The 70,818-nt window shown below is 36.3% G+C and overlaps 5 protein-coding genes and 1 non-coding gene across 14 annotated transcripts; 3 read left to right on the top strand and 3 right to left on the bottom strand.

Moving 5' to 3' along the window:
- Window positions 1-19,499: 19,499 nt before the first annotated feature.
- Window positions 19,500-20,247, bottom strand: LOC110601271 (10 kDa chaperonin, mitochondrial). The gene is made up of 3 exons (XM_021738344.2): window positions 20,012-20,247; window positions 19,753-19,892; window positions 19,500-19,659 (listed from the first exon to the last, which is right to left on the bottom strand). The coding sequence occupies exons 1-3, from the start codon at window positions 20,114-20,116 to the stop codon at window positions 19,611-19,613; spliced, it is 294 nt and encodes a 97-aa protein (XP_021594036.1). The 5' UTR covers window positions 20,117-20,247; the 3' UTR covers window positions 19,500-19,610.
- A 1,383-nt stretch (window positions 20,248-21,630) lies between these two features.
- On the bottom strand, window positions 21,631-21,712 carry TRNAS-AGA. The gene has a single exon. It is a non-coding gene; the product is annotated as a tRNA-Ser (tRNA).
- A 6,395-nt stretch (window positions 21,713-28,107) lies between these two features.
- On the top strand, window positions 28,108-32,506 carry LOC110600817 (probable sulfate transporter 3.3). Its single transcript, XM_021737702.2, has 13 exons — window positions 28,108-28,500; window positions 28,634-28,682; window positions 28,754-28,961; window positions 29,057-29,228; window positions 29,384-29,449; window positions 30,299-30,412; window positions 30,567-30,683; window positions 30,805-30,931; window positions 31,014-31,300; window positions 31,431-31,621; window positions 31,715-31,800; window positions 31,901-31,977; window positions 32,077-32,506. Exons 1-13 carry the CDS (start codon window positions 28,198-28,200, stop codon window positions 32,233-32,235), a joined length of 1,956 nt encoding a protein of 651 aa, XP_021593394.1. The 5' UTR covers window positions 28,108-28,197; the 3' UTR covers window positions 32,236-32,506.
- A 1,841-nt stretch (window positions 32,507-34,347) lies between these two features.
- On the top strand, window positions 34,348-40,332 carry LOC110602533 (SEC12-like protein 2). Its single transcript, XM_021740074.1, has 10 exons — window positions 34,348-34,738; window positions 35,759-35,853; window positions 36,226-36,376; window positions 37,281-37,372; window positions 37,472-37,571; window positions 37,828-37,903; window positions 38,210-38,330; window positions 38,445-38,561; window positions 38,669-38,733; window positions 39,948-40,332. The coding sequence occupies exons 1-10, from the start codon at window positions 34,436-34,438 to the stop codon at window positions 40,037-40,039; spliced, it is 1,212 nt and encodes a 403-aa protein (XP_021595766.1). The 5' UTR covers window positions 34,348-34,435; the 3' UTR covers window positions 40,040-40,332.
- A 101-nt stretch (window positions 40,333-40,433) lies between these two features.
- LOC110602532 lies at window positions 40,434-55,718 on the bottom strand. 8 transcript variants are annotated; one of them, XR_002485983.2, is made up of 26 exons: window positions 55,413-55,718; window positions 54,888-55,000; window positions 54,632-54,758; window positions 54,217-54,315; window positions 54,071-54,139; window positions 53,844-53,978; window positions 53,697-53,765; window positions 52,693-52,745; window positions 52,415-52,574; window positions 51,325-51,489; window positions 50,121-50,205; window positions 49,768-50,001; window positions 49,176-49,270; window positions 49,041-49,083; window positions 47,578-47,735; window positions 46,401-46,511; window positions 45,118-45,186; window positions 44,859-45,002; window positions 44,159-44,233; window positions 43,907-44,083; window positions 43,688-43,773; window positions 42,855-42,914; window positions 42,269-42,394; window positions 42,035-42,148; window positions 41,172-41,288; window positions 40,434-40,892 (listed from the first exon to the last, which is right to left on the bottom strand). XR_002485983.2 is itself a non-coding variant. In XM_021740069.2 (26 exons), exons 1-26 carry the CDS (start codon window positions 55,515-55,517, stop codon window positions 40,827-40,829), a joined length of 2,850 nt encoding a protein of 949 aa, XP_021595761.1. In that variant the 5' UTR covers window positions 55,518-55,718; the 3' UTR covers window positions 40,434-40,826. The 8 variants fall into 8 exon arrangements, 6 of the variants coding, with proteins under 6 accessions (XP_021595761.1, XP_021595764.1, XP_021595765.1 ...); XR_002485982.2 differs by having other exon boundaries at window positions 41,172-41,316; window positions 42,860-42,914; XM_021740069.2 differs by having other exon boundaries at window positions 42,860-42,914.
- Window positions 55,719-65,514: 9,796 nt separating this feature from the next.
- LOC110600721 (nudix hydrolase 25) lies at window positions 65,515-69,863 on the top strand. Of its 2 annotated transcripts, none has more exons than XM_021737571.2 (7): window positions 65,515-65,669; window positions 65,791-65,863; window positions 67,439-67,489; window positions 68,385-68,477; window positions 68,623-68,717; window positions 69,404-69,515; window positions 69,598-69,863. In XM_021737571.2, exons 1-7 carry the CDS (start codon window positions 65,539-65,541, stop codon window positions 69,700-69,702), a joined length of 660 nt encoding a protein of 219 aa, XP_021593263.2. In that variant the 5' UTR covers window positions 65,515-65,538; the 3' UTR covers window positions 69,703-69,863. The 2 variants fall into 2 exon arrangements, with proteins under 2 accessions (XP_021593263.2, XP_021593262.2); XM_021737570.2 differs by having other exon boundaries at window positions 65,524-65,669; window positions 65,788-65,863.
- The last annotated feature ends 955 nt before the right edge of the window (window positions 69,864-70,818 follow it).

Below are 70,818 nucleotides of genomic sequence, written 5' to 3'. Positions count from 1 at the left end.
TTGACCCACGTACTGAAGCAAATCCAGGAACTTATCTGTAAATTCATCAACACTCATCTCATCTGTCTGTCGCAACTGTTCAAATTCAATTACTTTCATCTCCCTTGAACTGTCAGGAAAAGCCCACCCTGCAAACTCATTGGCGAACTCTCCCCATGACATACTGTCCATTCTAGGCTCCACATAATTCTTAAACCATTCTCTGGCTTTCTTGCATTTTATTGTGAAACCTGCCATCTCAATGGCTCTCCTATCATCTGCTCCCAACTCACCGGTTATCATCCTAACTGCTCTGAGGTAATCAAATGGATCATCTCCCGTGTTGTATTTAGGAGCATCCAATTTCAAGTACTCCGTCATTTGGACTTTACCTCCAGATGAGCTAGGGTCATGTCTGTCACCAACAGGGGCTACTGGTTCTGGTGGTAGTACTGGTTCATTTGGCTCTAGGTGTGCTGCACTTGGATGTATAGGGGAAGATGGATACATAGGATATGGTGGATAATAAGGATAAGGCATATAAGGCATATAAGGAGGATATGGCACAAAACTCGAGTACTCCGACATACCTCCCATCGGATACTCTGGATAGCCAAAACCTGAGGTCTGAGCACCTCCCTGCGACTCTCCCATACCTTCCTCAAAACTGCCTATACCCATGCTGTCATCTCTAGACTGATCAATCTCCATAGCTTCCCTCCTTTCCTCTGATCTTCCTCCCCTAACTGTTCCTCTTCTGCTCTCGTCGACAGACCTTCTAGGGTCTATTGACGTACCTTCCCTGCTAGATCTCTGAGACCTTGCCCTTGGCAATGCAGGAGGACGAGCAGCTGGTCTCTCATTCTCTGGTGGGACTCCAGTCAATCGAGCTGATCGACGAGTTCCTCGCATCTTTACTCTGGAAACATAACATATAACATACCACTTTAGCACATAAACATCACATATCAATCATACACATACAACACTCATGTCATATCATAGCAGATAGGACTCAAGACCCTATCCTAGTGGACATGATTTCCTATTGTGCTTGACCACTTCTAACCTGTCTGAGCCCAACACTGTCTCTATAGGTCCGATCATGTGAACCTAGGGCTCTGATACCAATCTGTAACGACCCCAAAATGGACCGTCACCGGCGCTAGGATTCAGGTCGGCTTAAGGCCGCCAGAACCCGTAGCAAGCCTGCTATACTCTCTGTGTACCTGTAAACCTCATACATGATCATACATTTTCTGTGAAAATAAAACTCTTTTCTGAACCAAGGCTTAACCTGTGCATGCACTATCTCTGTACTCTGTACTCATGTACTCTGTACTCTGTATCCCTGACTAGAGCTTGCTCTAGATGGGTTTACTCATACCTGTTAAGCCTGGTTTTCACATACAGGAAAACATATATACATATACAGATCATGTACAAAACATACATCACTAGGTCAAGCAACAACTAGTACATCTCTTTAATATTACATGTCCACTCTAAGCTATTACAGATCTCTTTACTTTTCCTGTACTCTGCTGGACTGTCCCTGTACACTGTACACTGAACCTGCAAAACTGGGGTTAAGGGAGTGGGATGAGCTCTATAGCCCAGTGAGTAGAACAGTAAAACATCTCAGTAAAATATGATCTCATGGAATGCACCATATCACAAACAAGCCACATCAAGAGTAAACCTGTCACCACATAGTCCCAGTAACTCTGTGCCAGGGCGTAGAATCGAGCACCTGGTCTTCCTGTCATATATGTATATGTGTATATAACACCTCTGTACTTACCATTGCCAGGGCGTAGTCAAAGGCTCCTGGACTTTGCTATACCTGCCAGGGCGTAGTCAAAGGCTCCTGGACTTCACTATACCTGCCAGGGCGTAGTCAAAGTCTCCTGGACTTCCTGTCTGAGACTATTGGATCATTCAGCATTCACTCACATCACCAAATAACGATGCAATGCAACATATTCGTGAATACTAATGCAATCAACCTATGGCATAAACATGATGCATGAGATATGCTAAAAGCAGTTTGTGGTTCAATTAAAAGTCATAAGTTTAGTTCCACTCACCTCTGGCTATCTGGACTGACTGACTCTGCAGGCTCTGAACCTCTGGAGCAGTATTCACTGCTGCTCTCTCTGGTTCCTCTGGTCTGTACCTATACAGATGGACTCAAATGAGGGACCAAACAAGCGTAGAATAACTCTCTTAAACTCCCCAAGAATCCCCTTAAACTCACTCAACTATCCATGCAAAGCATGCAAAAGAAAACTGGACAGGACACTTTCGGCGGCAGGTTCGGCGGCCGAATGTCCTCTCCAGAGACGAAACTCAAGCACCTTCGGCGGCACCTTCGGCGGCCGAATCCCCCAAACAGAGCCGAACATGCAAAAACACTCGGGGGCAAGCTGTGGCAACTAAGCCACCATGCAGGAGGTTCGGCGGCCGAATGAACCTTCGGCTGCCGAACCTGAGTTCATCCAGAACTCAGCTTCAACGGCAAACCATCTCCTCCTTCCCTTCAACACTTTCTAACATGCATCCTTCACGTAGTCAACACACATATACTCAAGTATATGTTCACAGGGGTCCAAAACTAGCTAATAACCCCAAACAACAAAACAAACATAACACATCAACATGTATACATACATAAATCATCAAAAACTACCATGAATAACCTAAGTGTAACGACCCCAAAAAGGACCGTCACCGGCGCTAGGATTCAGGTCGGCTTAAGGCCGCCAGAACCCGTAGCAAGCCTGCTATACTCTCTGAGAACCTGTAAAACTCATACATGATCATACAGATTATGTGAAAATAAAACTCTTTGCTGAACCAAGGCTTAACCTGTGCATGCACTATCTCTGTTGTACTCTGTACTCATGTACTCTGTACTCTGTATCCCTGACTAGAGCTTGCTCTAGATGGGCTATCTCATATCTGTTAAGCCTGGTTTTCACATACAGGAAAACATACATACATATACAGATCATGTACAAAACATACATCACTAGGTCACTAGGTCAAGCAACAACTATTACATCTCTTTAAACCAAAAGCGAGAAGTAAACTGAGGTCCTCTGTCTGAAACTATAGACACTGGAACTCCATGTAACCTCACTATCTCATCCAGATAGACCTGTGCCAACTTATCCACAGAATAGTTACTCCGTACTGGAAGAAAATGAGCAGATTTTGTGAGTCTGTCCACAATCACCCATATCGAGTCTATCCTGTTGGACGCTACTGGTAAACCCACTACAAAATCCATGGCTATGTTCTCCCATTTCCACTCTGGAATCGGTAATGGGTTAAGCATTCCTGCTGGTTTCTGATGCTCTAATTTCACCCTCTGACAAACCTCACAGGCTGTCACGAACTGCGCCACTTCTTTCTTCATGGCTGGCCACCAATAGACCCTTTTCAGATCCTGATACATCTTGGTAGCTCCTGGGTGAACACTGTACCTCGCATTATGAGCTTCCCTCATAATGTCTTCCTTTACACTGCCCCTATCTGGTACACAAAGTCGACTGCCATAGCGAAGGATCCCTTTGCTGTCAAATCTGAACTCTATATTATTGCCTGACTGAACAGTCCTGGCAATTTTCATCAACTCAGGGTCCTCATGTTGTCTCTGAGCTATCTGCTCCAGAAACACAGGTGTCACTCTCATCTGTGCTATCAACGCACCTGTACCAGACAACTCTAACTGTAATCCCTCGTCAAAGAGCTTATAAAGCTCCATCACAATCGGTCTCCGCTCTGCTGCTATATGGGATAAACTGCCTAGTGACTTCCGGCTTAGGGCGTCTGCGACAACATTCGCCTTACCCGGATGATACTGGATCTTACAATCATAATCACTGAGCAATTCGACCCACCTTCTCTGCCTCAAATTCAGCTCTCTCTGACTTAAGATGTACTGTAAACTCTTGTGATCAGTGAAGATCTCGCATGTAACCCCGTAGAGGTAATGCCTGTATTATGAGAGGCTGAGATCTGCTGCGCTCAGTCAAGTTTCCGTCGATGCCTTCGAATATATGCTCTGTGATCTTTTTGAAGCCGTAACTCGAAGAGTTATGTTTTTCATGCGTGACATACGAACAACATATAATATCTGAGCTTGTTCGAATGTACCGTGAATCACACTTGGGCAACCGAATGTTTGCCTACAGAGGAACAGTGAGAAATACTTATGGGAATCAACTTGTTCAGTTCCCCTATAATAACGAAGCAGAACTCGGCCGGCCTACAGGGCTCGTTTTCCGTATCCGAGAGTTCCTCTGTATCGAAAACTAGGATAGTGTGATAGGTGATAGTGATGTAAACATAGATGATGTACCTGGTCATGTAAATCCTCTGGGGATAGCTTTTTATTCTGTAATGTGGGTATTCGTAACGTGCTGTAATGAAACTTTCATTTTTTCGTTCATATCCGAACTGTTCCTTCTTTATTATGAATGAGATGTTGAGACTGTTTTCGTGGTTTTCTCTGAGAAGTCTACGATGTTGTTTTTTCCTTCTTGCCTTTTAATTGATTCGACCCAGAATCCATTTAGCCAGTCTGAGTTTTCAGTTTATTCTTCCCGAGCTGTACCAACCGACCTGCGAGCTCGCTTTCAATTTACTTTATCCAAGCGAGACTAACCGACCTCCGAGCTTGCTTTCGGTTTACTTTATCCCAGCGAGACTAACCGACCTCCGAGCTCGCTTTCGGTTTACTTTATCCCAGCGAGACTAACCGACCTGCGAGCTCGGCTTTTAATCAAGGGATTGGGCTTCTGACCCATAACTTTCAATTTACTTTTTCCGAGCTGGACTAACCGACCAGTGAGCTTTGCTTTTAATCAATGGGTTGAGCTTCTGACCTATAACTTTGTAGGATTCCGAGGCGTCTTCATCGCTTCGTTCTGGGCTCCTGGCCTTTGCTTGATGATGATCCTTCTTAGGTGGTAGGCTGGTCTGACCTTTATCATGCTTCCCCTTGTTTGTCTCCTTGGGTCTTTCTATGACTTACTCTTTTTCCTTAGTTTTTGCTGCCTGGGTGGCGATGATGTGCATTTTGCATGTCAAGTCGTCCTGAGCAAGAGATTCAATTGGAGCTCGGTCTCAAGGTTTTGACAATTTGGGTTTATCTTATGTAGACAGCGTGTGGGCCTTCGACTGATGGGCTATTGTCGTGGGCCTGGCCCTTTGTAGGGGTGGAGAAGCCCATCGGTCATCTCCTTGCCCCTTTACCTTCTCGCCGGTTATTATCTAACCGTTGAGAGGGTAAACTTCGAGAGCAATTAATGATCGCGCCGCTCCAAGACAAAACTGCTCAGAACAACGTTTCATCTCATTATTGCCTTTCACTTCGAATTCTCCCTGTCTTCTGAAGAAACTCGCTCTCTTCTGCTCTCTGTTTTCCTGCAACTTCTTCTGCTTTTTCCACCCTATTGAGTTTTCAGGTACGCTTCTTTGTTCTTCCATGGAGGGTCCAAAGCTCCCGGATGTAGCTAATCTTAGGTCGCATATCACTTCTTCTACCATAAATAAACATATTTCTCGGAGGTATTTAGATACTCCGCTTTATCTTGTTCGAGCTCCTTTCCAAAATGAAAGGATAGTTCTTCCAAACCCTCCCCCCCTGGTTTGATGGATCCCCAGAGGGGGCGTTGTATAGTCTTTTTCCTCAAACAGAGGGATTTCGGTCTACCTTTCCCTTTTACTCCTTTTTTTGTCGAGGTTTTCCGATACTTCGGAGTAACCCCCCGGATGTTATCCCCAAATTCTATTCTGTTCATGAGTTGTTTCGAATCCATCTGCCGAAGCTGGGGTTTCACACCCACGGCCTGTCTGTTCGTCACTTTCTTCCGTCTCGTTAGGGCGGTTCAGAATTTCTATTATTTTTCCCCCCGTAGTGGGTTGTCTCTTTTCACGGGCTACAAGGATTCCATAAAGGGATGGGTTGAGAATTTCCTTGTGGTGGAGCTGAAATTAGAATCCGCCTTATCATGGGAAGTGGATCTAAGTTGGGAGGATGTTCCTCCGGGTTGCAATGACCTGCCCCGATTGAGCCTTATTGAGCAGGTGGGGTTGCTTCAACTAACTTCTGTTGAGAGGAAGTATGACGTCGAGAAGTGTATGTTCGTGTCTAATCTTAGGGATATCCGGGATACGGGTATAGTGCCTCGTCCAGTGATTCTGTTTCTTCTTTGTAAATGATATTATAAAATGCGCTAATCCTTTATAGTTTCCGGTTTTTGCAGCTTCTGACGTTAAAATGGAAGAGATCAAGCATCCGAAGAACTTAGTCCTATCTCAGGATAATATGCATGCAATTTTCGATGCCCTTCGGGCTGGGCGTTCGGTGCCTGAGGTCACTGCAGAGGTGGCTCAAGTTGCTTCTTCCAAGAAAGTTAGCCGACCTCCTTCCAAGGCTTCCTCTCGAGATCCTAAGCTGAGCTCTCGAGGCTCTAAGTCATTTCGGCCATCCAGTCGTGGCAAGTCGGCCTTGACTATTAAGCCTACTGAGGAGCCTAAGTCTGCTCAAGCTTCTTCAGAGGGTGAGAGGGAAGTTGCTCTAGCCATTGTGGAGCAGACCGAGGTCGTTGAACAAGCACAGTTGGGTCTGGCTCATTCTTCTGAAGAGGTGTCAGGGGGAAAATTGAAGTCCCCCATTACCGAGGATGAGGAGGCCCCTGGGAAGGGAAAAGAGATCGTCATTGTAGAGGATGACATCTTGGAGGCGCCTGCCAGGGGTGCCCCTGCCCCTGTGGGGGTCAGGTCTGAGTCTGGAGACCCCGTAGGGAAAGCTGGGGACAAGCGTCCAGCGCCTCATGGAACGTCTGCCCCTCCTCCTGCCCAGAAGAAGCCCAGGGCTTCCAAAGGATCTCCTGCCCTTCCTCCTATTGGGAAAGGAAAAGAGGTTCCTGTTGTACCTCTATTGTCTTCTACTGATAACGACACTCTGAACGTAGCGGACATCAGCTCTCAATCTCCGGCCAATGCCGTCGCCGAATTTCTTAGAGAACGGATGTTCGGCGGAGCAACAGAGGCCTCGGATCCACGCCTGCTTGCCCTTACTGGTTTTTTAGCCAGTTCTACCAAGGAGCAAGCGTCCTTCCGATCCCGATCCCGTGAAGAGCTCGGGAATACGATCAGGGAGATGCTTTTGATGGTAAATTATTTTTCTCTCTCTTTTGGTCTTCTTTATTTCTTTCTTTTGACGGTTGTTCTCTCTTACTAGGTGACGGGTCTTTTTATGGAGGTGGACGCTCGAGACCACTCCCTCCGGGAGTCTGTGGATCGTCGGATTGAAGAGGCGCGCCTGGAGGAGAATATATCTGCCACCAATGACGCCAGAGGCAATCTTCTAGCTGCCCGGGAACATTCCCAGTCCCTCCAGGTGGAGTTGCACTCTGCGTTGGAGGCCCTTAAGAGAGCTGAAGGCAAAACGGCTGAGGCAGCAGAGCACACCAAATCCCTGGAAGCAGAGTTGTCTCGTACTCGCAGGGTTCTCAAGGAGTCTGATGAGAGGACAGCTGAGGTGGAAGTTCGTTGTGTGGAAGTTTTAAAGCAGCTGTCCTCTACGACAGCGGCTCTTCAGGAAAGAGATGAGGCTGTAAGTCAGAGGAATGAAGTCCAGTGCCAATATGAAGCCTTAAAGGCTGATTCTGAAGGACTTCAAGTTCGCCTGAATGAGGTGAATGCTCAGAAGGAGAGGGCCCTAGCTCGGGTGGAAGTCCTTGAGCAGGAGCTGAGCACGAGCTCTGAACATATCAGAGTCCTGGCTTCATCGGCTGAGGAGTCCCAACTTCACCATCAACAGCTTAACCATGAAGTCAGGACTTTGGAACGTAAATGTTCAGCCCTACTCGAGGTGGTGAAACATGTTGAAGGCAAGGTCCTGCTAGAACGCGAGAGGTGTCTAGCGGAATATCAGGAGTCAGAGGAGCTAAAAAGAAAGATTGAGCAGGCCTGTGAAGCTCACCTTCAGGACTACAAGGATTCTCCTGAGTTGAAGGCATTTATAGCTGAGGCCTGTGAATCACATCTTGATGAATATAAAGCCTCTGCAGACATGAAATCTGCTGTTCTTCAGAAAGCCTTCCGCATGTACGTAACTGGTTACAATCGCGGTATAAGAGAGGCTAGACATGCTCCTGATACTCCTCTGGCAAAGCTTCGTATGGCCGAAGTGGACTCTGATGGTGAGCCGGTGTTGTATGGAGAAGATGATTTTCCTATGCCTAGAGGGAACTGTCGTGTTGGAGGCCCATCAGCTGTATCTTCTGAAGAAGAATCTGAGCCGGATGGGGAGGACATGGGAGCCCTTGAGTCTGAAGGAGGCGACCCCGAATCTGAGGGGGAGGACCTCAATCCAGGGTTGGAGGTTGCCCCTGTTGTTGATACTGAGACATCTGACCCAAAGGATGTTGGGCTTCCTCCAGATACAGTTGTAAATAAACATAATGTAGGCGAGGATGTTCTTACAAATGTAAGTCCTTTAAGGACTATCTTTCCTTCAACCTCGTCCGACAAGTAGATTGTAACAACCCTGTATGCTTAATGAAATTTTAATTTCTTTTTACTTGAACTATTTTTCGCTTTATAATTTATCTCTCCTTCTCATAACTGTAATGCTTACACTGTATATTTTTATTCATAAGCTTTTTCTGAACTAGATTAGCCTTTAGTTATGAGCTCGATTCTTGGCTAACTATCTGAACTCATGAGAAGTCAGGTCTCATACTTTCTAATAGTGATTAGCAGGGCTGCCTTTTTGCTTTTAGTTCTGACTTGTCAGGAAATGAAGCTGAGGTCCTTTCTTCCCACATTGCCCCCTTTACCTCCTCAACCTTTCATTATATGGGTGGTGAGGGGGTAAATCCTTAAACTCTGTATATGCTTGTGTGGGCTTTTTAAATGACTTTTCCTTCCTTCTTGGTTATGAGCAAGGTCCTCTGTCTTCATTTGCCTTCCTCTATGTTGTCGAGCGTTTTTATGTGGCGAGTCTATCCGAGTTGGGAACTCGGCTATTTACTCTTCACTTAGGCTTTTATACCTATGACCTGTGATGTTTCTCATACCCCTGGATGTTTTCCGGGCTATTTGTTGTCTCGACCTCTTTCTAGGCTAGATGAGCCAGCTTAGCGTCAGCGATCATTTCTCAATTTTAGTGCCTCTGGGTTATAGCGTTCCGAACTCCTTTGGGAGGTCGGAATTTGGCCTTCCTTTGGTAGCCTTTGGACTCATCTTTCTTGTGAGGTCGGAACTGTATTTTTATGAATTGTCTCTGCACATGATATGGGGAATTCTTGTTTAAAGATGGTCTTAAAGCCTTCTCCATCTGTGTTTTACGTTGTTTTCCCGGGAGTTCTTAGGGGACCCCGGTCTTCTTTGTATTTCCGGGACGACCTCGGGGCCTCGCTGGCTGTTTTTACTCCAGGAGATCTTACGGGATCCTGGTCATTTTTGTATTTCCGGGACAACCTCGGGGCCTCGCCGGTTGTTTTTGCTCCAGGAGATCTTACGGGATCCTGGTCATTTTTGTCTTTCCGGGATGACCTCGGGGCCTCGCCGGTTGTTTTTGCTCCAGGAGATCTTACGGGATCCTGGTCATTTTTGTCTTTCCGGGATGACCTCGGGGCCTCGCCGGTTGTTTTTGCTCCAGGAGATCTTACGGGATCCTGGTCTTTTTTGTCTTTCCGGGATGACCTCGGGGCCTCGCCGGTTGCTTTTGCTCCAGGAGATCTTACGGGATCCTGTACACCTTCCTTTCTTTTCATGGAGGAACATTATTCATGATAATAAAGATAATCTCATTGTGTAAATAACTTGTTTCCTTCATATTTATCAGAATACAATGTTTTGCTTTACAACTATATCAGGGGAAATACCTCTTTAGGTGTTGAATATTCCAAGCGTGGGGTTCATGATTCCCTTGCATATCTTCAATCCGGTATACTCCTGGCCGGACTACTTTAGTTACCTTGAACGGGCCCTCCCAGGTCGGTGCTAGCTTGCCAGCTGCCGCCCTTTTTCCTGTGGCTTCCAGGTTTCTTAAGGCCAGGTCTCCCACTTTCAAGCTTCTTTCTCTGACCTTTTGGTTGTAGTATCGTGCTGCCCGTTGTTGATAGGCGGCAGTTCGGATTTGAGCTTCTTCCCTGATTTCCTCAAGGGCATCCAGGTTGCTTCTTAGCTTGTCATCGTTAGTGCTTTCACTAGCAAACTGGACTCGATGGGTAGGAATCTGCAACTCAACTGGGACTACGGCCTCTGTACCATAGGCAAGTGCAAAGGGCGTTTCTTTAGTAGGTGCTCTAGGGGTGGTTCGGAGTGCCCACAGGATGCTGTTGAGTTCTTCTGCCCAATTTGTCTTTGCCCCATCTAGTCGCTTTTTTAATCCTTGTAGGATGGCTCTGTTGGTGACCTCTGTTTGGCCGTTAGTTTGAGGATGAGCCACAGAGGAGAATTTATGCCAGATACCCATGTTCGTTGTGAAAGCTCTGAAGGTGCTGCAATCAAACTGTCTGCCATTATCTGAAATAAGCACTCTGGGTACACCAAATCTGCAGATGATATGCCCCCACACAAAATCTATCATCTTTCGAGCTGTGATTGTGGCTATTGCTTCCGCCTCTGGCCACTTTGAGAAGTACTCTACGGCCACCACTACAAATTTCCTTTGCCCTGTGGTTTTGGGGAAAGGTCCCAGGATGTCAATTCCCCATTGCGAGAAAGGCCATGGACTGGATATGCTTGCTTGAGGAGTGGCTGGAGTTTTGATGGCATTAGCAAATCTCTGACATACGTCGCACCTTCGGACGAACTCTTCTGCTTCTTTTTTAACAGTGGGCCAATAATACCCTTGCCTGAATATTTTATTAGCTAATGTCCCTCCTCCCTCGTGGGCTCCACACATGCCTCTATGTATTTCTTCCATCACCTTCGTAGCCTCTTCCGGGTTCACGCATCGGAGCCACGGACTGGACTTTCCTTTTCTGTATAAGGTCCCCCTTATTGCTTGGTAGTTAGCGGCACGAGCTGCTATCTTTCTGGCTTCATCTTTATCCTCGGGGAATTTACCTTTCTCCAGGTATTCTAAGTAAGGGGTCATCCAAGTCGGGTTCTGTTCCACCTGCAATATCGTGTTAGTTTTTTGAAAAGCAGGTATATGGACATGTTGTATGTACACTTCATCGGGAAGCTGTTCTAATTCTTCTTTGGATAAGCGGCTAAGCAGATCTGCTTCCTCATTTTTCTCTCGGGGTATTCTTCGAAATCTGATGGTTACTCCTCGACTTGTGAGCTCGGCCTCTAAAGTTTTTACTTTGGCCAGGTAATTCTGCATAATGGGGTCTCTAGCCTGATACATCCCTGTTACTTGGTTGATCACCAGCTGAGAGTCACTGTTTATCTTGAGATCGGTTACTCCCACTTCCAGCGCCACCAACATCCCATTTATCAGGGCTTCATATTTCGCCACATTATTCGAGGCTTTGAACTCTAGACGTAAGGCGTAACATACCTTAAAATCCTATGGCCCCTTAAGCATTATTCCAGCACCACTGCCCTCAGTGCCTGATGCTCCGTCTACATACATCTTCCAGTTAAATTCTGGATGAGGCTCCCCCTCACGTTCCTTTCCTGCTATCCCTGAGGATGACCCTCTCTGCTCCCCGTCGAATGTGCATTCGGCTATGAAGTCAGCCAAGGCTTGAGATTTTATAGCTGTCCTAGGTCGATACTCTAGACAGTAAGGACTGATCTCTACGGACCAAGCCAACATCCGACCTGAAGTTTCCGGTCTGCGTAGAATCTTCTTTAAGGGTTGGTCTGTCATCACAACTCCTTGGTGGCCTTCCAAATAAACTTTGAATTTCCGGACTGCTAGCAATAGGGCGTAAGCCATTTTTTCAATGTTCGAATATCTGACCTCGGTATCTCTGAGTACCTTGCTGACGTAAAAAACGGGTTTCTGCTCCCCTTCTTCCACCCTTACTAACACTGCGCTGACTGCTTGTTCTGAGGCTGCCAAGTATATCAGAAGTTCTTCTCCTTTCATAGGACTACTGAGCACGTGGGGCGAGCTGAGGTATTCCTTAAGCTCTGCGAAGGCTTTTCGGCAGTCTTCTGTCCATTCAAAGTTTGGCACCTTCCTCAATTTTTTGAAAAATGGTAAGCATTTTTCTGCTGACCTTGACATGAATCGGTTGAGTGCTACTACTCTTCCGGTTAGTCTTTGGACGTCCCTTACACAGGTCGGCTCTGGCATTTTCAATATGGCTTCTACCTTCTCCGGGTTAGGCTCGATGCCTTTTCCGCTCACCATGAATCCCAAGAATTTTCCTCCTCTAATAAAGAAAGCACATTTTGCTGGGTTCAACTTCATTCTGTACTGGTTTAATACCCCGAAGACCTCCCTCAAGTCTGCTATGTGCTGCTGGAAATTTGGGCTTTTGACCACCATATCATCTACATAAACTTCTACATTTCTGCCAATCTGGTTTTTGAAAATTTTGTTCATCAATCTTTGGTAAGTTGCCCCGGCATTCCTTAATCCGAATGGTATAGCTCTGTAGCAATAAGTTCCATCTTCAGTTATAAACGAGGTCTTTTCCTCATCCGACCTTTCCATTGGGATTTGATGATAACCAGACATAGCATCCAAAGAAGACATATAATCGAAACCGGCCGTAGAATCGACCATTTTATTAATATCAGGAAGTGGATAACAATCTTTAGGGCAGGCTTTATTTAGGTCAGTAAAATCTATGCACATCCTATATTTGCCATTGGCTTTTTTGACTAATATAGGATTTGCTAGCCACTGCGGGTACATAACTTCCCTAATAAAGCCTGCCTCCTCAAGCTTCTGCACCTCCTCCCTGGTGGCCTGCTGCTTCTCTCTTCCTACTACTCTCTTCTTCTGCTTTACTGGCTTGGCTTCGGGGAGTACATTCAGTTTGTGTGTCATTACCTTAGGGTCAATTCCAGGCATGTCGGAGGGCTTCCAGGCGAAACTAGACGCATGACCTCGGATCAGGGCCATGACTTCAGCTTTTTGTTCTTCAGTGAGGCCGGCGTTGAGACTGAAGACCTTTTCTGCCTCTGTTTCTGATAAAGGGAAGATCTCCAGCTCCCCCACCGGTTCTGTCCTGGCCTCTGTTTTCTCATCACGAACCTCTAGAACTTCCGAGTCAAGAGCTTTTTCAGTGGAGCTCGGTTCTGCTACTGTGGCTAAGTATACTGCTCTTGCCTCTTCCTGGCTGCCCCGGACTATTCCCACTCCTTCTTCTGTTGGAAATTTAAGCGCCAAATACCTGATACTGGTGACAGCTTTGAAGTTGAACATCACAGGCCTCCCCAGAATCACATTATAGCTCAATGGAAGTTTGACCACTAAAAATACCTCGTGGTGAGTGCGCGTGCTGGGTGCTTCACCTAAGGTGAGAGCCAGCTTCACCTTCCCTTCTATGAGCACCGGTACTCCTCCGATTCCCTGTCTCGGACCAACTGTTCTTCCGCAATTCCCATCTGCTGAAAGACCCGGTATGGTAGCAAGTTGACTTTACTCCCATCATCCACTAAGACCTTCTTTACCCGATAATTGTGAATGACGGCTTCAATGACGAGCGCGTCATCATGGGGCATCTGAATACCCTGAGCATCTTCTGAAGAGAAGGCGATGGTCATAGGAGAGTGGTCAACTGTAACGACCCAAAAATCGGACCACTACCGGCGCTAGGATCCGGGTCGACTTAAGGCCGCCGGGACCCGTAGCAAGCCTAACATGCATCCTGTGAACCTGCTTAATCCCATACATGATCAACAACATACATAAAAATTAAAACTTTTCTTTCCATACACATCAACCAAACTCAACCTGTGCATATACATTAACATAACATTGATCCCTCAGTGGGATCTCATCAATGCCCCCAATGGGTGACAAAACATATGCTGAATTGGTTTACATAAACATCATAAAAATCCCAGATCATGTATTAAAAGGGATACAACAATCTATGGTCAAGCACACCTCTAGCATCCATAAACATCATCTATACTGATTAAAACATTACAATGCAATATGATCATGTCCATTACTAACTATTACATAAACATGACTTCTTTACTCTATCCGGACTCCTGCTCTATCCTGTACCTGCAAGCCTGGGGGTAAAGGGAGAGGGGTGAGCTAAAAGCCCAGTGAGTAGAACTATAAAACATATTAACACTATGCTCCAATGAAATGCATCATATCACAGACAATTCACATAAGGGTTGGGTGAACTTGTCACCAATTAGTCCAAGCTAACATTGTGCCAGGCCGTAGCATGGGGTCCTGGTCTTCCTGTTATAACATACATTACTTACCATTGCCCCAGGGCCTCCTCTGGGCTCCTGGTCTTTGAGTCCCATAACCGTGTCAGGCCGTAGAATGGGGTCCTGGTCTTCCTGTCATGGACTAATTGGGTCATCCAACATTCACCCACATCAACAACAATTGATGCAATGAGGCATATTCGTGAAGCTAATGCAATCATCCTATTGCATAATCATGATGCATGAAACATGATAAAACATTTAATTTAAAAGATTAAGTTTAGTTCCACTCACCTCTGGCAGACTCTGACAACACCGAAGCAGCTGAACTTACTGCTGGGGTCCTCGGTTCCTCGGGTCCGAACCTACACAGGTGGACTCAAATGAGGGACTAAACATACCTGAACATAACTATAAACTACTCCCCAAAAACCCCCTAAAACATCATGAAACAATCATACAAAGACATGCAAAGGAGGCCTGGACAGGGCACTTTCGGCGGCACCTTCGGCGGCCGAAACTCTCAGACAGAGACGAAACTCATGCATGTTCGGCGGCACCTTCGGCGGCCGAAACTGCCAGACAGAGACGAAAGTCTCCTTTCGGGGGCAAGCTTCGGCGGCAAGCTTCGGCAGCCGAAAGGCTGCCTCCCCAGCCATGTTCGGCGGCCGAAAGTCCTTCGGCTGCCGAACCTGGTTTCTGCCAAAGGGCAGAAACTTGGCTCCCTATGCACATTTCGCCTCCAAACCTTTCCAACATGCATCAAACCTATTCTACAACACACAAACACAAGCATACATGTTCCTAGGGGTCTCAAACCATCATAAACCCCATCTACAACACATCAAGAAACTCACATTGTTCATGAACATACATTTATACCCATAAACTCCAAAAACATAACCATAACCTAAACATGCATTCTATCCCATAGATCTACTTAAAACTTACTTAAAACATGCAATGAGCTTAAGATCGGCTCTTACCTCTTGAAGATCGAGAGAGAGACGACCTAAACTCGAAGTTGGGAGAGATTGGGTTCTTGAACCTTCAAGCTCCAAAACTTTGCTCAAATGCTCAAATCTTCAAAACAAAGTGAAAACAAGTGAAAATCTTGAAAGATTTAGAGGAAAGACGTCAACGATGGGTGAGGGGCGACGGAGACTCACCTTGGCCGAAAATGGGGGAAAAAGCTCGCCCGTTTTCGGCTAAGGGACCCTTTTATAGTGGCTGGCCAGACCACGTTCGGGGGCCGAATGTGCCTCCGCATGCATGCCATGTTCGGCGGCCGAACTTGAGGTTCGGCGGCCAAACCTGGACTTCCCTCACTTATGCTTTCGGGGGCCTAAAGCACACCCGCAACGCATGCATGTTCGGCGGCCGAACTTGAGGTTCGGCGGCCGAACCTGAGTTTTCCTCCAATGCTACTTTCATGCAAAAACTCATTTTCTTTCATGCTTAAAACATAAAACACATTAAAACATTTCATAAAAACATGGTTTTACCCTACTAGAGGCTTCCGACATTCGAGATTCCACCGGACGGTAGGAATTCCGATACCGGAGTCTAGCCGGGTATTACATCAACGATTTGCATGACCTCGGTACTGCTGGTCTCTCCTTCCCGATTTCTCTTCTTCCCTCGGCGGCCCATCCGACCTCCCGTTCCTCCAACAATCATGTTTATGGTCCCACTGGACCCATCGTTCACTGGTCCAGTTCCTGCTCTCTTCGGCATCTGAACCGCCGGACTGGATTGAGGCCTTTGTCCCCCTGATTTCTTCACGAAATTCTTGAGATGCCCCCTCTTTATCAACCTCTCGATCTCTGCTATCAACTGGAAACAGTTGTTGGTATCGTGGCCATGCGTCCGATGATACTGACAATATTTGTCAGGATTCCGTTGGTCTGCTTTCGACTTCATAGGTTGGGGCCACTGGAGGAACTCCTTATCTTGGACAGCCATGAGCACCTCGGCTCTGGACGCATTTAGTGGGGTCGGCTTCTCAGGGACCCAAGGGGGAGGCAACCTTGGCTCATGGGCCCGTGGAGGGGGAGGCCTTCGATCCCTCCGCTCCCAGGCCTGCTTATACGGCTCGGGCCTCCTGCCGTGTTTCTTTTCATGTTTCTCCGGCCTCCTTTCTTCTGGGGCTTTTTCTTTTCCTATCATCCCTTTGGCAAATCGGCTTGTTACTAAGGCGTCATCCTGCCTTATATACTTCTCTGCTCTCTTCATCAACTCGGCCAGGGAGGTCGGAGGCTTCCTGCTTAAGGAACCGAAGAACTCGGCAGAGGTCGTTCCCTTTTGCATGGCCTCTACCGCCCTTCCTTCATCGAGTTCGGGAATCTGCAGGGCCTCCGTATTGAAACGAGCGACATACTCTCTGAGTGATTCGCCCCCTCTCTGTCTTACTGTTTCCAAGTAGCTCGTCTTCCTCTCTGCTGGCACCCCGGCTATGAATCGACTCATGAAGCGAGTGGCTAAGTCTCCGAAACTTTTGATACTTCCAGCCTCCAGGCTGTTGAACCACGCCCGCGCTGGTCCCGAGAGTGTCGTTGGAAACACTTTACATATTAAGGCATCTGACAGAGTTTGCAACTCCATGAAGGTCTTGTAGTTCATGACGTGCTCCCTCGGGTTACCAGCTCCGTCATAAGCCGCCATTGATGGCATCATAAACTTCTTAGGGATAGTCTCTTGTTGCACCCACTTTGAGAAAGGGGAAGAAGTAGGCAAAGAGGTTTGGCTTTGGTCTTTCTTACCTAGCTCGGCTAAGAGCTGTTCTCTCAATCTCTTCAACTTTTGGTCCATCTTCTCGTCTTCCAGGCTGGGTTTTCTCTCCAGGTGGTATTCCTCCTCCTCTACTTCAGTTCCCGTCCACCCCGTTGTTTCGGCTGAATAGTTATCCACCTCCTCATTTTCTATCCTCTCTCTCGCCCTCCTCGCATGGATTCGGGCCTCCGGTTCTTCCTCTCCCCCGGCTCTTCTCCCTCTTTCTCCAATATCGCGGCTACTGGTTTGAAGACGGTCAGGTGCAGGTTGGGGGTCATTGGTCTGAGGTTCCTCTACAACCGGGAGTGTGTTTACTGGAGTGCTGAGGCCTCTCTGTTGCATTATCTGCCCCAACCAGTGGGTGGTATTTTGTACCTGGAAAGCCATGTTTTGAAGATCCTGGTTAGACAGGGTAACAGTGGGAGTATTCCCTGCCAAACTTAGCGAGGGATTAAGGGGAACAGGCGGTTGGTTGTTTAATGTCGTAGGACTAGAAAAGGAGAATTGTTGCCCCTCTTGGGCAGAGCTTAGGTCATTTGGGACGTTAAGGTTACTTTCCTGGTGATTAGCCATCGTGGATCTCAGTGGGTTTTGTTAAGAGTGAAAACTCCGGTGATGAAAAGATCTCCGTCGTTTCCCACAGACGGCGCCAATTGATGATTTGAGATCCAATGGAATAGGGTTTTACAAGGGTTTTGTGTATTGAAAAAAAAATTTGGCCTATCTCTCTAGAGGGGTATCCCTTTTATCCTTTTCTTCATACTTGCCAGTGACGTATAACGGCTGTCCCATGATTGGACCACGTGTCTCTGCCATACAGATATGGGAGTACTATGATATCAGGCGTCTGCTCCATACGTAACAGCCTCTGATTCTCCCCCGTGCGTACACTCGAGCGGATCTACCTAGCTGTACAACGTGTCTCGTTCCGAATTCTGGGTTGGGCCGAGAATTGGGCTGGACGCTGAACCCAGAAAGAGAAGGGATCCGTGGGGAGGTTATACGGGCTGGACCGATCTCGATGAGGAAGAATCTGGTGGAGTCCGGCCTCAGGGGGCTGATGATCCGGGCCTGTTTTACTAGAGAGGGTGCGCGGGCCTTCCTTTCATGGGCCGTGGCCGTAATCTAGGCCCAGAATTGGGGGTATGGAAATCCAGCGGTCATCACCTTTTATCCCATTTAATAACTCAAAATCTTAATTTTTTAAACCAAGATATCAAGAAAAGCAAACACAAATGTGTTAATTTCATTAAATTATAATTGGTAAGGTATGAATTATGACATATTATTACATTTTACAATACATATATTGAAGACCAATTTATAATTTTACCCACAAGCACTGTGGAATGAGTCCACTTATTTTTCATCAATATCAAAAAACGCAAAACGTATTCCAATTTCCACATTTTATTATCGGAGCTATCGAACTTACATATATAACATATATATCACTGTTAAAATAATTAATAATATTGCGAAAGGTTATGAGATATATTCGTATTTGACGGAATCGGCAAACGTATTCACGAAAGAAATGATCTTTACATGGTATCAAGTTTCAGCAATTGCCCTTCTCCAAAGTTATTCCTACCTTGTAATCAACTCTATACCATCCATCTTTAACCAAGCACCATCAATTACACAGAAATCAGCTTCTTTTTTCTCTCAACTAGGAGTGTTTTTTATTTGTTTCGACCAAGCTTCAAAGTGTAAGGGCCTCCTTTTTTTGGCACCAAATTTCCATTTTTTTTTCTTCTCTTCTGAAGTTACCTGTTGTTTTCTTCCGAAATCGATATTGAGATTTTCGACCTTGCATGGCTTTGGAGAAGGCAAATCATTTCAAGCTTCCAGGAGGAAGGTGTATGGTTACCACCGCAGTAGTGGTGGTGCAGGAGGCAGCAATGCAGGTGGCAACATCGACGCTACGAAGTGTTTCTTAGTCCTAGGTTTTCTTGGTTTGAGCTTCTGTATGGGCTGGCTTATTTGGGAAAATCCTATTTAAGGGCCTTTCTATTAGGAATTATGTTTATGTACCTGTGCTCAATCAGGTTTAATGCAATTGTATTTGCAATTCCAAAAAAAAAAAAAAAAAAAAGAAAAAAAAATCAAGCATCAATTCCCAAAAGGAAACCTCTAAGAACAAAGGTCAGATCATTGGAAGGATTAATGCACATCTTTGATTGCAATAAACATGGAGGACTTGTGGCATCTAAAAGTGTCAAAACCAGAGTCAGAACTATTAACTAAAATCCCAGTGGTTACTCTACTCATCAGCAATCAACAAAATTTTAATTGCCTCTAGTCATAGATAACTCTAGTGAAACCGTTTAGATCAATTCTACATTTCAATCCATACTGGTAAAAGACCATAAAAATGCAAATGCAACAAAGAGCCATTCTCATATTCCAAACTAGATTAACTCATCTCAATTAAGAAGCTTCAATGTTTACAAGTTACATCAATGAGATCCAAGGCCTAAATTAAGCTTCCAATACAGAAACCAAACAATCAATTACTCGTGTAGAGTGCCCAAGATGTCTTCATCCCTGTATAAGTAAAACCTGTACAATACCCACCAAATATATAATAAATAAATAGCATGAAAATAAACAAATGAAATCTGCAAAACAGAGTCAAGTGAAAATCTATCGTACTCTTTGTCAGCAAGCTTGACTTGGGTACCCCCATATTCCGGCAAAAGCACAGTGTCCCCTTCTTTTACAGATGGTGGGATAGTTTTCCCTTCATTGCTCCTCAATCCAGGACCAACAGATATCACCTTGCCCGAATTCAGCTATTATGAAACAGCAAGATCACAACAATCACTCAGGAATCAGTCTACATAAACGAAACACAGAAATCAAGAAAAATTTAAGGAAAAAAAAAAAGAAGAGCAAGAAGCACAGCAAATACCTTGGTGGACGACTCGGGTAGGAGGATACCGGCGTTTGTTTTGGAAGGAGGGACGATCTTCTCCACAAGAACGCGATTAAGCGTTGGAATCAATCGCTTTGCCATCTCAGTAGTAATTGCTCTATGCTAAAAGATTAAGCTGGATCGATCTATCTTTTAAATTGGGAGAAATGAAGTGGAAGGGAGACCAGTACAGCAGGATGTAGTTGATCTGGAGAGGAATAGAATGTTCTAGGTCCTAGGGTTTTAGCTAGGGTTTTACTAAGAAAACTGTATGGGCCCTAAAGCATAGTTGGGTCAGAAAGGCCCCTGACCCAATTAATTATATTTTAATTCTTCATGTGACTTTAAATTATCAAAATTTTAATCAAAATCCGACTTGGTTATTATTAAATCATGTTTCTATCAATTTACATATATAAATATATTTCTGTCTGATTTTATAGGCTTTATTTATTATTCCTTAAACTGATTTTTATGACTTTATCTTTCTAATTTAACTCTCAATTTTGTAATTGTGATTGATTTTATAAGTAAAAATTTTTTATAATTAATTTAAGCGAATATTACAAATGTAAATCATTTGTAACCAAGTCAAAGAGAGGATAGAAGACTTATAAGCTAGCTGATACTTTTTTAAAGCATTATGGTGTAAATGATTTCTTTGTAAATAATACAAAACACTTTTTTTTTTATATATTTTTTAGTACGGTAGCTTCTATTTAGAAATTGCTCTTGAATAATAATTTGTATTAACCATAAGTAAGACTGATTTAGTTTGATAAACTGAACTGAGTATCACACAATTTCACAGTATTTTGGAATGATTATGTGATCAACACTTGCAAACCGCGACACTTTAGATGGAGAGGTGAGTCTTTTTGGTTTTTTCATTTTCTTGCGTCTCATATTTCTTTTTTTTCTCACTCGTTTAAGTAGTGTATGATTTATATTGTTTTTGTGATTGTTGTGGTTTTTTGGTTTGTGTGTTTCAAGTTTTTTATAAACATCTAAATAAGTTGTTAAGTGAGTTGTTTGTTGAATATGATTTGAAGGTTTTCAGTTTTAATATCTAAGAAAGGATTCTATTAAAGTGATGTCAACATCTCAGAATCGCATAAATATATTTTATGAATACTCCTATTAATCATATTTAGTCATATTTAGTTGAATTTTATGGCATTTTTTATCTCTATTCATTGTTGTCAATGGATTTTTTTACTGTGTCAAATATTTTTTTCTTTACTTGTTGTATGTTTGTTTTATATTTATTTGATCACTATTTTTTATTTTTTTTATATATTTATTTGCTTGATTTAATTTGTCTGAATTTAGGTATTAAATTTTAATTAGATTGATTTGATTTAGATCGAGTGTTTTGTTTTGTTTTGTTTTTATTTAGACTTTTGAATTGTTGTATAGCCCCCTTGTATTTGCTCCGTAAAACATTTTCATGAATTTTTTTTGCCTGTTCACTGTACAAAAAGCAAGTGAATTACAAATCCATAAATCCCAATTAATGGCCTGTAGCTGTAGGCTGAAATAAAACGGGGGAGGGAAATAAAAAGTTCATCGCCAATCACAAACGGGCAGAGAAAGGACATTCAATAAAAAGAACACGTGAGCGGCAGGATTCGAACATGCGCGGGCAGAGCCCACATGATTTCTAGTCATGCCCGATAACCACTCCGGCACGCCCACCTGATGCTTATGAGCGACACTAACATTATATATACAGGAGCAAAATTGGTGACCCCCCTTCCATTCCCCATTGGAACGCACAAATTCAATTGGGAAAATTCTGAAATGTAATTCTAAACATTTGAATAATATTTTTCTAAAAATGGATCCATAAACGAGAGAGTATATTTGTTTCTAAATATTGAGAGAATAAATTATAAAAAAATATTTTTTTAATATTTAAATAATAATTATTAAAATAATTAACAATTAAATAGTTAATAAAATAGTTACAGAGCTCATTGATTCATTAAAATTTTGCAAAATTATGGCAAGCGTATATTCTTATGTCTACCGGTAGTCATTATATTTAGTCTGACTTAAGTAGACTAAGAAAATAAAAATTTTTTAGTAAATGCGAAAAAGTTTTTTTTATTTGATTTGTATTATTAAATTTAATTCTGTGCAATTTGGTAAATTGCACTTTTTATTTAAATTTAATAAAGTTTAGAAATATATCTTTTAATTTGTTACACTTAAATTATATTGTTAATATTATTATTTATAATTTTAAAACAATCTTAATTACTTTTTGAGAGTTAGTTTATATACCAAATATATTTATATTATATTTTCAGTTAATTGATTAATTTATTAGAAATGTATTTTTCAATGAATATATTTGAATAGAGTATTTTGAATTAAATAAGTCCATAATTTATTGCGGTAATTAATTGGGTTGATTTCCACAACCATAAAACACATTTTTACTTTGTTTTTTTTTTTCAAAAGTGAAAAAAAAAATTTAAAATAATACGCACAAAGATCATTGAAATAGCTTCAAAATAAGAATTGCCACACTTATCACGAAGGAGAGACTAGCTATATAAGCAATGAGGAAGAATATTTAAATTATGCTCTATGAAAAAGCACGAAAATTTTTTTATAGTTATACTCATTTTTATTTTAAAATATATCATTTAATTTGTATTAAAATAATATCATAATATTATCGTTGTTGATATTATAATTTACAAATGCAGAAAAATATTGATTTAATAATTAAAATATAATTATTAATTAATATTTTCTTAAAAGAGAGTAAAAAAATATATATTGTAATCTTATGGATTTTTCATTTCAAAATCTGAATTTCAATTTACATGATATAATTTATATATCAATATTTTTTGATATTATCTACAATTGCCATTCTTTGTTAAACAAGAAATATGATGAATTATATATATTGTACTTTATTTCATATATATATATATATATATATATATATATTTATCTATTCATCTTCATTGGAGCAAAAATATTGAACCATTGTAATCTCAAATAAAAAAGTGAAAAACAGATGCTGGGTAATGGGGAGGAACTTTAAATTATTATATGCATCCAAGGAAGGAGATTGTTGGAGAGAAGTTGTTCAGAGAAGAAGAATCCATGCAAGAAACTAAAAGGCAACCACATTCTTTCAGAAAAAGTGATGGTCCTGTCCTATTACACAAAAAAGCAAGTGCTTTTCGAACCATAAGTTCTTGGCATGGGTCGGCGGATGGATTATGAGAAAGAATTGTCGTCCTCATAATGCCAAACCATAATTCAAAAAGTAAGCATATTCAGAAGGACCTCAAAAAAAAAATCAATTTTTTCTTTTTTTTGGTACCAAACAAGGCACTATTGGTGGTGGCGGTGGAGAAGAGAAGGCATGTCTGTCTTTCCTGTGGCTTCTGTGAGCTCCAACAACTTGGTTGCCATGATTCTTGGTCTGAAAATTTTCTTGGCTAGAAGACTTTGGTGATAATGTTGATCTTGTTTTGTGTGAATCTGCAAGTGCTTGTCCATTTCAATATGCTGAATATTCATTTTGTGTGTAGGTAGTTGGCCTCTCCTTCTTTATCCTATCTTTTAAGTTTGGTTGTGCTAGAAATAGGTCAAATATTTCTCCATGTGAACTAGCCACGTGGATATACATATCACACTGATTATTACAATATATGAATAATTGTGGCATTAATTAATCCTTATTTCCTTTACAAATAGCAAATGTCTCAAAAAATATGACCAGTTTTTAGCATTTTTAATAATAATAATATTGTTAATTAATTCTCTAGTGTATTCTTCCAATTATTATACTTCATAGAAGAATAAACATTTTCCCTCTCTTTTGTATATTATTTTTGAAGAATATAATTTAAAATTGAATTATTATAAAATTATATGTTAATTCATTTTTTTATTTATTTCATTGTCGTCCATTTCTAAAACAAATAATTAAAATTACCTTTACATTACCCACCTTTCTTCTTTTCCTTCTATTATTTTCTTTTCTTTTCTGTATCCTTGTCCTTCTCAGTTCTAACCAAAAAGCAATGACAAAAAGCTCCACTCTGCAAGAGAATCTCGATGAAGTAGGGGAAAGTAAAAGGTTAGCTTTGAGGCTTCGGAACTTATCTCTAACTACAAGAAAGTAGAAAAAGGCCAAAGTGGGTCAATTTATTGTCTCTCTCTCTCTCTTAAATGATTGTAATAGTGAATTAACTGTTCCTTTGTTTTAATTTGATTAAAAAAATAAAAATATTATGTGAGTAAAAATTAAAATGAAAATCCATCAGTAAAATGAGCCGCATGCATTGAAATGAGACTCGAACATTCTAAATTGAGAGAAGTGATTACGTGAACGTTGAACATATTTTGTGGTGATTATAATTACATTATTTAGCATTTAGCGTGGGAGTCCAGTCCTTCCCAAATAAAGTAAAAAAGGAAGGCTCTAGAAAAATATAGAGCCACGTTTTTGGTGGGTCCAAATTGCCAATAATTGATTCCAACATCATATAGCAAGAAACAAGCACGGAAAGACAGTGGGAGAATTTGGCCGGAAGAACATCCAACGGAGTAGAACATATTGTGTGTGCAATGGGAAAAAAAAACTTATCTAAATTTGATTAATTATAGATTTAATATACAGATGATAGGGGATCTTTTCATATAAAAATTAAATGAAACTGGTCTATTGTGACCGATGAAGCGAGATTTAACGAACATGATGTTTAAATGTACACATTTGACAACTACTCGATCTAACAAACTGATTGTTGATTCGGATTAGTCCCTCTTTTTTTTTTATTTATTTTAAGGAAGGGCTCTTGTAAAATGAAAAGACAAGAATTCATCGGAAATACTCCCGACGGAAATCCTTCAACGTTTAAGTTAGATCGAGATTATCTAATATTTAGTAACATAAAAAGAAAATAGATAATAAGGAATTAAGGTGGAATTTCTAGTAAGTTTGTATCCATCGGAACTCTTGTGAGTGTATAAAAGAGAGTGAGATTTTTCCATTAGTGTGTGAATCAGCGAGATTTACTTTTGGAGAGCTAGTTTCTCAGAAAGAGCTGCCAAGGCCCTCCTTTTCGTTGAGGTTGGTTCAATGATATTTATACCTATGATTTTTTGTCTTACATCCCATCAGATCGGATGATATCGTGTTGTAGCAGGTATGTTAAGCTGCTGACAGTTGACTAGTCAATGCATAACTAGTATGTCCATATTCTTTGACAGATATGTTAGGCAGCTGGATAATTTTTCCGCATGTGTATTTAATATTTCGGAGAGCGTTAGAGGGGTCGACTATTATATGGAGATCGATTATCTTACTCTAATTTCATCAAGTCGTGTTCGGTCTGTACAACCTTTATTGAGGTTGGTAGTCTTCATATTTATTTTTAACGTGTGATACAAACATTGAAGAGGTCGTCATACTTCATCTGAATATTGGAGAGGTTAAAGAATATTAATAGCCTAATATATGGTCTCTTATAAGTCGGGTTTTGTGCTGCCCAGTTAAACATAGTGAAAAGGTTAACTCGTTTCTCTTTTAAATCACGTGTACACGATATTACAATTTCAACGGTACTCATTTTTTATATATTATCAATAACTTAAATTTATAATAAATTAATTTTAAATAAAAATGGCCTATAACAGTATATGTTATATGTATATAGATTTTTTTTATCCAATGAAAAATTATGTGAAAATTAATAATTATTATTTTATTTGATGGTTGTTGAATCCCGTCTGTATAGAATAGAGATAATATTTTTTATGAGAGTTTTAGACACTCTATTCTTTTGAACTAATTTTTAGAATGAGTTACCCATATTAAACCCCTCATAAACATATCATGCCCTAATGTAGTTTTGAGTATTTTTTATTCTTGTATGTTTATTTTTTTATATATGTATTTTATAATTAAAATTATATAATTAAAATAGCTAAAATGCATAGTATATAATATACTTATACTAATATTTTCATACTTAATTACTTATGTACTTTATAATTAAAAATAGTTAAAAATGTGCTATATGATATAATGCATATTAATTAATAACTAATTTTTAATAATTTAAGTGTGATTGTATCATAAGAATAATTGTATAAAATTATTTGAATAATGCAAATTAATTAGAATTAAAATCGAAATAAAAACAAATTTTATTATATATAATTAATTAAGTGCGAATTTCATAAAGATAGGGTAGCCAGTAATGCTATATATATTATTTGTTTTCATTTTTCAAAATTTCAGAACTAATGACTTTAGTAGGCTACTTTTATCATCTCTGGAAACTCAAGTAACATTATAATATTAATATATTATACATATAAATATTTATATAGTGGTATGACAGGCAAAAGTAAAAAGTACTTTTAGAAATAGAAATGAGAATATTATTTTAAAATATATAAGTTAATAATAAATAAAAATTAATTATTCAGTTCTATGATAAAAATTTACTAGTTAATTTTGTATTTTAAAAAATATATTAAAATGTTTTTAATATTTTAAAAAATTTATTATTTAATTTATTTATTAATTTTTATATTTAAATATTATAAAATATTTAAAATATTTTTAAAATAAAAGAATTAATTAATAAATTTTTTAAAAAGTCGAAACACCGGTTAAAAACATGAAAAAAATACATTAGAATTTTTTTTTAATCAAATATAAAATAACTTCATTGATAAAAGATAAGAGTACAGTATAGAAAACCTAAAACAAGGTCTATAAACAATAACCCTAAGTCCACACTGATGTCGGGTTGAACTAATCCGAGAGAGAAACTCAGATCAAGAAAACAAAGCAGTGTCGCATCGTCATGCTCGCTAGGGAGATGATACCGCCGCCACTCTCTAACTCCTAACAAGATAAGCAATTCTTAAGAAAAAGAAAAAATGATCGAGCCGTTACCAGCTAGAACCAAAAACCTCTGAGAAGACGAGCAAAGGGCAAAAAAAATGACAGGAACCAAGAAAATCTTCCTGCGGTGCCAGACAACGCAAGAAAAACATTACACTGATGGAAACGTATCTGCATAGACTTCATAACAAACTTAGAGAAATGCACCATCCCTGAACCCATAATACAACTAAAGAAACATAGAGGACATGCCTCTGAATTAATAGTCAATTCCATGCAATACTCATTAATTTATATTGAATTCTGTTGTGATTCGCCATACCTCATCTCCTTATATGCAACTTGTGTTTCTAACTTCCTATGGATAATGGGCGATCTGCAATGTGCTGGTTTCATCGCCTAAGTTTTTTCTTCGTAGTTTAGGCTTTTTTTATTGAGTTTTTGTTGAATACATCCTTTTCTTTTTGTGTACATTAAAGTTATTTTGAATAAATATATCTGCCTACAAAATGGGATTTTTAAAAAAAGTGGATTTCCTTTTTATTTTTTGTCGTATAAAAAAAGTTTTAATTTTAGAAAGTAACCTTTTATTTTAAAATCAATTTATGAGTTTTGAGATCAGTTTTTATTTATAGAATTTTATTTAGAATCATAATAAAAATACAATTTAAGTACAAATAGAATTGCATTCACAATTTTAGCATGGTACAAATGCATCTAAATAAATATAAGAGATTTCAAATTTTATTCCTTCAATTCCCATTTTAAAAAAAATAGAATTAAGAATTTTAAATTAAAATTTAAACTAAAATCAATTTAAATAATAAAAATTATAATAAGTTATTTTAATTAACAAATTAAGTTAAAATTTTCATTATTGCAGTGATCATTATAAGTATTTTTGATAATTTGATAATTTTATTTTTCAATTTTTGATCGTTTAATTGTCGCTTCTACCTATCCATTTGTTAAAATTTTCTTTTTCTTTTTCTTTTTTTTTTCCACATTTCATCTAAAATTAATTTCCATGCATACGAACTCAGAAATACATGTAAGTGGGCTCAAAATATATGCCATACTGAAAAGGCTATTCCCAAGAATTGCTTTATTTCCCCTCCAAACTTTCACCTCTCATTCAGACAAGTACTAGTTTGTTTGGTAGCGGTCCCTAGATTAAATTGATTGATGGGGAAGAAAACACTGAACAGAAGCTGAAATAAAACCAGAAGCTCTCATCTAAACAAATCACACTGAAAAACTGATAAAAAAAAAAAAATTCTCAACCATGGAGCCAAATCCTAGCAGTAGTATGCATTCTTATTGCCTGGAAATATCACCCATGGAGGTGCACAAAGTAGTCCCACCACCCCATAGAAGCACTCTACAGAAGCTCAAGACCAGACTTAAAGAAACCTTCTTCCCTGATGACCCTTTGCGCCAATTCAAAGGACAGCCATTGAACAAGCAATGGATTCTTGCTGCTCAGTATTTCTTCCCTATTCTTCAATGGGGTCCTAATTACAACCTCAAGCTCTTCAAATCTGATATTGTTTCTGGTCTCACCATTGCCAGCTTAGCCATTCCACAGGTTGATTACCAATCTAATGTTTTCTGTTTCTGTTTCTGTCTTCCTTGATTTCTGTGTACATGCATCAGAAAGAACAGAAAGGTCTTCCTTTTTTGAACCTCTTTATTTTACCCTTTTAAAAATTTTCTTTCAGGGTATCAGCTACGCCAAGCTTGCTAGTCTTCCTCCTATAGTGGGTCTCTGTGAGTATCTTTATTCTCTGACACGTTTCTTCTTTAGACCCTTCGGCTCACTGTTTGATTGGATGTGGCAGATTCAAGCTTTGTTCCTCCTTTAGTGTATGCTGTTCTCGGAAGCTCAAGAGATCTCGCTGTAGGACCTGTTTCAATTGCTTCTCTTATACTTGGATCAATGATTAGGCAAGAAGTATCTCCAACACACGACCCTCTCTTGTTTCTTCAGCTAGCTTTTTCTTCTACCTTTTTTGCTGGTCTCTTTCAAGCTTCTTTAGGATTGCTAAGGTGAGAGTTCGTTTCTCTTCTTTTTTTTTTCTTTCCCCAGAAAAGTTTATTGTTTCCAGTTAACAGTTCCTGACAATATGAATGGTAATCTTCAGGCTGGGATTCATTATTGATTTTCTTTCAGAGGCAACTCTGATTGGATTCATGGCTGGAGCTGCAATTATTGTCTCTCTGCAACAGCTTAAAAGCCTTCTTGGTATCACTCATTTTACAACACAAATGGGTTTAGTTCCTGTTTTGAGCTCTGTCTTCCACAACACCCACGAGGTAAAATCACTCCCCCAACCCTCATCATGATTTTAGTTTTAGTTTCATTCAAGAACAAGACCCTTTCTTCAATCACTGCATGAAGTTATGACTATTATTTTACAATTATAACTGGACAAATTCTTACCATTAGTTCCTTGTTCTTGCATGTGCAGTGGTCATGGCAAACAATACTTATGGGATTTTGCTTCCTTGTGATCCTTCTGGTGGCCAGACACATTGTATGTTAACTCTCACGTTCTTTTGTTTATTTATTTATTTTAAATGTCAAAAGTAATTTTATGCATTCCTAAAAATTAACAGCCAGTTCGGTCAGATAGACTTGCATTATTTGCTTTCGAAGTATCCAAGGACACGTGTTTTTAGTAGTAGTTCAAAGATTGTCTATATTCACCAACCTTTAAACAACATGGGCCCTCCTCTTTATATAAATCATCATCATCACTCTTTCTCTTTTTTTCTTTTTGGAATTATCACCATTATATGTTATAAACCAGTCATCTGTTGCCTGTAGACTCTTGTCTGAAACGCATAATAAATACATATATATATATTAGGAACAAGATTCTCATAATTAATACATATAAAAATCCCATTTCACTTTCATATATTTTTTTTTTCTAAATATGAAAAATTTGAAATTGCAGTTATATGTGATAAATTTCAGGCAAAATATATGTGTTAAATTTATTTTTAGTCAGGTCATCATAGCATTGTACTGTGTTTGTCTTTTGTGGGCTTCGATCAGGCCTGTCTCGTGGTCGTCTATTCGAACTTCCTTTTTCCTGTAACACCCATCATTTCTTCTCTACCTTTTTGGTTGGTTCTCTCCGATTCTACAGTATTAATAGAGTTTTTTTAAATTTATTATTTATTATCATTATAATAACGTTTTATTTTTGCATTTCGAATCTAAAATCTCCATATGCAATTATTAATTTCCAGATATACTGATTAAACTAGGGTCTTTTTAATTGAAAGGGGGCATTTATTTTTCACCATAAGAGATATGAATGTGATAGTTGATTTCTCATATATTAAATGTCCATGTTGGGGCATGTGCCACGCAGAGCATGAGAAAACCAAAGCTGTTCTGGGTTTCAGCTGGAGCCCCTCTTTTGTCTGTGATTCTGTCTACCATTCTGGTTTTTGCATTCAAGGCTCAACATCATGGGATCAGCGTCGTAAGTTTTTCTGCAGTCTCTGCTCATTTTTACTTGCTGTGTTGTGAATTCTGGGAAGAATTAATGGATTATTTAATGACATGGGCACTCTTCAGTCTTAACAAAATTGCTTATTATTACTGTAATTGATGAATTTATTTTGGTTTCTTATTAGATTGGAAAATTACAAGAAGGATTAAATCCTCCATCATGGAATATGCTGCATTTTCATGGAAGCTACCTTGGATTAGTCATGAAAACTGGTCTTGTTACTGGCATTATCTCCCTCACTGTGAGTTTCTGTCATCTTTTTCTACAGTCATATTTCTTATCTGATAGTTATGAAGCTTAGCTGAGCAGTGAAACTATTGCAATTTGTTTTACTTATATTGAACTTTTTTTCCTTCAAACAGGAAGGCATAGCGGTGGGAAGAACATTTGCTGCTTTAAAAAACTACCAAGTGGATGGTAACAAGGAAATGATAGCAATTGGGCTAATGAACATAATTGGCTCCTCCACTTCCTGCTATGTTACAACAGGTGCACATCTAATAATAATAATAATGAGAAAAAGAAATGATGCAGCAGCATCAAGTGTTGTTAACAGAAATCTGGATTTCAGGTGCATTTTCGCGGTCTGCTGTCAATCACAATGCAGGAGCTAAAACAGCAGTGTCTAATATCATAATGTCAGTAACAGTGATGGTGACTCTCCTCTTCCTGATGCCTCTATTCCAATATACACCAAACGTTGTGTTGGGTGCCATCATAGTAACAGCAGTAGTTGGCCTCATAGACATCCCTACTGCTTACCAGATCTGGAGGATTGACAAATATGATTTCATCGTGTTGTTGTGCGCATTCTTTGGTGTTATTTTCATATCTGTCCAGGAAGGCCTCGCCATTGCAGTAAGTTCGCAATCTAATCTATCAGTAATCAGGTTTTAGAATATGTTATTTGTTAGTAAGTCGTCTAGAACATGAAAGTATCAGGTGATTGATGCTATCATATTTCTGCATGTGATGAATTGATGATCAGGTAGGTATATCTATATTCAAGATCCTGCTGCAAGTTACAAGGCCAAAGACAGTGATCTTGGGAAGCATACCAGGAACAGATATATATCGTAATCTTCATCATTACAAGGAAGCTGTCATGGTCCCTGGGTTCCTCATTTTAAGCATTGAAGCCCCTATAAATTTTGCTAATAAAACTTACCTCAAAGAAAGGTTGGATCATGCATCAAAGCAGCTAATAAATATATGTATGTGTTCCATATCAAGATTTTTATATTTCCCACTGATTTGGTTTCTCGCTGATAGGATTATGAGATGGGTAGAAGAATATGAAACACAAAAAGACGAAAAGCAACAATCAAGCATCCATTTTCTAATTCTAGACCTGTCAGGTAAGTTCATCTGCAGATTTTGCATCAAATTATCTGAAATAATAAGCCCTTGCTGTTAACGTATGTAAAGTAACTATAATGTATCTCTTTCACTTTTCAGCTGTGAGTGGCATTGACACAACTGGAGTCTCACTCTTCAAGGATTTGAAGAAAGCAACAGAGAATAGGGGAGTAGAGGCAAGCATACAGTTCCTTCTTCTTCTTCTTCTTTTAAAACACTAAATGGGCTTTTAGTTGCTAATTCTGTGCTGTCTTGATTGGCAATTTGCATGACAGCTTGTACTAGTGAATCCTGTGGGGGAGGTGATGGAGAAGCTGCAGAGGGCCGACGCTGCAAATGATATCCTGAAACCTGATACCCTTTTCCTGACAGTTGGTGAAGCTGTGGCTGCACTCTCGTCTACAATGAAAGGTCAATCATCTAGCCATGGATAAATCAGATTCATCATCTGAAAAAAGAAGAGACAATAGAAATCAAATGTATCAGCATTTTCTGTCAATCATTTTCCACTTTCTCAGGCATCTCCTTACTTATTTGTGCATGTGCCTTGCAAAAAGATATCAATACTACTTGTTACAATAACCATATACAGCCATCTCGCTGAATCCTGACCATGTCCGATGTATGATTTAAATTTTACTTGTCACTTAACAGAGTTACGTTAGGCGAGCCGAGGTGTTAATTTGATAGTACAGTATTATTTAATACTCCCCGTTTCACTCGATCCGAATCTTTTTAACTTATCGCACAAACAAAAAAAAATGGTCGTTTTATTTTGTTTTTACAAAATTTTAATTGTAAATTTACTTCAATATCTTTACTATTAATTAATTAATGAGCATTGATACTCCTTGTAAATTATTGGTGACATCTAATCTTAATAAAGACAAAATATAATAAAAAGACGTATCGATTAAAAAAATTTAAATATTTTTTATTTTTTATATTTATATTACAATCTTAAATTTTAAACAATAAAATTAATTATTTTACAATAAAATCAATCATTTTATATTTATATTAATTTTAATTATTTATCTTAATTAATTTTGATAAAAAAAACTTTAATATATATATCACGTGAAATTATTTTTTAAAGTATTTATCAAATAAAAAATTTAAAATATTTATTTTAATTCATATTTATATTTAAAATTTTGAATGATAAATTTTTTTTTATTTTGTCTCAACTATAATTAAAAATCTGAAAAATATTAAAAAATTATAATATAGTGTCTAAAATTTTATTTAACTAATAAAATAATCCTTAAAATATATATTTTTTATTTTAATAATATTTTTTTATTAATCTTATTATTTAATTCTCATTCACATTTTATACAACATATTTTAGTTTAATAAAGATATAAAATGTAAAAAATTATAGTATAAAATATATAATTTTTCATTTTATTTAATATTATTAATATATACATTACAAGTTTATTTATTATATAGATAAGTAAAATAAAAATATTGAATATTTTAAATAATTTATAAAAAATATTATTAACATATTAAATTTTTTATAAAAATAATAAAGTGGTTAATTTTACATATTAAAATATATAATATTTTATTTTATTTTATATTATTAATATAAAATATGATTTTTCATATATTAAAATTATGTGAATAATTTATAATGATGAATATAAATCCTAAATGAAATATTTTAGTATATAATATTTATATGTGATCTTTTATATAGTAAAAATTTATCTATAATAATTGTTTATTTAATATTACATATGATAAATATAAATAAATGTATATTCAATATAAAATTTAAATTAAAAGACTATATATTTATTAATAAAAAATTTTAAAAATTATATTATAATTTAATATTAACCTTTCAAATTTAATTTAGCCATAGTAATAAATTGAAAAAGTTTTAATTTTATTATTTAAAATTTAAAATTTTGAATATAAATATAAATTATAATAAATATTTGAATTTTTATATTCGTTTTTAAGTCTTTTAAAAAGAAATAATCCTAGATGATATAATATGTGAATTAAAAAATTTTTAATCAAAAGTGATTAAAGCAAATGATTAAGATTGAAACAAAGGTGAAATTAAAATTTTAAGTTTATAATATAAATGTGAAAAATAATAAATGTTCAAATTTTTTTTAATAAATCTAATAAAAATTAATTGTTTCTCTAAATAGTAAAAAGTTTTAAATTGATTGAAAAAAAATTCATATTGTCTTATTATTTTACAAAAGAAAAAATTTAAATGAACCTAATTTTATTTTTTAAAATAAAAATTTTATAAGTTAAAAAAATATATTTTTTTTACATTTCAAATGATAAAATTAATAGAAAAAATTTAAATCCTTATGAAAATTTTCAAATTAAGTGAAACTAAAGAAATATCACTTAATTTTTTCTATTAAAATAAACATTTAGAGACGGCCTTAATGTTTTTTAAGAGACTAAAAACATTATTTTTATTTTAAATATGAGAAACTTATAAATTATTATATTTATACAATACAAAATTAAAATTTAATTTAAGTATTTACTTCATTCTTCAAAATGTAGACGAGTGAGAGCAGTGAAGTGATTCACCAGTCGGGCTTCGTTAGAATCAGAACTCAAGAGGCTGGTCTCTTCGACGAGGCAATGGGAAAGGGCAAGAAGCCGGACCCTCCTAGCTTGCAAAAATACGGCGTCCCCTTCTACTCTGCTGCTTGGGTTCCCTACAAAGAAGTTAGATCCAAGCTTCAACCTCAGGATCCTCATCATCCCGACGACAAAGATGAAGATTCAGGCAAGGAAAATCCACCTCCTGCATCTCAGCAGGAGATTGCCGATCAATACTACCTCGTTCTTGCCGGTGGTGGCGGAGAAGGCCGCAGCGGCATCCCTAACGCTATCGTTCTCTCTCATTTCGATTTCGCCTCCAATTCTCTCTCTGCCCAGCCTGTATGTTGAAATTTTCAAGCAATATAAAGAATTCAATCCGTGTTCATATTTGTATCTTATCTCGACAACTGAAGTGCATTTATGCTAAAATATACCTCTGCATATTCGGATTTCTTGCTGTTTTTCTGCTTGAAAGCTAAAACATAAAAATAGCTGGCTTTCTCAATTGGTTATTTATGGAAACTGAGGATTTATATGGCTTTTTCATTTAATTTAGCTGGTTAGGATCTACGTGGCCTTTGCTTCTCATTGCACTTGTCTAATTGCATTGGAACCGTGATATTATCGTTTCAAATTTGCGTCTTTAGCTGATTTCCAGGACTTCTCAAATATTTGTTTTCTTGCTCATATCATTATTTCTTTCTATGTTGTGGCTTAGCAGCTGATCTATAATCCAGCTCTGCATTGATTATTATAGCGTAGAACCAGTTTAGCCAAAGTTTTTTCTTTTTTTGGCTTACCTACAAATTTTGATGACCGTAGTGGCAATTACGCTGCAAATTCTGGTTTTTCTTTGATGCAAAATTTATCTGTTAATTCAATTGGAGTTGGTCGACCAAAGGATGTTATAAAATTCTTTTTAATGGTCTATTCTTTGAGGATATTTGTTTTAGTAGTGTTAAATCTGTCGGAGAATGTCAGGCGATGGTTTGCCTAGTAAGGTATTGATTGTGATTTGACTTTTCACAAGTAGGTACCATGTGCTAACATCTGATTCATTAGCAAAATTGCTGACTTGACACTTGACACCATATAAAATACTGCCACTGCGTCAACATTTCAGACGGCATTAGGCCAGTTGGACGTGGTTTCCTAACTTAAACATGGTACATATATGTGAAAAAGTAAACCATATGATCCTACTAAAAATTGCTCAGACCACATAGTACATTTTGTGCTTCTCCTTTTTGTTTATGATGGCAGTGAGATTCTCATAGCATTATATTTAACTGTCTCATTCTCTTGTACTTTGAGATAACATTATTGTGTATGTTTTTGTTTTTCTTATCATTGTTTCAGGTAGCTAAGCTTGGACTTGGTTCTGATTTGCCTTATAGAATGGCTGTTCACCCAGGTGGAGATGGGCTGATTTGTGCATTGCCAAAAAGCTGTCGGTAATTATTTTATTTTGCTTTCAAATTGTTTTAATAAAAATTTTAGGAGAAAATCTTTGGATTTAGTCCTCTACTGGAGGAGAGGAAAACACAATTAAGCTTATATTATAGTTTGTATATGAACTAAAAATTCTTATGCAGTATAAGGCTTTCTGATCCAGTCTGTTCTTTCTAATCAAACATGATGTTTGTAACATAAGTTTATGGTTGTGACTGATAAACACTGCAAGGTCTTCATTTAAGTTCCGTCCACTTCATTCGTCAAGGCAACTGAATTTTCATCAATATACGATCTTTTTTTTTCCTAATCAATGTGAACTATGCAGTGTTGAGGGACTATTAATCTAGTGCTAATTTTCTATGCTTGTCTAGACTTTTCAACTGGGATGAAGTTAAGGACAATGATGCCCAGAAATTGGATATAAAAGAGTCGGTAAAAGTGCTCACCCAACTAGAAGACATTGGACAGCAGTTAGCATTGGCCTTTAACAGTGATGGTTCTGTTCTTGCTGTTGGTGGCGAGGTAGAGATATTGTATGTATGTGTGTGTATGACCTATTATATTGTTATTAACACAGAAAGAAAAAAGGAAAGACAAGACTCTCTTCATATTTGGGTTATTCCTAAAAGAAGCAGTTGGTTTTCACTCCTATGAAGGATGGAAATCATGTAAATTATCTAGAATCCATTAAAAATTATAACATGAAGAACTTGTTAGTGACTCTTTTGTTGTGTTTAGTTTTTACAAGAAAATCTCCTTGATGTATATTGAAAACCAAAGGCTATTACAACATGGAGAGTCAAGAAAAGGTTAAGCAAGACTGTGATCGGACAGGCCAGGAGTACCTGATCTGAATTGTTTGATCCTACACTCATCAAGGAATTTGTGGGCCTTACCAGATGAATGGTAATTGGAAACTGCTTGCTTCCCAATAAAAGCATTGGCCTTTAATGTAATAGGTTAAGAGGGAAACTAAGGAAAGAACACTAAACTGCAGGTACAAAAAAATTATGGCCATGGAGTACACATTTTAATTGAATTTTCTGCAGAATATCTAGCTTAAAGGATCATGAGAAATGAAACTTCAAACCATGCGTTCTCATATTTGTCTATTCTGTTTCTTCTTTGCTGGATGCTGTCTTCCATGATATATGCTCATGTATGCATGCGTGTCTTGCAAGGTGTAAGTATTTTTTTTTTCCACCTTACATGGCAGACTTAATGTCCTGCCTTTTGGAAACTCACCCTCCAATTAAAGTGCTAGTCATCATTGTTCAACTGAATGAAAAAATAAGCATTATTTTTTTTTTCTTCTAACTTTTTTCAAGATCAGCTTAATTATTATTTAGAATGATTTTGTTAAGGAGATATTTGTCCCCTTTTTGAGATAGCATGCTATATGATGCTATGATTTATTGCAGTACAGGATGGCTATTTAAGGGTTTTCAAGTGGCCCAGCATGGAAATTATTCTCAATGAGGCTGAAGCTCATGCTTCCTTAAGGCATTTATGTTTCAGGTATTGCCAAGGTGGAGAAGTTAGATCATTAATTCTTGACCCAGTAAGCATGAAGATTTTGTAATATACTTGTGCTTGTATCACTGAATTTTGTTGCAGCCCTGATGGGAAATTTCTTGTCTCCTTGGGAAGTCGTGGCCCTGGAAGGGTTTGGGATATGACTTCTTCAACAGTAGTAGCTTCTTTATCAAAGGACAATGTAAGGCAGTGAATTATAATTTCTTGAGCTAACTGTTAAAGGAGATTAGTTTCTTCTTGCCAATAGGCATTCGTAGTGCTATTGTTTTAAGCTTAGCTTGTGAAGAAGTATGCTATTTGAATTGCACGGTCAGTGATTAAGCTGACCTTAGATTGTTTGTAGAACAGATGGTTTGTATGTAGAACATTTAATTCATTATTGGAGAAATTTTTTAAGTTTCAATCAACCGAATACCTGAATTGTTGTATTACTCCAGGATGAGGTCTTTGCGTCATGCAAATTTTCTCAAAGCAGTGATAAGACCCAGGTTCTTTACATTGCTGCAATAACAGGTTAATATTCATAACCGAGAGCTATCATCTCTTTCTCAGAATGTCAAACAAGTTAGGGTTCCATTTGGTACCCGTGTTGTTTTTGTTTTTTAGTTGTTTTCTATTAGTTAAAAGGAAATTATTTACTAACACATTTTTGTTTCTCTTACTTGACGTCTTAGAGAGAGAAGTTGTTACAAGTTTGTGGTTTTTTACTTGTTTCAGTAAATTGTTTTTGTGCAGGAACATTTTTTTTCAACGGGTCCTAGGACGCTAAGCTTTACATTTCTGTTCTGTGCTAATCATTATAAACATTGTTTTATCTAGGCAAAGGTGGAAGTATTCAGACATGGGACACAAGCTCGTGGAAGAGGATTGGTTCAAAGCAAATCAGTCGTGATTCAGTTTCTTCCTTCAATGTTTCTCCTGATGGAAAGTTCCTTGCAATGTACTTCATCTTTATTTAATTTAATTTAATTAATTAATTTTTACTTTCACTTGAGCTCATTTAGTGAGCACCTCTATCATTAAAATTTATTCCTTTATGATTGATCGACATCAGGGGTACAGTTCAAGGAGATGTACTGATTATAAATTCAGCCAGCATGCGGATTCAAATGGTGGTTAGAAAAGCACACCTTGGCATGGTAACAGCATTGGCGTTCTCGCATGATTCAAGGTTGGAATTTTAACATGGTTGCATGATATCCTGCTTTAATTAACACGTTAAGCTGGGTTCATTTGCTTCTAATAATAATAGGGAGTAAATGTGGCATTTGAATGCAGGGCTTTGGTGTCTGCATCCATGGACTCAAGTGCGAGGGTGACGCCCATTGAGGACGAGAAAAACGGTATCTACTTTTAGACTTCGGATTTTTTGTTAAATGCTCATATCCTGCCTTTGGCATTAAAGTGCAATGGTTAGGTAGACACAGTAACCTGGTAACAGATTATAACCCTTTTTGGGCTCTCTGATTGAGGCCTTATCGCAAAAGACAATGCAGCCAAATACTTAGTTCAGCATGGCCTGTTAATAGCAGTCAGGAGGGTAACACTCACCAGAAGGGCAACGCCATTAGACTATTCTCACCGAGTCTTCAGGAACTTGTTTTTATTTCATTGTAAAGAAATAAAGTGAAGTGTATCACCTCACGGCATTAACGTAGGACTGGAGACGGCTGTGTTAAAATGACGCTTTCAGATATGAAAGCGGTTAATTCTCCCAAAAGTTTCAGATTTGGGCTCCAAGATGTTAGGTATGGTGATTTTGAAGCGTGGATAGAGAGCTGTGTTGTCAAGGTGATACTAAGGATCGCCTTAGGCGAGAGGTGGGAGGCGAGGCGACTTCTTTATAAAAGGCGATAAAATTAAAATTTTGTTATATATATATATATATATAAACATTTTATTTAAAGGAAAAATCACATGTTCAAATAAAATATATATATTATTTGCAAGAGAAATTAAAAAAAAAAAGGAAAAAAAAAAAAAAGAGGATTTGCTATTGTGACAGTACCGGTAATATATATATATATATATATATATATATATATATAAACATTTTATTTAAAGGAAAAATCACATGTTCAAATAAAATATATATATTATTTGCAAGAGAAATTAAAAAAAAAAAGGAAAAAAAAAAAAGAGGATTTGCTATTGTGACAGCACCGGTAAAGAGAGGAGACGATGAGAAAGAGAAGGAAAGCAGGAAATCTGCTTTTTGGAAGAGATAAAGAGACGGAGAGAGCCTAGAATATCTCTTTTATTGTTTAAAAGCATTTTTTTAAAACAGAAAAAAAGACTTGCTTCAGTGAAGCGTCACTTTTGGCGCCTCTCGCCTGGCATGCGGTGTTGCTTTTGTGCAAGCACCCCGCCTCAATCAGGTGGGGCGAGGGGGTGGTGCCTCGCCTTGTCTCACCTTTAACAACTGCTAGAGATGAGCAGATGTAGATGACTTTGTTAAAAATGTAATATAGATTTGAAAAACCATCTTGGACGTTCCTTTATTTGCCTGCCTTGAATTCTGTTTCACATTTCTTACTGTTATTATTTTCCTTCGCAGGAGGTTTAAGCTTATGGATCATTTTAGTCATAATTTTACTTGCAATTGCTGCTTATTTCCTGAAGAAAGGACTTGCTGCTTTTCTTGGATAGTATTTAATGGCTTCACCAAGTTAAACGGGTGAATTTTTACCTCGTGTTATGCCATAAAAGCAAGATACTCGAGATTTGGAATGATAACTTCCAACTTGGAAGTTATCAAGGTCCAATCACAATGATAATATACGTCGATGTAGTCTTGTGGATAGTAGATGGTTGTGGGGTTAGCTTACTTATGGCCACAAAGGCTTTCTTGTGTATACTCATGGTTTAACCATTTGTGCATTGATTTGACCTATTTCATTTTCGTATTTTTATTTCTGATAATTGCAAAAGGAGTTCCTGCACACCATCTCATCCGGGGGGAATTACTGCAGAAGTTTTAGTTATTTTATTTTTATTAAAAAACAAACAAACAATGCTACGAGAACAGGAATCAAGAGCGCAATTGAAAGTGTAGAAATTTTTTTCTTCTTTTGCTGCATCAAAATATCAAATAAGCTATACAACAAAGAGCAGCTCTATTCTGTTAGCAATTCCAAATTCCTCCCAATACATATTTCTACAAATGGGAGAAACTAATCGATACACCGTTCTCTTTCTCTTTTTCGGACAAAAAAAGAGCCATAAATTTTTTGGGCTATGAATATTAAATCGCCATAAAATAATTGATGAGATAACCATGCAATTCTGGTTAGAATTTCCTGTTAAGACTAAACATCGCCAACGATTACCCCCGTGAACCTGTTGAAGTGAAGGTTTATAGCCTAGCTTGGGAAAGCGAAATGCAACCTTTCCTTGCTACGTTGTAATAGACCTTGCAGAATATTTAAAAGATTGTTTATTGGCGTTTCCTTTGATAAAGCGAATAACCAACAAGGGCAGACATTAGAAAAGTCCATAACACCTGCAAAATATGACCGCATCAAAGCCTATCATAAACTCCGACAAAACCGTTCAACTGAAGCAATATCAGACTGTTGACCAAAGGAAAAAAGGAAGTTCCATATCCAATTCCAACTACATCGTTGGCTCACTAGAGATGAAATGGCTATGGAAATCATGATCATGATCCAATTCCAGTGAGAATTCTCATGGCTAGCATTGAACTTTCACAGAAATTGCAAATTCAAATGATATCCAATGTAAAGCAGTTGAATATATCATTTTAAGGTATCGGAAATACCGTATTTATGGTCTGCCATCTTTCCAGCCTCTTGATTCTAGACTGCATATCTTCAATTATGCCTTCTATAGGCACTGTCTCCCTAACTGGTGAGGATTCTGAAGCTGAGCTGTTTCCCTGTCAATTTGGTCCCTGTATTATTTTTCTTCTCGTTTGACAAGTCATAATTTAAATATTAGGGGAACAAACATTTCAAACTGGATCCATAAATCAAATTGCAAAACTGTTTCCATGTGCCTCTCGTAAGAACTTGACATTAGAATGTTGGAAAAAAATATTGGGAGATAATTTAGGATGACACAGTTTTTTAGTAATAACTGTGATGAATTGAAGAAGACACCATCCCATGTTAATAGACGATGAAAAATAATTCTGTTCTTTCGGTGAAATCTTTCCCCGTGCTATTCCATTGCCACCACTGTCATGATTCATTATACTATAGCTAATATTTCTTAAATATTAATTCATCCATTAGCTTGAAATCTGGAAAAGTTTTAGCCTCTCTACTTTGATGCATGATTTTCTTTCACCTATATTTATAATTAACCCAACATCTTCAGTACGAACCACTTTGGACATAGTATTGTGCCATTAAAGCAGTCATATATCATGGTCAGAAACTTAGGGCACAGGGGAAGCATCCATAGGGCTGCAGAACTTGTGAAATCACATATAATAAAATATATGATAGACCCAAAGCTACTTCACAGAAAATGAAGACCAGAGGCAGAATGAGATCTATGTCTTCTCCCTAGGCATGGTGAAAAGAGATCCCAGCCCTTTATCACATAAGATTCCAAAATACATCGTTCATCTAAAAATTAAATTTTCACACAAACGTTTATTTTCACCCTTCATCATACCTGATATTGTATGAATTCAACAAGTTCCTGCAATCTTGCAGCTTGCTGCGTGTGAATCCCTCTGGAATTTTGTTCTGTTTCTGGCAACCTCTCCAAAATGATTTGTAGATAACTCTGATTAAAAAAGAGTTGGCCAGTGACTAATGAATACACAAGTTATCCCATTGCTAAAGGTACTGCCAACACTACAAGCAGACAATGATAATGGCATATAAGAAACACTGAAAGCCAAACCTTAGTTGTGTATGAACCATCCAGTTTAAGTGTTGAACCAGCAGCTGCAACAGCATCTTTATTAACCCCTTTAATCTGTAAATAGGGACTAGGGGCATCTTGTAGATGATCAACCTCAACAAGAATCTAAGAGCCAGAATCAAATTTAAAGATTTAGGCTACATAAATAACAAGCTATGAGAAAACAGAACCAAGTCGCATAAAATGATGCAACACCAGAGGCAAAAGTTGGGGGAGGGGTACCAGAAGAAAATCAAGAAGAATACATTATAAGGCATGATAAACAAGTCTGTGAAGTGCAGGCACTATAAAAACTCACGCATAATCAGTCTATCAGCATACCCAACAAGCAATAACATGTGTTATATAATAAACATCAATATAATGGCAAAAACGATTCAAGAACACTGGTAAAATAGTGACAACCAAAAATATGGTAGCCAAGATGATCAATTGAGAGTATCAGGTCCATATAGTATTACTGGTTAATTTCCAACTTCCTATATGCCACAAGCCAAGCTCAACTGCATGAAGAAATGATGTGCTCGCAAAAAAATTAAGTGAGAAATAAACAATATCCCCATACATAACCTTCCCGTCTTGATAGATAAATGCAGACGCCTCAATGTAAGCTACAGCTTGATACCTGACATGATAAAACAATAAGACACAACATGTCAGTTGCTTACATGCAGATATATCAGCAGCAGTAAAGCATTAAAAAGCAGAACTAATCAGCAGCGACACATCATTTAAGATGCAAATTATTTAAAGTTTTAACAAGAATGATATATGTTTATGACCACATATGCATTTAATACTTGAAGATGCACATTATTCATCTCCATCTTCATACCAGAACATGGAAAATTTCGTCAATGCTGTGATGATAAACAAAGAAATGGATCTCAAGAGGTACCATGGTGAAGCCCTTATATAAAGGCACAGGGACACAATATACTGTAAATTCACTCCTGTGACAACAAACATAAACTGCTGCACTTGTTATTCTACATATTTCGCAACATTTAGAATCTGCAACTACAATAAGATTGTGTTCATCGTTTTGGTACCATCTATTAATAAAAATGTGCAACTTTGAAAACAGCTAATGTTGGGATATGAATGTAACAAATGAATTTTGCTGCATGTTCCACAGTTTGAACAAAGAAAGATAAAGGATGGCTAGCAGAACAGGAGAGTTGTAATGGATTTGGATGCAGAATCACTTTCCTCCCTTCTCTTTCTTGTACGAGGCACAGAAAGCCATACATGTATAGTTTGTGTATTCAGTGTTACAAAAATAAGCTCAAACAAAAACACAGTAGCTTTTGTCTCGTTTAAGGATGAAAATAAGTATTCCAGGCAATGAAAATAACATTAATTAGCACAGCATTCAGCTATAATTGAACAGCTTACCCAAGGTTAAGAAGACCAGCAACAGTACTAATGCTAATATCGAAATCCACTTTGGGTTGAATGATGAAATTCCCTTCTCTTATTGGCTATCACAATTTCATCAGAAAATAAAAAATAATTAAAAAAGAACTCATGACTTTATTAAGAAGTTCAAATACTAACAAGTACAAAATGTTTATGTTACCATCAACTCTTCAAACAGATAATGTACAAACCAACCTCTCGTATCAGCAATGCAAATCTACCCTCACAAATTCTGACACGTATGCAGTCATTCTCTGTCAGCTGTCCATTAGTAGGAATTCCAGGGAGCTTCAAATATATATCAATGAAATTCTGAAGAGATCTGCATAACTTTGCAGGATCAAGGATTTTTACAATGTCTTGATAAGCTACCTTCATTTTACAAACCCAAGACAGTCAGGTGAAAACTACAGCATAAAACTTAATTGAAGTCAATATTGCACTTACCTGCATGTTACTCTTCAAAACAAATAAAGAACTCTCAGGAGAAAGCACTGGATCAAAGTCATTCCGAATTTTGAGCTGAAATTTTAGGAAAGGATTGCAAGACCAAAGTTAACCATAAAAGCACAAAAACAGATGTTCAAGAGTGTACCATAATAGGAATTAGTGTTACATTAAAGAATGCTGTGATGTATGTTACAAAATAATATTATACTGAAACACACAAATGCATCGATTAACACCCACATGCAGTGTTAGAATACAGCACCAAACATGAATACAAATCAATGTGATGAAACAAAACAAGAACGTTAATTGTCATCATGAAAAATAAATGGATTCCAGACTGTCCACTTTGCCGATGGCTTGAACTTTAATATAAGCATCCATTCCCAGTGACAAAATTAAATTTTCTTTTCTTGGAAAACTACATGTTTTTTCCCACAGTTATTTGGGATTAGACTTAGTTGTTGCTGCTGATGTAAGGATCTTAATCCTCTCTATTAGATGGTAGAGTCCTAAAATTTTTCAAGAGATAATTATGCATACAAGAAAGATTAATATCTGCAATTATTGCATGGATGGGTGTGTCTGTGCATGTGAATCCAAAATTATTGAAATGACCAAATAAAACCTTGAAAACATCATTATTCACTAATGAAGCTATAAAACAATAAAAGGATCAGGAGCTTTAAGTACTAACATGAGCGTGAACAAGATGGGGTTCAATATGTTGCTGGAACATTGGAAACACTGTCATCATGATGTCGTTTTGGGACATAAAGCACCCCACTCTACTTTTGTCTCTTTGAACACGAGAAATCAGATGTGAATGAACACCTCCAACCTAGTTTTGCAAATCATCTCATCAACAACAAAATGTTTTCACGCAGAAAGGTACATGTGTCATTTCACAAACAGGAAAGAAAAACCTCGGAAGTGAGAATGCAAAATCATCTTACAACAGCAATCCACAAGTCAAGTGATTCCCGAATTTCTGGGTGCAGAGCATAAACACCTTCAAAAATAATCTGGTCACATGAGAATTAAATTCCAGTTCAGAATCATCTAAACAAATGTAACCAGCAATACTCGATCATAAATCAGCAGTGCTTAAAAAATTTCTAGTTGTACGACATCAGATGTCATACTATAAATACTAGATACAAATGCCTAGACTTTAGAAGCTTGAACTTCAGTAGAACTCATTACTACCATGGTTTCAATTAAACCACATAGAGGGAGTAGATCTGACCCGGTGTATAAAATTAGTGATGCTACTACTATTTTTCAATTGGATGTTTCAGAAATTGTTTACATCATGATGATTCCTGTCCCCATCATATGCTAACTACAATAAATTTTTATCCAAAATCACTAAAGAGTGCAACAGGAATATGGCAATAATGATATAAAGAAGCAGAAGCCATGTATGCACCAACTTCAAATAACCTCAACGGTATGGAATTAGCAACCAGATGAAACACCATCTGGAGTAAGCAGAGCCAAGGGAAATTTCAATTTCAAATGTTGGAAATTCATCTTGCTACTGAAGAAAATATAATCTTGTTTCTTGCAAGTTTTAGAAATTTTCACAGAGATCATGCTTGGTCATGAAGTTTCAGGAAGAACTTATGTCGTGAAAGTCTTTAAATAATACTCATCAGAGCGAAACAAGATTAGAAAATATGAGAAAATTCTGAAATTAAATGAAATAGCTTTCACTTTTCCCTTTCTTCCACCTCTCTCTACTTTCCTCTCAATTCCATATTGGGGTTAAAAAACAAAAAAATGTAGAGCATGCCTCCACCTTTCTCTCCCTTATTATATCATGAAGAGTTTGAAAAACATATCCACTGCTCTCATCTTGAGTAGAGATAATTTTCTTGATGTGTAGCAAAAGCCTAGCCCCTAGACCCATTAATTTGTCTAGAATATCTAAGACTAGGCTTCCACTGGCAATAACTATTTGCTGCAAATGCCTTATTAGAGAGCAAGGTGCCGTACTAATCTGAAACTATGCAAGTGTTAAGGAAAAATTATTAAATCTCTAGGTCCCCAGAAAGTTGACTATCATCTAGTAATAAGGCTTGATCACATAAGATTTTATCACCTTGTAGCCTTCCTGCCTCCCTAAGGACTCTCACTTTATTTTAGAATGCCATAAAGTGGTAAAAACAACTAACAAGCACAAATCCAAAAGAGCAAGTTTCAAGAACAATATATGATCAAGTAAATAACAAACCACACCACAGTCTTCAGAAATATCCAGTTCCTTGAACCCACTACGAGCACCAGTCTCCAAATCAAATAGAGGCACTTTAGCAGTTCTACCACACCTTATGTCATTGATGTTCTGTAAACAAATGACAAATAAGAAGGATACCATATCGTGCAAAAAAAAATTTCAGGTAACAATAAACAAAAATACAAAAATAAATTAGGGGACATTCTCTGTCTAAATATCTGCAATTATTATTCCTTAAAAAATAAAATTATCAGCATTTCTAATCAGTAACTGGAGAATTGTGTGGGATCTTCCAAGGCTGATCCATTCATGGGTCAGATTCATAAGAGGTTTACACAACATATATCAGTTATGGGCCCAAAGAAAAAGGAGAAAATTTAGGAGCAATATTTTCCTTCTAGAAAATCCCAAATTTCTTAGAGATTGTTCAGTTCACTCTTCCTGAGCCCTAACTAGTGACATAGGTAGACAAGGTGGAAAAACAGACAAGATAAATTCAGGCAAGGATCTTTATCTGCATTTCCATGTTCACCATCCCATATCTAGATCTATAAGTAAACTACTAAACTCCATAACAAGAATCCACATTGTATTCTTGTCAAGTAATGCATATGTAGACCTGGCCAAGTTGGGCGAGATCGCCGGTTCATTGGACTTTTCGGTTCAAATGGTTACAATCCCATTCCAATTAGGCCCTGTTCGAATTTTTCAAAATTACAATAATATTAACCTTCTATACATTAAAATATATAAATTTATAAAATGTAGATTTACAATACATGATTTACTTAGTTTACATAGTAAAAAGATTTCAGCGAACCAAACTAACCAATATAAAGTTTTTAATACATACATATTATATATCTTTTTTTTTAATCGGCCAGTTCTGGTCCTAATTCAATGGGAGGAAGCCAGTAACTCCCCCTAATAGGCAGTCAGGGTCCGTTTGACTGGTGCAGTTTCAGGGTCCGTTTGACTGGTGCAGTTTCAGGTTTGATCGGGGCATTGTTGACCAACCTGGACAGTGGTCAGGTCTATGCATATGAGACTAAAGAATTCACATTTTAAATATCATCATCACATTTCTCAAGTGGAGATGTTAGACAAGAAAAACACAATTACTAAAAGGTACTAGAACGGAAAAAACAAATTTACACCACTAATGGCATCTTACCTTTGCAAGCAAGGATAAATCAAGAGAACGAAAATCATCATGCTTAAAATCCTTCACTTGTTCAGATATAAAGTAGCTTTCAAGGGAAACTACTTCACAACCAACGATATTTGCCATTTTATGCGCCAGGCTAGTCTTTCCAGACCCACTTGGACCTCCTGCAACAAGAAGACATTATAGAGCGTGTGTGACCGATAAACAACATCAAAACAAAATACAATTTTAACTCCTGGATGTTTCATATTTTGCTTCTAAACAAGATTTTTACAATTAAAATAGTTAAAAGTGGGTCATTTCTACACCATTAGAATAGAAATCACCACAAATAAGATATTAAAACAACTACAAATTAAAGGGTAAGAGTACTCATCAATTTCTCCTAGCAGAAGACAATCGGCTATTTGATTACTAAATACATAAGATCTCTACATATACCTCTAGTAACCTATAAACCCAAGTTAAGGAAAACTAAACAATGAATATTCAACAGCTTTCGATCTAATCTTAGGCCCTGACTCACCCTCCATGGACGAGCCTTGTGGAGGAATACTTTAGGTTTTGGGTGGCCATTGGACTCTCACCAATGTTTGCTTTTGTTTCGCCGATTTTGTCTGGACACTCCTTTTCTCCCGAAAAAGGGAAGAAGAATCTTTTCCAATGGGTTTTAGTTTAATCCTCTTCATTTTGGAAGTTTCCTCCCTTTCTTCCAAGTCAGGGTCGTGTCTTAGTCCCAGTCTAGCTTATCATCCTCTCAAACTGGCTATTGATCATCGCTTTGGTAAGTTATTGCCTCATTAACTAGCTAATCAGATGCAAAGAGAACCTCAAAGTGGCTCTATTTCATTATATTCCATCAATATCCAAATTATCTTTATTTAATACCCCTTTTGGTGTCATTAACATAAGACATGCCGTTTGTGGTCTATCTCTTTATATAGAAAGGGTTGAATAATCATCACAAACCACCCTTTTCTTTTCTATTCCAATCTATAAAGTAATTGTCTCTCATCTAGTTGTAGAACTTATGAAGCAAATTATGAAGTCACGATTTGTCACAAAAAGGATATAGACTGCGCTATTGTCCCCAAAAAAGGGTCCCATTCATTATCTTCACATTCAATATCATCTTGTTTTTGCCTCTTTAATCTCAACAAGGACTCCAATTCCAAATCAATTTATTTCTTAGATGTGAAAGAATTTGATTGTCCAACAACTTCCAAAGCAAACATAGAACATCAGTGCTGGTTAAAGTACCAGCCATCATTCCACAAAAGGCACCGTAAGGAAGAAGCATGTTGGATGCATTACATGCAAATTTTGTGTTTCATAAGGTCAGCATCCACCATAAATATTTGGTCTCATATAGGCTTTCATAGGAACATATGAGTTAGTGCTTCCATAAAACATAAACTTTACAGGGAAAAGATAAGATAAAGGGATTTAATCTTTAAAAAATGTATTACCAATTCCAACTATGACAGGAGGACCCTTACTCTCCAACAATGCCTGAAAAAAATTGTTAAAAAAAGCATCGTTATACTTAAAGGTAGACTATTAATCCCCCATCAGATTTTTTATTAACATGTTTCTGCCCTTACCTGTATTGCTTGAACAGCAAGAAGTAGTCCTCTATCCAAGTCATATGAATCAGGCATTGGAACAAGCTTCATGGTATCCCTGAAAGAGGAAGGATCTGTGGTTGCTTCATATGAGAATTCTAAACAGCAGATCTAATAACAATATTTCCATAATACTTTCGATTAACAAGAGGAAAAGAAAATTGATGAATCATTTATGCTATGGTAGAGGGAGGAAAATGGGAAGAAAGGAATAGGTGGAAAAGTTTAAGAAGAGTGTGTTTTCCCTTGTTTGGGAGAGAGGAAAATAGGGTGAAAGCAAAATGGGAAAGAAAATTTTCTTCCCAAACATGCAAGGAAAATGGTTGAGACTTGAGAGCATATAATTACAAAGTTTCATACTTCCAACAATATTTTCAACTTTAACAGAAAAGGCAACGTTGTAATTTTACCATCGTAAAACAACTTTCCAGTTATTTGATTATTTCCTACTCTCATTTTCCTTCATCCAAACAAAGAGAAAATAATTTTCACCTCTTCAAATTTTGTGCTTCCCGTTCTCTTTCCTCCCAAGATTTGCTTCCAAACATAGATTGAGGTTTGGGAGACTTACCTACAACTGAACTTCCAGTATGCGGTGGATCTGATGGCATGAATCTCCATGTTGCTACAACAGGTTCCATTTGAGCTTTTGTTGGGGACCGAGTCCATGGCTGAGATAGATCCTCAACCCGAGTAACAAGATTTGGAGTAGTACGGATAGGCCTTGGAGCAGCAATCAATCTGTCTTGATTACTAGTCATGGAAGTATGAGACAAAGGTGGTGGCGTACTCAAACGTGGCACACCTGCAAACAGAGTTGGCTAATTGAAGAGTGCAATTATAAAAACAAGAACAAATGCAGAGCCACAGATTAAATATAATAACCATGATGCCAGAGTATAAGTTATGTTGCTAAATCCCAACCTTTTCTCTCGAGAATCAGTTCCAGATATGACTTTGTGATCCATGGTCCATTCACACCCATCCTTGATGCTTCTGCACCAACAGTCTGTAGAATAGATGAATAACAAAAATGTAAGCTTGTTCCATAATCCACCTCCAACTTTGGCATGCAAAAGTCAATTGTATATTACCAAGGAATTTCTTCTAATATTTGTCTAAAAGCTGCTATTAGAAACAACAAAGCCAAACATACTTAATGACACCAATGCCTAAAGTTTACTTTCAGCTATTCAATATAAATCTGTAAATTTTCTCTAATTTACTAGGGGAAAATTTTCTCTTTATATTTTTTAAACTAAAACTTATTTTACTTTACTATCATCAATAAATTAACTTTAAAAGCTTCAAAAACTGGGAATCAAAATAATGGTCGTTCATAAAGCAATAATTGAATAACACTCCTGCAGATCCAACTTGATCTAAAATTGGAATTTTTGAATTCTCCTCCATTATTAAAAACAATATGCACGTTTAAGGCTTTATGAACTCTTATCATAGCATTTAAACACAAACACCTGAGAGTGCCCATCTGTATGACCTGCCATCATGTTGGCATGCATGTCCAAATCATAACCCATTAAGAAACTCATTGATGAACTGCATACACCAAGTATGATTTTTTTTTATGAAGAGCGCACTACATGAGAGACCTAGCTAAACAATCCACCAAGTTTCCTCGTTTCAAATTCAAAGGGGTACACTCATGTGGATGTTGCTAGGACGAAACTTCTCCTAAAACATCCATTTCTACATGAAGACAGTTTAACAAACACCAAAAAGCGATGAAACTATTCTTTCCACTTCCAATTTTATTCTGGTCTATTTCACATTTTTATTCTTTCTTTCTTTGTGCACAAGGCTGCAAGCAGACATATGTGTGCATGTGCATTGCTTGTGCTACTGCTAAACAATGATTAAACTCTATAAGGAGGAACAATCTAATTTGTGAATACCACATCCAATGCCAATAAGTCATCTATTGTTTTCACCATGTTCATAGAATTGTTTTAGAAAATTATTTTCTTTTAACAAAATGGATAAAATAGTTCTAGTCGTCATACAATTACTTGCTCAAACTATTGGCAAAGCAAATCAGATCAAGAGACAAAGAAATAAATTTTAAAGCCTCCCAGATTTTATCTTAGGTAGAAAGATAGATTCATACTTTCCTATTCATGCCCCTCAGCACCATAAATGTCTCACCAAGGGTATCTATTGTCTCCAGTGACATTGAAAGACTGCCATTACTAATAGAAGTAGATGCTCGTTTGTAACTGACAACAACAGTATACCCCAAAGCCAACAAACCACCGAGAGTCATTCTTCCAACCTGTCTCCATATTACGAGATAGAAAGTTAAGTAAAAACAAGTAAAAAAATTTTACAAATGTGACAATTTAATTTCAGAAGTTCTATGCACGCATTAACAGTCATGAGATAATGTTAGCCCAAAAACAGGCATCATAATGAATGATGAAAAATGCATTCAAGCAGGAATCAAAATGATCCCAAATACCACTTAAAAAATCATCATAGAAAATTGACTGCTACCATATTCAACAAACATAGCAGCATCTATAGCAAGGAAAAGAGCCTGCAACTTGAATCCAGGGTCCAAATTTCTATATTAAATTGCCTACCATGGAACAGAGCCCACAAAGACAATTCAATGGAGACTAGAATATTATTCAGAGCCTTAAGCATTGTTCCTATTGTCATTTTTATCTTTAGCTTGTATTTGCTGGATTAACTGACAGATTAGATTGTTCATAGTGTACCATAAAATTTAGTAATCTTGTGAAGCATGCATAAATAAAAAATAATTATTCACATTGCCATATCAAGTTACCTGCTGCACAATCTGAACTAATCAAGGGTACCTTTAAACTTTGAAGTGATAGTCAATAATAATGTAATAAGAAACCACTCTTCATTTCATAATGTATTGAACCACAGCATTGTTTTGTTCAGAGCAAATGCAGATTCAGGTAATGTTTTTTAAGTTGAAGATTTGTGGGAAATTTTAAAACAGCATGTCTACATTTATGCCTAAAGTAGAAACCATCAGCATTACATTCAGTACCCCAATTTCCATTAAGAACTGAAGTATCTGAAAAGCAAAATTTCAAGTTTAAATCTATTTCCCATTCAGATATAAAAATTACATGTAAAACATAAGAACCAAATCAAATTTAATGTTGATAACAAACTTCAGTATCCACATTGTGCTAGAATTACAGTTAGAAAAACCTAACCTCAAACTCAGCTTTTGGCCTGATAATGAAATTTTTGTCAACAATCCTCTGATCCCCGAGTGACAGATAGTATCTAATACCAGATTGCCGCACCTTAATCCAGTCACTGATTCGTGCTTCTTCACTTGCTGACGGTGCCCTAAGGTACATCTCAATAAAACTGAAACCAACATAAAAGTGAAAAATTGATCACAGTCAAAACTAAGAGAATGAAATACTGATTTTCTTTGTACTGAGATTATGGTAAAAGAGTTTCAAGAACTATGAGAATAACTCACTTGTCTATTTGTGGCTCTGCTCCTTTAAAGGCATAAGCAGACACATCTGGAGACTGTCCAAATAGTTTAACATGTTATCAAAGGGGGAAACTGCAAATAGTGAATTTTTTACTAACAGCTAACCACAAATCTTAAACAGAAAAAAGGGATAAACAAACTTAAGGACACGTGCAGTAACAAGAAATTCAAGAATATTCCAGAGAATCTTTTACAAGTAACGTTAGCACAGAACATCAATTCTTTGATTAAGGCCCTGTAAATGCTATCATTTTAGACTTAGGGAAAGGCGAAGAAAAAAAGAGCATTCATCTCCTATAGATTGATTTGAAATTTTTGTCAAGAAAAGATACATTATACGTGTTTGAAAATTCTTGTTTAGTCATTCTGTTGATATACTGCATCGTATTAACAGATGTATGACACATCAGTTACGGCACAATTGGAAACCATGATCCAAAGACAGCAAACTGAGCCTAACAAAATTGGGCAAGCTTCAAAGAGCGCTACTTCATATTGCCACAAGTGAAACAAGCTTTGTAAGAGGAAAGTAGTTCTAGCTTCTAAATGCAAATGGATGTCAAACTTCTCTCTAGGAGAAGTTTTCTTTTATTCCATCAGCTGCATCAGTCAATATCTATCTAAAACAATAACTTGAAAAGAAATTTTAATATGACTTTATATGTAAAGAAAGAAATTTCAATAAATAAACTTTTAGTTACTGGAAATACCTCTTTATACATTTTATTAGTTACAGTGTGGGGAAAGCAAAAGAAAACAAGAAATTTCATGGGCACAAGTAGATCTTGAATAGTCAAAAGGTTGCATCACCATTGAAATTTATATTGGCATTAAGAAAGGGTGTGCTAAATATTCAACCAGATCATGTAGCCATTAGGTACCTGATCTGTAAAGCTAATGTTCATTATGAACAAAAACAAGGGCACATCTCATGCATGTTAATGGTTAGGATACTAATAACAAAGGGCTACAGAATAAGTACAAACCTCACTTCTGCATTTCAACTTGTAAATTGCTTCTCTAAATGAGGAGACAAAGCTGTTGTTTATCCTAATCTGCAGAATAATCCAAGATATCATGAACCGGCAGTTAAAGCTTAAAACTTCAAAACATTAGGACACTGTAACACCAACCTGTGCATGATGAAGATCTGGCTCAATGTGTTTTCTAAACAAAGGGAAAATGCTGTCAATAAGGTAATCCAAAGAACAAGAATCTCCTATGTCATATTGAACTTTGGAAAGAAGACTAAAGTGAACTCCACCAACCTGATCAATTGTATAAATAACCAAAAAAGTAAACAACAACCAGTAATTCAAATCAAATAGTTACTCTTTAGGATTAGAAAATAGAAAGTTACCACAGCCACCCGAATATCGAGCAAAGAGCGCAATCTTGCATGCAAAGCATAAGTACCATCAACTATTACCTAAGAACGAAATGAAGAGAAATGAACTACTTGGCAGCATTGGTTAATCATAAAAACTGCTACCTACACTGACTTACCACTCCAGATGAAACACTATTTATTCTCTTTGAACCAACATGTCTCTTTTGTTGATAATCAAACACTGGTATAGAAGTATCTTTACCTTTTGTCAAATCCTATTTTCAACATAAAAGTTCACCCATATAAGTAAGTGCAAGAACAAATGTATATAGATTTAAACAAAGCACATTATTGCAAGTTCAGTGCAGCCTTGATGAGATATGTTTTGACCCTGATCAGAAAGGTCTCCACCACAACAAGTATGCCTATAGTTTTCTTATAATCAGGTCAGGTCAATATACATGTTAACAATTTCAGACAACAACGACAACAGTCAACTCAAAACTGCATAAACCTTTCATTTGCAATCCAGTTAATCCAGGATAAAACATTTTGAAGAGAACAATTCAGAAACATGAAGACAATACAAACCTCAAGATTTTGGACCAATGCATCAAAATCAATTGAATCCAAATCATTCCCATCGTCAACTCTGCACCGATAATCCTCCATTGATATAACAATGCATCCAATTACAGATGCTACCTTCTCTGCTAAGCTTCATACATCGCCAAATACACAACACAAATTAGAAAGTGAAAACAGAAAATGATTTCCTTCGTATCAGCAGAAATCTTCCCCAAACAAATTTTAAAGTTAATAAACACAAATTCATAAGCGTAATTACCTAGTTTTGCCTGAACCGCTAGGACCACCAATGCCAACAGTAACAAGACCCTCTTTTCTCTCTCTGAGCTCTTGAATAGATTTTACTAACAAGTAATATCCACGATCAAAAGACTGCACCCAAAAAGTGTATATATATAACATCAATATAACATTCCCAACAATTTCATTATAATAATGCGAAATTAAAACTCAATTATATAAAATACGAACGTCAAGGACACGGAAAAATCCAAACATTTTGAAAATTTATCTTATAAAACATGAAAATATAACTTCAAGTTGACATGCAAAGGGACAATAAATAAATTTTATATATCAACTAATGCATAATTGAAACTAAAAGCGAAATTGTAGATACAACTAGATATTCAACTAAACCACCAAATTTATCGGCATATTCTTCCTGATTCAATGAGGAATCGCTTACAAAGTATTCATTACCTATACGATTCTTCAAAAACAAAAGAGAAAATATACTAAAAAATAAGAAAATAAGAAAATGAAAGGAGCAAAGGATGAGTACCGCATGGAGAGGAAGGGATTGGAGGATGGAGGAAGTTGAGGGTGGTTGTTGAAAAAAATCGCGGCCACCTTCTTGGAGAACTCGCTGAACAACATCATCGTCCATTTCTCAAATGAAAAATACCTAATTGCTTTTGCTTTTTTGCACTTAATTGTTGTCTGATGCTTTCTGCTTAGTTTCAGAGAGCAAATCGGTTGAATTGAAATAAAATAAAAAAAAACTCGAGGGAGTAGAGAAAGAGGGAGAAAATTCCTTTCTCTTTTTCCTTTCGTGCCTTTATTTCCTTCACTTTGCTTGCAAGTTACACGCTCCCGCTTGTTTTCCTCCACTATTTCACCTTCTCGCTTCGGATAAATTACTATCGGATCCTTGTAATTATCAAAATTAATAATTTAACCTTATTTTGGTTATAAAATTAAATTATTGATTTATTTAGTCAAATAAAATTAATTTATTTATTTTTAAAATAAATTAAACAATATAAATAGTTAAAAATACCAAAACCAAATGATATAAATAATTAAAGTTACAGCAATTTGATTATTAATTCACTTCAATGGTACGGTGTTCTCATGTGTCATATTCTTTGCCAGAAAATTCAGTAAATTCGTCTTTTTAAAACCACTGTGACACTTATTTTAATTCTCAGACTACATTAGTCTTTCCTCCGGCAGCAATTTATCAATAAAAGATTGAACTCAGAAGAGTACAATGAACACAAGCAACAAAAGAAGGAAGATTATTGATTTATTTAGTCAAATAAAATTTATTTATTTATTTTTAAAATAAATTAAACAATATAAATAGTTATTAATAACCGCTGGGTCTTTTCCCCTCCGGAGCTAGGCCAGAGCCCATGATAGCCAGGGACGGCTCAGAATTTAGAGCGTCTCAAGAAAAGTCTGCCTACAACACTGGACCGGACCTGAAGACGTCCGCTGACCTGGGCTGCCTACAGGCCCAAAATTTGCTGTGTTGAAGCCAGCCCCGCGATGGGACCCAAGGATGGGTAGCAGGCCCGGTCTTTTCACAGCCCTTCTTGCACGCGTTCTGGGAGAATTAAATGGCCGCCTGGCATGACTAAGGGGAACTGACACAATCGTACGTATGGAGCTGGACGACAGTGACAGACATCCCTGTAGCAGGAAGGCCGTTAGACATCACTGGCAAACAAAAGAAAAAGGATAAGAGTTGTAATACTCGGCTAGACCCCGGCATCGGAATTTCTACCTTCCGGTGGAATCTCCATTGGAATCCGGAATTCTCGGATGTCGGAGCCTTCTAGAAGGGTAAAATAAATGTTTTCTAAAATGTTTTTATATGTTTTTATGATTTTAATGAAGAAAGAAATTGAGTTTTGAAAGAAAAGACCAAGGAGGGGAAAAGACAGGTTCGGCCGCCGAACATGGCTCTCTTGTGGGAGCACCTTTGGCCCCAGAAGGTGGTTTGGCCAGCCACCTATAAAGGGCCTCTTGTCCGAAAATGAGCGAGTTTTCTCTCTCTATTTTCGGGCATAGGTGAGATTTCGTCCTCCCATGGTTGATTTTATGTTTTCATTCAATCCCTTCAAGTTTTTTATGAGTTTTACTTTGTTTTGAAGATTTTTAAGCTAAGATCAAAGTTTTAAAGCTTGGAGACCCTCGGAACTCGATTTCTCCCAATCTCCAAGTTTGGATCACCTCTCCTCTCGATCTTCAAGAGGTAAGCGTAAATCCTCACCTTCTTTTATGTTTTAAGTAAGTTTTAAGAAGGAGTTGAGGGTTTTGATGCATGTTTAGAGTAGATCTAAAATATTAGGGTTTATGAGAGTATGTTGTTAAATGTATGTTAATATGATGTTATGTTGGGGTTTAGGCTAGTTTTATGCCCTTATATGCTTGATTATGTGTTTATGCATACTTTTGAGTGTTGAGTATGAGTTTAGAGAGTTTTGGGAGGCTAGTTGTGGGATGGCAGAATCAGGTTCTGCCACCCAGGAGGATCCAGGTTCGGCCGCCGAACCTGCCAGAGGAGGCAGTTTTGGCCGCCTAAACTCGCCCCCGAAAGTTTGGACTTTCGGATCTGTGAAGGCTTTCGGCCGCCGAATCTGCCCCCAAAGGTTGGTGACTTTCGGATATGTGAAGGCTTTCGGCAGCCGAACCTGCCCCTGAAAGTGCCTGACTTTCGGATCTGTAGGGACCTTCGGCCGCCGAACCTGCCGCCGAAAGTCCCCTGCCCAGCCTTCCTTTGCCTGTTTCCAATGCATGTTTTATGATGTTTTAGGGGGATTTTTGGGGAGTTGTTTAAAGTCATGTTAGAGTATGTTTGGTCCCTTATGGGAGTCCACCTGTGTAGGATCGGACCTGAGGAACCGAGGAGACCAGCAGTGAGATAGCTGCTTCAAAGTTAGTTTAAAGTCAGCCAAAGGTGAGTAGAACTGAACTATGTTTTAAAGTAAATGAAATTTTTAGCATGTTCATACATCACGAATGCCATGATATATACTAGGTTGTTTTGCATTAGAATTCACGAATATGATGCATTGCATAATATGATGTTGATGTGGATGGATATTGGATGACCCACTAGCCCTCGATATGATATGTTATGATACGGTATGAAAGTCCAGTGAGGCTCATTCTACGCCCCTGGCACGATGTGAGAGAAAGTCCAATGAGGCCCATGCTACGCCTCTGACACAATTTGATATGTTATGTTACGTCATGTTTAAGAGAAAGTCCAGTGAGGCCCATTCTACGCCCCTGGCACAATTCGATAAGTAGAGGGTTATTGGCGACAAATCTATCCTTGATGTGAATTGTTTGTGTTGTGATGTATTTCATGAAAATATATATTATTAAATTGTTTTACTGTTCTGCTCACTGAGCTTTAGTAGCTCACCCCTTTCCCCTAACCTCCAGGGTTGCAGGTCAGAGATAGCACAAGAAGTCAGCAAGGATAAAGGCTTGGTATATGTAATAGATTAGTAGTGGACATGAAATGACATGAAATGTAATGTAAGGTATTGTACAGTGATGTAATGAGGATTAGTATTGTGCTTGGTCCTAATGTATGGTTAATCCCTTTGGTACATGATCTTTATGAAATATTTTTAATGATGATATATGTTGAACCAAGCTTGATGTATATAATGTTGACCCAATTAGAGCATTTGATGAGGGCTTTAGTATGGGGTTTGTATGTATAGAGTTATGGTGCATGCACAGGTCAAGCTTGATATACGAGAAGTTTAAAGTTTTTATGAAAATGTATAATCATGTATGGGATTTATCAGGTAGACAGGATGAATGTTAGGCTTGCTACGGATTCTGGCGACCTTAAATCGATCTGAATCCTAGCGCTGATAGCGGTCCGGTTCCTGGGTCGTTACAAAAGTGGAGAAGGTTGGGTCCTCAAGGATAGAACTAACTCAGCTATTGTAAACTTTATTCTCTGGATCTCAGAACATCAATTATAAATACCAAAAACCAAATGATATAAATAATTAAAGTTATAGCAATTTGATTATTAATTCACTTCAATAGTACAGTGTTCTTATGTGTCACGTTTCTTGCCAGAATACTTAGTAAATTCGTCTCTTTAAGACCACATGTGGCATTTATTTCGATTCTCATGCTAAATCAGTCTTCCCTCCAGCAACAGTTTACCAATAAGAGATTGAACTAAGTGTACAACAATCTTGGAAGCTATGTCCAATGAACACAAGCAACAAAAAAAAAGAAGATGAGTGATTGCAGAATATTGAATATGAAACTCTCACAGCACACTCACTCAGCATGTAGCATATACAGTATCTACAATTCTCAGTAGGAGGGGTATTTACAGTGTTCCTCCACCTCCTCAACAATTGGCTAAAAGTAATTGAGAAAATAAATTAAAAATAAAAAAATTATCCAGTCACATAAATGGTGGGACAGCTGGACCAATAGAGGCTTCCATCTAGGCCAATTGCCTTGAAACAGGTGTGTTGCGCCTTTGAGGCTGGTGGCTTCAAAATTCTCTAGAGAATTCGCCCATCATTGCATGCAAGGGTCGGCACGGGTCTGGGATGTGTTGGGGTCTGGGATGTATTGGGGCGTGGCCTGCGCGCCTTTCCCCCTTGTCTCGGGCGCTCAGCGAGGTCACAGGCATTCGAGCTGCCAGCCCTGCTAAGTCCGTTGGCCAATCATGGAGTTCTGCCTACCTTGCAGAGGTTCCACAGTAATCAGCTCTGTCAAGTATCCAAGTTCACTTTTGGCAGGCCTACGGGACATCTGGGCTCATTCTCGGTAGGCCTACAAAACATCCGAGTTTGTTCATGGTTGGCCTACGGAATATCCAAGCGGCCTGTCGCCAAGCCAGCTAAGAATCACGTTGCTGGCTGATTTTGCCCAGCAGATTTTTTCGCTTCTCAGTCCTACCAAGTAAACCTTCCATCTTGCCGGCCAATCCATCAACGGGCCTACTAGACAATCCAAATTAGGTAATCCATATCCAATTTTAGCAACTCAGCCTGCCAAGCCTCAAAAGCCAATTTACAGCCTACATCCTCTGATGATGGCCAATTGAATCATTCTGCCAATTGGATTTGGGGGAACTCCACCCATGTTACTATCAACTTTAACTTAGAAGAGGTTTGATTGCCTCCTTATTTCAACATCTTGAAATTTAATATTAAAACATTCTAAAAGAATTAATTTTTTACTACTATTATTATAATAATTCAAAGTGAAAATAATGTTTTGTTAGATAAGGTAGCTAAACATGTTAGGTGCTACACTCTTTCAAATCATAAATTCATACAATACTTAAAACCCTTTAATTAGTTTTAATTAGAAATTTATGGTTATTTATTTTATTTTATTTGGATATAAAAATTTTCCAATTAGCATTGAATGAATCTAATTTTTTTTTATTTTTGTAGGCATTGCGGCTATTATTATTGCCATTATAGCCTTGTGATCTCAATTGCTCTATATTGTGGCTATTATTTTTGCCATCACAATTTTATAGTCTCAATTATCTAATTTCTCATTTAAATTTATATATCAATAAAATAATAGAGTTATTGACATAGTAACTAAATTTTTTTTGCAAATTGTTTTATCTCCTTATTAGATTACCACTAATTTTTGTTTTGTAACTCTTATTGTACTTTTTAAACAGTTTATGTAATGTATTATTATTATTATTATGTAGATTAAAAAAATCAATTTGATTGATTTATATATATATATATATTGTAAATTCAATTTACATGAGATTATTTTTACTCTTAAATTTTAGCTTAAAAGTCAATCGAGCTCAATTAATTTTTTTTTTTTTTAGTTTCTGAACTTAATTTTTTATGAAAAAAAATGAAAATATTTAATTAACTGTGAATAAAATACAAAACCAGATTATAAATTAATAAATTATATTTTTATACAGATGAAACTAATCAGTCGTATAAATAAATAAGATGATTGATTTGAAAGATCCGTCAGTATTGACAAAAGTATGTAGATTAGCTATCATGCAAGTTGCATGCTCAACTTATTTGTCTTTTTATGGATCTCTTTTAATTACATTTATTTAAAATAAGAATAATGTATTTTATAAATAATTTTTATTATTAAATTAATTTTTAAATAATTTAAATTTAACATAATATTATAATTTATTATTAATATTAAATTTCATAAATATTTTACAGTTCAATAAAAATATATTAAATATTTGTTTAAAATAAAAATTTTTAGACTTTTTTAAAAATTAATTTCTGTATGAACTAGATTTAGTTTAAAATTTAAAAATTCCTCAAAATCTTTAATGAAAAATTTAAACACAGTAAAACACCATTTTTAAATATAAATATATTAATAATTTCATTCTAGTAATCGAATAAATCTTTCATCGAAAAAGATCGAAGAGTTATTATAATAAAATTTTATTTATTTTTAAAATTAAAATTTTTATAATAATTTAATTTAATTATTTTTTAAATGAAAAACATGTTTTTTAATTTGAAAATTCATTTAAAAATGAAAATTATATATGACTTTTTAAGGTTTATCTAAATTTTTTCTGATGAAATGAATTGTTGCAAATGAAAAGGTAAAAAAAATTAAAATGGAGAGTGGCCATTGAGTTGTAAATATTTAAAAAGATGGAGCCATATTCAGAGAATATCAAAGGCAGAAAGAGATGGATGAGAGAGAACAATAATGATAAACATCAAAGAATGAGGAGATTTGATTGTAGAGTCTCTATTTTTAGAAAATGAAACATTACCTCCAGAACTAAATTTCAGTTTCAACTCCGCCGATTGGAGGGCTAATTATACATTTGCTGCTTGTGTTTTATTCCACCTCTCTAACTCTGTAATGCAATTTTTATAAGCCGAGAAAAAAAAAATAGACTCAATTGATTTTTTTTTTTTTAAATAATTTTCCATCATCTTTTCTTGGGATTGTGGACATATTAGTAAAATAACGCTTAAAACATTTCGGCAAAGAAAAATGTTTAAAACATTAAAAAATGATTTAACAAAATTCGATCAAACTTACATTAAAAAATAAAATAATAAATAATAGTAGCACTTTTCCATTCAATCTCAAGCAATAAATTACAAAACTCAAAAATTATAGTATCTAATATTAAAATGATTTAATCTCAATAATTTTGGCTATAAATAAAAATTTAATTTACATTTTAGTCTTAATTATACACAATCTCAAACGTTTAAATTTTATTTTGTGACTACTACTTCATTTTTCTTCATTGTTTTGAAGCGTTGAAGATGACTTATGGACAACAAATTTTACCAAATATTGGCGTCCCTTCGTGTAGATGCTGAAGAAGTATAACTTACAATGTATTGGATAAATACTTAATTTGAGAGGAAATTATATTGATGCATCTATATTTTAGAGGAAATGAGAGAATTTATATAAATATTGGATCATCATGTGAAAATAATAAGATTAAATGTGAAATAAAAATAAAATAAAAGATGCGAAAAAAAAATTAAACGTGAAACAAAAGTAAAATAAAAGATGCGAATGGAAAATGGCTAATGGCTTTTTATTTATCTATCTCTTTTATGATTGTGTTTTTGAATTTGTGAGTGCGAAGAAAATATGATTCAAATAAGAAATTAGGGTTAACTTAAAGCTATTTTTATTTAGAAGTAATATTTTGTGTGCAACGGACATGGATTAAGCCAATTTCAAAAAATATGTGGGTGGTTTTTTTTTATGGGAAATACATTTATTTATGCGTTATAATTGGTCCACGATAGATTTAATTTAAATAATTATTTCTATCAGTATAAATAAAAAAAATATTTATTTAAATTTGATTTATTATGGACTTAGATATTTTAAAATATAAATAAGTGTGTTTTCTCGTAAAAATAAAATTTATTTTAATATTTTTTATATTTATAGTGAACTCGATCCAATTAAAAATTTTTAAATGAATATATTTTAATATTTTGCAATATTTAAATGTGTAATGATTACCATGGTTATGTATTATGGAATATTTAGCTTTTTACTTTTGAGCTTTGTAACAATGATTACAAAAATAGTTTAAATCAAATTTAATATATTTCAATTATAAGAATTATAAAAATAATTCAGCCGATGTTCAGCATGTAATATAAAATGTTTCTAAAGACATTTTTTAATATCTCAATATCAGAAAAACAATAAATTATTTATGAAATCAATCCAAATAATAGCAAATTGTCTAATAATGTTTGTATGCTAAGTATTTAATTAAAATTCGAAAGCATATTAGGTAAAACGAGGATCTATTCCCTCCATACTCCAATAAAAGAATATAAATTATGAATAGAATTTTTCAGAAACCATACCTACTATAAGCCACACTAATAAATTTGACTGAATTGCAAAGCAATATTCAAAATTATTCAACAAATTTAATGTGTTTCAATTAGGACAGACCTTTTGTTTTAGGATAAATCCACATAATGTCTCATAAATAAAACAAATTATTTTTTTAAATTAATATTATTATTATATCGGCAAGCAAATGTTGCTTGAATTGTCAAATTTTCCAAGATTTTGCTAAAATCTTAAGTTTAATTATGTCTTAGTTCACATCACACACCCTAGCTAGACCCACATGAGGGACAATCATGTAAGAAGAGCCAAAGTTTGAGAAAAGCTTGAGTGCAAACGAAATAAAATAATAATAAATAAATAAATAGTTCATTGTTTACATCTTACACGGATCTAGCATAATAATTGATATTAAACATTTTAATATTCAAAAAATTCGAAGTAAATTATAATATAATTTTTTAAATTTTATTTAATCAATGAAATAATTTATTAATTTAAAAATTTCATCTAATAAATCATTTTTTAAAATAAATCTCTAAACAAATTTCTAGATGCGGCACTACATTAACACTTTTTGTATCGTATTGACTTTCGAAGCTGATTTTTTTCTAACCCCTAACACTTCTTGCTACTAAAGCAAAAGCAATACAAGAGGGAAGAAAAAAAACAGGGGAAAAAATGGCCATCGTTGAAAACATTTAATTAATATTTTTAATTTTTCTCCTGAGGATGATGATTAGGAAAAATCTGCATCATGAGAAAAAGATGCTAATCTTCCACTTCTCTCTCTCTACATGCTCAAAGTCAACGCTTTCTCACGCCCACTACTTTTCGTTTTGAGGTTTGTCGCCTAGCGCTTTTTCGAAAAAATTTCTTCCCCGCGTGTTCACTCATTAACTCATCACCCCCCACCCCTTCAGGTCCTTGGCTGCTATCGTGCGCCGCCCCAGTCTTCATTTTATTGGATGATACCCTCACCTTCTTATAATGCATTAATTTTATAATCAACCTATGGGCTGTAATATTAAAACTAGACTTATAATTATTAAATTTTAGAATTTTATCTACTTAAATATATACTAGTTAGTTTTCTTATTAACTTATCATTTTATATAAATCATTGTATATAAATTCAAGATTTTATTTCATAGTTTATCCTCACATAATCTATGCACGATCAATCTTATCATTTAAATTACATTAAACACAATTATTTATCATTAATTTTATCTTGAAGACATATGACTGTTTTCTTAATTATTGCATTAAAAAAAATCGATGCTATAAGTGAAATGATATATTTTAATTTATTATATTACTTCCTTTATCACATCATTTATATATATATATATGGGGGCGGAGGGAAGGTACGGCGGGGCACGTGCCGTACCGATAATCGGAAAATGCTTTGAAAGGGATGAAGGTGTCGCAGCGGCGCAGTCGGTGGTGCTACAACGGCGCAGCCGGTGCCCTAGTAAAGAGAAGATCCTGACTCCGCCACTATATATATATTTTATTATTTTTAAATTATTGTTAATTTTTATTTTTTATATTATAATAATATATAAATTAGTTATTATGATCATATTTATTTTAGATCTATTGATTTAATTAAGATTTAATTTCAATGTAGGATAAAAATAATATATAGCATATCATATAAGTGAATTTAAATATTATTAAAATTAATTTATAAAATTATTATGATTACAGTAAATTTAAAATTTAAAATTTAAAATTTTTTAATCTAAAATTAAAAGTTTAAATTATAAATATAAAAAATTACATAATTATTTTTTAACTAATAAACCTTAATTTTATTCTATTTTTAAAATCACTTTTCATTAAATATTATTTTTTAAAGTGAATAATTAAAATAATTTTTAATATTTAATAAAAATTAATATTTTTAAGATGGATATATTTAAAAAGTTAAAAAAAAAATAGTTATTTTTTTAATATGTAAAAATAATAAAATAAAAAAATATGAAATGAAAAACAATATTTTTAAAATTATAAATTTCCGAAGTTGAATCTATAGTGGAGTTTATTATAAAAAAAAAAAAAAGAATCTTAATGGCCATAGATTTCCGAATGCATATATAAATTAAGGAGATTTGCTTTAATTAATGCGCCCCCAGAAAAGAACCAAGGCTCAGGTAGGTAGGTGCGCAGGATTAGGAGACGAGATGATCAATAGTGAGAAGCCCCACTACCTTTTTAGTTTTACCCCTTGCACTTTCTCTTTCTCCTTTTTTTTTTGAAATTTTTATAAAAAGAGTCAGCCATTTGTCATGGTCAGCGTCACTCATTCCCATAAAACCACCCTTTCTTCGGTTCCTCTTTCTCTCCTTCTCCAAATCTCTCTTTCTCTCGATCTTCTCCTTGCACAGATATATATAGCGTCACTCCTACGGCCGCATAGGTAGATATCGCAGCATTTACTCTCTATCTGAAATCTTATTACTCTTCTGCTCACTTTCTGTTTCTCTATCTTTGTGCTTCTTTGTCTCTCACTTTTTATTCTGGGTGTTGGATTCAAGAAGGCTGCAAATGGATGGTCTGCCCTCTGGTTATCGCCCCAATGTTGGCGTTTGTCTTATCAACTCTGATAATCAGGTGCCACATCTCTGTCCCTTTCTCCAGATAAATAATTCTGCTATGAGATTTTGAGGATTGGTTTTGATTGATGGGATATTTCTGACTAGTAGTGAATTTGCATTTGGAAATCTGGAAACACGTTTAAGAGTGGCTTGTGCTGTTGTATAATTTAGGAGGTTATTGGACGTGGTAATCTTGTTCATGTGTGTTTGTTTGTTTCGATAGTTGATTAACTGATCGAGGAAGTTGATTTTGCGATCTTATAACTGGACATTTGATGTTCAATGTGATTGCTTTTATTCTATGGAGGAAGATCCGAAAAAATGGACGGCGTTCATTAGCTGAGAGCCTGCCTTAAAGTTAATATGATTTTCTTTTAAATATAATTATCGAAATTTAAATGGAAAGAAAATCAAGTCTTTAGATATTTGTTTAATTAACGAATCTTGAAATTTTGATTGATACAAGAATTTTCTGGGTGATTTATTGTTACAAGATAGGCATGCTCGAAGTCTCGACTTTCTCATCCATTCACTTGCTAATTATCTATTGTATGAGTGCGGGAAGATGTGACCGTCTTTTTTATCACTGTATGTCTACATGAACTGCAAGGAAGGCAACTGATTTTGTAGCGAAATTTATATTGTATAACAAGTGTCCGGTAAACTGTATCACTTCCTGGCCACAAGCTGGGGGGTATTTTTTGGTTTGATATCTTGGGTGTGTTAGGAAAGAAATATCAACTCATTTGAACTAAGAATACGAATTGATTTTAGCTGATAAAGCTACCATGTCATGTACGTTTATTTATTATGTACATATATATGTGCCCATAATAATTAATGATTAGCCTATTTTCCTTGATAGATGAGAGTGTAGCTCTTTAACTCTCTCTCCCTTCCTCCCTTCTCCTGACCCAAACTTCCGTGGGATTTGAACCTGTGATGATCCAAGCTTCAACTATCGTCAGTTGGACATATCAACTGGCATGCAAGGCATTTTATGTATAGTCATGTTTCTTAATGCTTAGCAAGGGAATTGCTTGGATTAAAGATGTAGTTTAAACCCTTGCCTACAGGAAAAAAAAGAGGAGATATTTATAGATACCCAAGTTTTTTACTCCTTTTTTCTTTGTTTTGCCTGAGAAGACTGAGATAGTAAATAATTTTACTACCCGACTGCCTGGGCTATGGGGCACGCAGATGATTGTTTGCATGAAATGCTTAACCATAACTTTTTTCAGGCGGATTTTAATATAAATGTTCCAAGGTCTTGAAATCATACACTTGCTACAAATTGGGTAGAACCATTGATCTTCATAAGTCAGTTTAGATATTTGTAGCTATAGTTCTCTGATTAATGGAAAGATTATACAGAAAAGGACTCAGATGGTTCAAAATGTTCCTCCTTTTTTCTTTTCTTCTTTTTGACATGTATCCTGCATGTCTGAAAAAGTTTTCTGCGATTTCATTGATAAGGAAGAAGAATTATAATATTTAATGCATTTTTTAAAAAAAAAATTATCCTTTCTTCTTCATTTTAAGTTTGCATTTTTTGTGATCAGAAAGGTAACAGTCTGTTATTTACTTGCAGATTTTTGTGGCTTCTAGATTGAATGTTCCTGGAGCATGGCAGATGCCACAGGTGGTACCATATTGGATAGTTTTTTCTTTGAACTTATTGTCTTTAATTACGTTATTCAAAGAATAACTGCTTAGAAATGCAGAAAGTTTATTCAATTCATAACTATTTTAGTTAATTGGCAAACTTAAACATCTATTATGGTTGCACAGAGGATTTTGCATCTACGCTTCCTCTATTGACGAATTCCTTGTGCATCTTTATGGTTTATCTAACGGGTCAAACTGTTATTTAATTTCCAACTCTCTTGGTCCTCAACAGAAGGGGCCTTTCTCCCTCACAAAGAAATTATTTCTTGTTAAATGAAATAGTCATCTTTCATTGATAGATTATGGGAATTGAGTATTTAGGAAGTTAGTTATCCGAGGTTGGGTGCATATGGGGGTGTAGTGATTGGGTTTAGTTGGATTTCAATTGCTAAGTTTTTTCTGGCCTTTATTAATAAAATTACTCTCTTGTCGAAAAAAAAAAGTATCTAGAAAGTTGTACTTAGCAAAACTTTTGTTATTGCCTCACAAAACTTTGTTAAATGCATATTCCTATGCCTTTATGTTTATTTCATGTGAATTAATACCAGACCAGACAGGCTTTAAATTTTTCAAATTAACTTAATTATATTTTAACGCCAATCTGCAGGTGAACTCTTACCTTGCAGTTAACTAGTTTTCAGAGAAGAAGTGGTTGCATTCTTGACACATAATTAAGTGGGTTTATTTTGACTCTGAGGGTCTCTGGGTTTATTAGACTACTTTTGCTTATAGATTTTGGACAACAAGAGTTCATATGTCATTTATCAAAGAATTGAAGCTTTATTTCACTTTTACATCATGCTCTCATTCTTCCATATTTTTTTGGCACGTTCTAACTAAACTTGTCCAAATTTGTGATTGCCTCTTAGGGGGGTATTGAAGACAATGAGGAGCCTAGATCTGCAGCCATCAGGGAATTACGTGAAGAAACTGGGATAGTGTCCGCTGAAATTATTGCTGAGGTCTGTAAATAATTTTTTCCAAGTAATGAATGATGATTGACTACTGGAAATAGATCAATTCCTTTAGTAATGTAAAGCTCTTAAGATCTAACCTTGGATTGGCCATAATATTTCCGGATGTTATTTTTTGGCTATGTTCTGACAGGTACCAAATTGGTTGACTTATGACTTTCCACCTGCTGTGAAGACCAAAGTGAATCGCCTGTGGGGAGGTGAATGGCATGGGCAGGCACAGAAGTGGTGTGTGTGTCTCTCTCTCTCTCTCTCTCTCTCTCTCTCTCTCTATTAACAGACACCTTACAAGTAAACAAACTAATTCCATGAAAATATACAACTTTATGGTAAACATAGTATAATTATACGTGTCGTACAATGTGACTGTCTTACTTCATAGCCATGAATACACCATCTGTTAAGACCTGCTTTCTGTGTCATTCTTTTGGCCCTTCCTAATTATGATGTAAATCTGATCCCTTTGAATACTACTAGAAGGTACGTATTAAAAGCAACTGCTGTGTGCTTCTTGGGCATGCTGAATCACTGTGGACTGAGATGTTGCCTATTCACTTAAATTGATCTAGCTTGGTATATGTTTGTCCACCCGACATGTAAAATATTAATATTTGAGGATTCTGGTTTGCAAGTCCAAAGATTAAATTGCTTTAAAGATTCACAGTGATTCATCAACAGCTATTATCCCTTCATTTAAGTTTTCCCTTGTAACCAGTGAATTGTTGTGGACTTGCAAAACTAGACAAAAAAAGGTAGACCTGCATCAAATTAGTACAAAATGCTTGCAGAATAATTAGATTTCTGTTATTAGAAAAGGAAACAATAAAAAAAATGAAAAAAAATGGATTTACTACACTATGTCACTTCCCGTATATAATTTTGAGGGTTGAAACTGAGTTATGGGCAATTGACAGGTTTCTTATGAGATTTACAAAAGATGAGAGTGAGATTAACTTGGCAAATGGGGAAGCAGACCCAGAATTTGCAGAATGGAAATGGGCGAGCCCTGAAGAAGTTGTTGAGCAGGTATGATGCGTCAAAGCTTAAGATTGTAATAACAATATGTATTGAAGTCTTCAATAAGACATGGCAAGTAAATTAATTGCAGGCAGTGGACTACAAGAGGCCAACCTACGAGGAAGTCGTGAGAACCTTCGGGCCTTACTTCAATGTGAACGGAGTTCCGAGTAAATGTAAATCATCAAAGTGGTGAATGAGTGTGGGTGTGCTTTTCTGGTTTTCTCCATGTTTCTTATAGGAATGAATCTGGGCTGATTACAACTTTTTTTTTCTGTAAATGGATGTGGCGGTTGGAATTTCAAATTTGGATTATGGTTGCTTAATTGTAATAAAAATACGTGCAATCATATTTTATGGCTTTGTGCAAGTCCATGCATAGTTGGAGAAGATTGTATCAATGGAAGGGAAGGGAAGGGGGGTAAAAGAAAAATGAAGAACTGCTAGAAAGGAGAAAACAAAAGTTACAAAGCAGAAGTGCAACTGAAATTGTATGGAGACTGGAGGATTTGGTTGGTCTGTAGGAAGATGCTTCTGATGCAGAGTTATCGGTGATGATGATAAACCAATATTATTACTTTTTTTTTGAAATAACCAATATTATTATTTTTATATCAAGCAAAATGAATAAGTAATGTAGCTTTTATGACATTATTTTATTTATTAATTTTTTTTATTTGTGAAATTTTACATGAAATAAAGAAAGAAAATGAGTAGAAATCAAAGAAGAGAAATGAAAAGTCTGGATACCTTACTATAATGGAGGAGAAAATAAAATTTCTCATTGCCATGAGTTATGATTCAGTTTTTATATGCTATCAAAGGTTAGATAAATAATTTTAATGTAATAGCTTCTAGTAATCTTCATTTCTCTGTAAATTGAAGAAATTTGTTTTGGATAAAAAAAGAAAAAAAAATTGAGAAATAAAATTTCTCTCTTTTTCCTCCTTTCTTCTATTTCTGTCTTATGATTCATGTCCAAACAAGAGAAATGATAGAAACTAAAGGGTTAAAAATTTAAAAGTCAGACATTCATTCACAATTCATTGGAAAAATTATACAACTCTCGAGGACTACATAAAGGTAGTGCTTCATCTCTCACAAAAACGCAGGCTCTCTTAACAATGTGGAGAGTAGGCCTCACATGATTGTGCAAAAGCGTACATGATTTAACAAGCAAGAAGAAGTTCAAGCCTTAGTGACCCAGGACTTGGGCCATGATTATCCAGGGGTGCCCCCTGCAAATTACAAGCACTTGTGAGCAGAAGGAGCGAACTTGTGGTCTGTTGGCACAATAACACTGTCGACTAAA

Source organism: Manihot esculenta, chromosome 15, assembly GCF_001659605.2.
Source record: "Manihot esculenta cultivar AM560-2 chromosome 15, M.esculenta_v8, whole genome shotgun sequence".
NCBI lineage: Eukaryota > Viridiplantae > Streptophyta > Magnoliopsida > Malpighiales > Euphorbiaceae > Manihot > Manihot esculenta.
The sequence above is the reverse complement of the archived record's forward strand: the minus strand, read 5'-3'. Positions and strand labels throughout refer to the sequence as shown.

Excerpts from the sequence above, each read along its gene's own strand:
- LOC110602532 (XM_021740069.2), bottom strand. The coding sequence starts at position 55,517 with ATGGACGATGATGTTGTTCAGCGAGTTCTCCAAGAAGGTGGCCGCGAT. Across the intron at positions 54,316-54,631 it reads CATTGGTCCAAAATCTTGAG|GATTTGACAAAAGGTAAAGA; the intron begins GTTTGTATTGTC and ends TGTTGAAAATAG. Across the intron at positions 42,395-42,859 it reads TTATCTATCAAGACGGGAAG|ATTCTTGTTGAGGTTGATCA; the intron begins GTTATGTATGGG and ends TCTGGCTCTTAG.
- LOC110602533 (XM_021740074.1), top strand. The coding sequence starts at position 34,436 with ATGGGAAAGGGCAAGAAGCCGGACCCTCCTAGCTTGCAAAAATACGGC. Across the intron at positions 34,739-35,758 it reads ATTCTCTCTCTGCCCAGCCT|GTAGCTAAGCTTGGACTTGG; the intron begins GTATGTTGAAAT and ends TCATTGTTTCAG. Across the intron at positions 37,373-37,471 it reads TTAAGGCATTTATGTTTCAG|CCCTGATGGGAAATTTCTTG; the intron begins GTATTGCCAAGG and ends ATTTTGTTGCAG.
- LOC110601271 (XM_021738344.2), bottom strand. The coding sequence starts at position 20,116 with ATGGCAAAGCGATTGATTCCAACGCTTAATCGCGTTCTTGTGGAGAAG. Across the intron at positions 19,893-20,011 it reads TACCCGAGTCGTCCACCAAG|CTGAATTCGGGCAAGGTGAT; the intron begins GTATTTGCTGTG and ends GTTTCATAATAG. Across the intron at positions 19,660-19,752 it reads GTCAAGCTTGCTGACAAAGA|GTTTTACTTATACAGGGATG; the intron begins GTACGATAGATT and ends GGTATTGTACAG.
- LOC110600721 (XM_021737570.2), top strand. The coding sequence starts at position 65,539 with ATGGTCAGCGTCACTCATTCCCATAAAACCACCCTTTCTTCGGTTCCT. Across the intron at positions 65,864-67,438 it reads TTATCAACTCTGATAATCAG|ATTTTTGTGGCTTCTAGATT; the intron begins GTGCCACATCTC and ends ATTTACTTGCAG. Across the intron at positions 68,478-68,622 it reads CCGCTGAAATTATTGCTGAG|GTACCAAATTGGTTGACTTA; the intron begins GTCTGTAAATAA and ends ATGTTCTGACAG.
- LOC110600817 (XM_021737702.2), top strand. The coding sequence starts at position 28,198 with ATGGAGCCAAATCCTAGCAGTAGTATGCATTCTTATTGCCTGGAAATA. Across the intron at positions 31,622-31,714 it reads AAAACTTACCTCAAAGAAAG|GATTATGAGATGGGTAGAAG; the intron begins GTTGGATCATGC and ends TCTCGCTGATAG. Across the intron at positions 31,801-31,900 it reads TCTAATTCTAGACCTGTCAG|CTGTGAGTGGCATTGACACA; the intron begins GTAAGTTCATCT and ends TTCACTTTTCAG.